The sequence below is a fragment of the Trifolium pratense genome, linkage group LG6 (assembly GCF_020283565.1).
Source record: "Trifolium pratense cultivar HEN17-A07 linkage group LG6, ARS_RC_1.1, whole genome shotgun sequence".
Lineage (NCBI taxonomy): Eukaryota > Viridiplantae > Streptophyta > Magnoliopsida > Fabales > Fabaceae > Trifolium > Trifolium pratense.
This window is the reverse complement of record NC_060064.1, coordinates 37,934,501-38,002,283: the sequence shown is the minus strand read 5'-3', so window position 1 is coordinate 38,002,283 and position 67,783 is coordinate 37,934,501. Positions and strand designations below refer to the sequence as shown.

Sequence of the window (67,783 nt, the reverse complement as noted above, 5' to 3'; positions counted from 1 at the left end):
AATTTTCGTTACAATTACCTAGTTAAGTTGTTTTAAAATTATAAGTGTGGTGTTGTCAAAAAAATAAATTATAAGTGTGGTCTTTTGGTTTCACATAGAAGATTATCAAAACCATTGAACCACACTTATGGTTCTAGTAATAATCATTATTTAAAACCATTTAACAATAATAATTTCATTGTTCTTTTATTTTATTAGAAACTATTACATAATAATTTTGGTTTCACATATAAGACTATCAAAACAATTAAACCGCACTTATGGTTTCAGTAATAATCATTATTTAAAACCATTTAACAATAATAATTTCATTGTTCTTTTATGTTCTTAGAAACCATTACACAATTATTTTGGTTTCACATACAATACTATCAAAACCATTAAACTACAATTATTTTGATTTCAAAGTGATTTTGAAAAAGCTAGACAAATACAATTATTCTGGAAACCATTATGCTGGTTAAATGGTTTCAGAGAGTTAAACAGTAAAACCATTTGTATTGTAAAATGGTTTTATGTGTTTACTGAAACCAATATTGTGTTTTTATGGTTTTAAAAATCCTGGAAACCATTATGTTGGTTAAATTGTTTCAGATAGTTATACACTGAAACCATTTGTATTGTAAAATGGTTTTACACTAAATGGTTTAATGATTTTAAATATTGATTATTACTGAAACCATAAGTATGGTTTAATGGTTTTGATAATTTTCTATGTGAAACCAAAATAATTGTCTAATAGTTTTGTAATGAAACAAAAAACCAATGGTTTCGTCTAATGATTTATGTTAATTGTAATAAATTAAACTATAATTACAGTACATGTTTTAATATGTAATTTTAAATTAAAATATGACAATATAATCATCCAACACAATTAATTGAAAATAGATTCTTATAATATGTACTTCAAAGGAACAAAAATTATTATTTAATTGGAAATAGGGGGCGCGTTAGAAATTTGGGGGATGCGCTAGAAATCTGGAGGAGGATAAAAAATTGGGGGGCGCGCTAGAAATCTGGGGAAGAAAAAAAAACTGTGGGGCTCGTGAGAAATCTAGGAGAAAAAGAAAAAAATTGGGGGAGGCGCTAAGCAAATGGTGGGCGTGCAGAGTAAATGGGGGACGCGCGAGTAATGGGTAGCATATGGGGGTGAATGGAGTAAATGAGAGGTGCATTGAGTAATTTTCATTGTTTATGCATGGTGCATAAGGAATAAGCTTATGCACCATAACCACATCCACCCTATACTTGGAGAGAGTTTTCTCTCTAAAATCATATCCCACCAAATTCCGCAATACCAAAAACAAACCATATTAGTGGCATCAGAGCGCCGTCGTTCACAAGGAGGACCTGTGAAGATGGAAGAAGGAGAAGATGAAGACGAAGATGAAGAAGACGAAGAAGAAGAAAAAGAAAAAGAAGAAATCACCAAAAACCACGAGTACATTTGTATTTGTTTTCATGAAGATGTTAGGATAACAACCTCCATGGCTGACACCCGACTGTTACAAAACCACGAGTATATTTTTATGTGTTTCATGAAGATGTTAGGATAACAACCTCCATGGTTGACACCCTACTGTTACAAAAAAAAAAAAAAATCATATTCATTTGTGAAGGATGTAGATGAACAACAACAAACAACAAAAACAAAAATCAACATAAATCTTAGGTTGGATACAACACAAAGATATTCAGTCAGGGAGAAATGTTAAACAAAAACACTAACAAAGAATGTGGATGAACAACAACAACAACAAAAATCTACATGAATCTCACGCTGGATACAACACAAGGATATTCAGTTGAGTAGGAGTGTTCAAAAAGGTTTTTCCAACTCAAATCCTAAGTTGGATACAACACAAAGATATTCGGTCAAAGAGGAGGCTTGAGAAACAAAAAATAAAATAAAATTTCAGCGCAAATCTTAGATTGGATACAACAAAAAGATATTCAGTCAAGGAGGAGTGTTGGGAATAATGCTTAAATATCTTTTTTGGAAGATTTTATATTTAAATATAGTTTAGATTTATATTTAAAATAAAATAATATTAGGGTTTATGATTTATATTTCAGTTTAGAATATTTAAGATTTGTTTAGAATTTATTATAGGATTAGTGTTTTTTTTATGTAGCTCTATATATAGAGCCATAAGCATGATGAATAAAACAAGAACTTTAGTTTTCTTCATATAACCCTATACTTGGGGAAAATTTTCTCTCTAAAATCATATCCCACCAAATTCCGCAATACCAAAATCAGAAGAAAAGTATATCAGTGCTGAAATATGGACTGAGAGTTCAAGTGGTTGTTGTTGGTTTGAACGAAATCTTATCCATGAGATGCTTAAAGATGAAGTAAAAGAACAATGTCGGCTTATAATTTTGTAGTGTTATTTTATTAAATATAAAATTTGATATCAATAAACTTTGAGAAAATAAAAATTCATAGAGCAGTAGCAAGCCAAAAACTTAATCCAAACACCTAAGCAAATTTTTTCTACAAGTGATAAGTGGGTTGAGGAACCACGGTCTTTAAATCTATCCAATTATGAAACATTAATCTATATCATCATGTCTTTTTTGTGGGAAAATTTTGTTCTATTGTGTTCTAACCAATAATACCATGGAATAGTAAATCACTAATAATTGAAATTGAAAAAAAAAAAGAGAGGTGAATAATAGTAAATCACTAACAAATTTGTGCAAAAATAAGTCCTTTATTTGAGAGTCAATTTAATCACTTGATACCTAATCTCCCAATCAGAAAGTTAGACCATCTCCAATGGTGTAGTACCTATCAGGTAATTGTGGTACTTATTAGGTACTACCGTTGGAGTATCACCCATTTGAGTACCTATTAGGTATCACTTCTAAAATAAGAACTTTCTCTCTTCTCTTGAATCCACCTTATTTTTCATTAAAATATTTTTTCATGGGACTCACATTATTTTATATATTCAGTTTGAATTAATGGTACATCACAATTTTTTTTGTTATATCACAAAAGCACAATTTTTGAATAGGCGAGCTCATCTTCATCTTCAACTTCAACTTCAACATGATCTTGTCGAGCATATTTGGCAACGTTTTGGGCATGATGATCAACAAAATTAATTGTTTTTAAAATTATGTAATGTTATTTTAAATTATTTTTAAATTATGTAATTCTTAAAATTTGGCAATATTATTTTAAATTAAATTTCAAATTTTAATTATTTTTTTGAATTATAAAAAAAAAGTAGTACATACTAATTTTGTAATTTTATCATTCAATCAATTTATATTATAAAATAAATAATTAAATAATAAGTTATTGTAATGATGCGAAGTTATTGATGAGACCCATTTCAAAATAAAATTGACCATAACGTAACATGAGGGAATCCTCTCTCCCCTAAACGTATAATTATGTGAAAAATTATCTAGGTTCCAACATGACAAGTCTAATGTTTTAACAAAGATAGAATAGAATTATATTCAATGATTATTTTGTGCCGTAATAAAATGAGGATAAAAAGTATGGGCTTTGCCCTCTTAACGGGGTTATAAACACGGTGTAAATATGATTATTTATTTATTTATTAATATATCATTTTACCCATAGGTTCCTTAATCCCTCCACAGTGAGATAATATCAAAGAATGAGCATACATTATTCGTGTTAAAACATTTATTTTAGAAGTATAAAGGTTGTAAATCACAAGATTTGAGAAGGGGAGGCGCATACTTGAGGTGTGCATAGACATTCCTCCTTCTTTAGCCCCATCATGTTTGATTGAGCTTGAGCTCTTCCGGCCCAAACAGAAAAGTTTAAATCTTATTTAATTTTTTTTTTCCAAACATGATAGTAGTAATTAGTTAAATCTTATTTGTTTTAAATATAAATAATTTTTTTTAATTGGTCTATATTACAGACTAAATTCATTGATTATTCGTAAACCAAAAAAAAACATCATTGATTATTCAATCAATTTAAAATATTTTTTAACCGTAAAGAGCTTATCTCATTTATTCATAATAACATCGTAAATACATGTTATAAAATCGATAAAATTATAAAAACTCGCTAAAGATATAACTATTCGATCAGGATTATAAGCAATTTCATTTCTTTGTATCATAATAAATTTAACATGAGAGTTCACTAAATTTACGGCTAATAAGATTCTGATGGTTCCAAATGGTATTCACTAGTTTATTCATCACATATCAAGTCCTTATATAGGAGTACAAGTCATATAGATGTTCACAAGTAAGCACACACACACATAAGTGCTTAACTTGCTAACCAAGCTACCTCAGGCCAAGCCTGCTTGCCTTGCGCGCGCGCAGGTCCTTGCTCATTGGCACGCCATGAGCCATGAGCCTAAGACTAACTCTAACATACACTCCCCTAAACTGAACATGTGTGATCAGTTTATACAAAAACAACATAAAGCAATCATCCTAAGCTATGAGCATCACATACACCTAGCTTATCTCTAAGATTACAAAAAGTTTCAAGCTTCAATGGCTTGGTCATGATATCAGCAATTTGCTCCATTGTGCTGCAGTGGCTGAGCTCTACCACTCCTTCTCTAGTCAAATCCCTCAAGAAATGATACCTCACATCAATGTGTTTACACCTTCCATGCATCACAGGGTTCTTTGATAGCTTAATTGAGGAGCTGTTATCACACTTTATTGTAGTACATTCCTGCAATTGACCAAGTTCTTCAAGAATCCTTCTTAACCAAATACCTTGGCAAGCACATGAAGTAGTTGCTACAAACTCTGCTTCAGTGGTGGACAGAGTGACAATAGCTTGCTTCTTTGATGACCATGAAACTGCACTTAAACCAAGCATATACACATATCCCGATGTAGACTTTCTATCATATAGATCACCTGCATAATCACTGTCAGACCATCCAACCAATGTCAATTTCTCATTCCTTCTGTACCAAATGCCAAGCTCTATTGTTCCTTTGAGATACCTCATTATTCTTTTAATTGCAGCCAAGTGAATCTCAGTAGGCCTCTCCATATATCTAGCCACCAAACACACAGAAAATGTCAAGTCAGGCCTGGTTGCAAGCAAGTACATCAAGCAACCTGTCATTTGTCTGTAGTTAGTAGCATCCACCAGTTTTCCATTTTCATCTCTAATCAGTTTTTTCCAGGCACCATAGGGCTACATACTTTGTTACATTGATCCATTTTGAACCTCAAGAGAAGTTCTTTTGCACACTTCTGTTGGCAGATGAAGATTCCACCATCAAACTGTTTTACTTCTACTCCAAGAAAGTACCTCATTTTGCCTAAGTCAGTCATTGAGAATTTTCTTTTCATAGAAGTCTTGAATTCTTCAAGCATGACTTCATTACTGCCAGTAAAAATCAAATCATCCACATACAAGCTTACAATCAATACATTATTGTTATCATCTTCCTTTATGAACAGTGTGTGCTCATGAGGACACTTCTGAAACTTTTCTTGAGCAAAGTAAGATTCTATCTTACTATACCATGCCCTTGGAGCTTGCTTAAGTCCATAAAAGGCTTTCTTCAACTTATACACTTTTCCCTCTTGCTTATTGTAACCTGCTGGTTGATCAAGACACACATCTTTAGCTAAATCACCATGTAAGAATGCACTTTTCACATCTAGCTGATATACATTCCAACCATGTGAGGCGGCCAATGCAAGAATGGTTCTAATTGTATCCCATCTGGCTATAGGGGCAAATACTTCATTAAAATCAATACCATACTGCTGAGTGTATCCTTTAGCTATCCAGTCTAGCCTTATATTTTTCAACCTTGCCTTGTTCATTATATTTGGTTTTATAAACCCATTTCACACCAATCTTCTTCATACCTTGAGGAAGATCTGTCAATTCCCAGGTTCTATTCCTCTCAATGGACTCAATTTCTTGATCCATTGCTTCTCTCCATACAGACAACTTCACTGCTTCTTCAAAACAGGTTGGATCTTCACTATTGTTGAAGACTGCTAGATTTTGCAACTGTTCCTCCTCTTGTAATTCAGAACCAGTCACATAATCTCTCATCCAGCCTGGAGGTTTTCTGGCTCTTTGCCCTACAGCATCCTCAGTGTTGTCATAATTTTCTTCACTAGTAGTATCCATGTCACTATCACTTTGAACTGCTGGTTCAGTGGTGACTGGATCTTCTGCAACAGGTTCAGCTTGTACTGAATCTTCACCATCATTGTCTATTATCTCAATCTCTTTCTTGTCACTTGTTTCATTCCATTTCCATCCTTGTTTTTCATCAAAAACAACATCTCTGCTAATGATTATCTTCTTTTGAATAGGGTCATAGAGCTTGTATGTTTTTTATTCTTCACTAACTCCCAAGTGAATGCACTTTATACTTTTGGGATCTAGCTTCTTTATATGAACATCAGGCACATGTCCATATGCTATGCAGTCAAATACCTTGAAATGAGCTACTGAAGGCTTCATTTCACTCCATGCTTCTTCAGGTGTTCTATCTTTCACAGACAATGTTGGACTTCTATTGATGACATGTGTGGCCCAGACTACAGCTTCTGGCCAAAACCTCTTTGGTACACTCATCCCTGACATCATACTTCTCACCATATTCATCAGAGTTCTATTCTTTCTTTCTGAAACTCCATTCTGCTGAGGAGTATATGCTGCGGTTAATTGTCTTTTAATTCCATGTTCACTGCAAAAATCATTGAATTGGCTTGAAGTGAACTCTCCACCTCTGTCAGTTCTAAGACATTTAATCTGATGATTGGATTCCTTCTCCACTAATGCTTTGAATTTTCTGAAAACTTCAAAAGCACTAGACTTATCTTTCAATGGATAGGTCCAAGTCTTTCTGCTGAAATCATATGTGAAGGTTATGAAGTATCTGCAGCCTCCATTGGAAGATGGATTGATTGGTCCACATATATCAGAGTGAATCAATTCTAACTTGCTTGAGGCTCTCCATGATGCTGTCTTAGGAATAGAATCTCTGTGATGCTTGCTAATCACACAATCAGGACACAATTCTGCTGAATCTTTCAATATAGGCAAGCCTTTCACCATTGTTCTCTTTGCAAGAGTCACCAAACCTTTGGAATTAAGATGGCCATATCTGCAGTGCCATATATGTTCTATATCCTCATGTTTTGCTACAAGACACTGAGGCATCATGACTGGTGCAAGCAAAACATACATTCTATTGGCTGTCATAGGAGTTGAAATGATCAACCCTTTTTCTTCATGGAATATCTTGCAGGTGTTCTTGCTAAACACTATAGTAAGATTCTTCTGTTGCAACTGGCCAATACTAAGCAGATTGTTCTTAAGATTTGGAAGATAATACACATCACTAATCACACTTATCTTCCTTTCTAAATGCAGCTTTAGATTTCCCTTTCCCATGACAGACATAATAGAGTTATCACTAAGTTTCACCGTTTCTCTAAAACTTGAATCAAAATCAAAGAGCCATTCTTTGTTACCTATCATGTGATTACTACAGCCAGAATCTAAGAACCAAACCTGATCACGTGTTTGAACTGTTGCTTCTTGAGCCATCATCAAGAGTTCTTCATGTTCATTGAATTCTGCATAGTTTGCACCTTCTTCCCAAGATGGACACTCACTCTGATAGTGACCCAGCTTATGACATTTATAACATTCAACAAATTCTTTAGAGATTGGATTGGATCTACCTCTTCCACGCCCCCTAGAACCACGTCATCTCCCTCTGGTGTTGCTTGAATTGTTGTTACCCAGTACCAAGATTGGAAGCTTTCAGAGCTTGTTCTTCATCTTTAGCTCTGTGCCTCTTCATTCTTCCTTCGTGCACAAGAAGGCTGCTCTGCAACTCATCAATAGACATTGCAGTAATGTCTCTTGATTCTTCAATTGAGCAGATTATATATTCAAACCTCTGAGTCATGGATCTTGTGATCTTTTCAATAATGGTGGCTTGAGACAATGTTTCACCTTGTGTTGTCATCTTGGTAGCAATTGCAAGAGTTCTTCGAAAGTAGTCATCTACTGATTCATCTTCTTGCATCAACAAAAGTTCAAATTCACGCCTCAAAGATTGCAATTGAGCACACTTCACCCTTGTTGAACCTTGATACTTTTGTCTCATAGATTCCCAAATACTCTTTGATGTGCTTCGATCAAGAATTGTTTCAAGAATAGCTCGATCAATGGATTGAAACAGATAATTCTTGACTTTGAGATCTTTCAATTTACTTTCCTCTGCAGCACGAATCTGTTCTTGCGTTGCATTTGCAAGAGCAACTGTAACACCATGTTCAATCAAACTCCAAAATTCCTTCGATCGCAGCAAGTTTTCCATGAGTTCAGCCCAATGATCATAGAATCCTTCGAATTTTGGAATAGATTGATGGAATGGTGTAGTGGAATCCGCCATTGATAAAGCTTGGTGAAGCTTTACTTTGGAGGAGAAAAGAGAAAAGAGAAGAGAAAGAAAACGGTTACACCGTTGTAACAAACTTTTTTCTGTTTTTGCAAAACTTGATCTTTAGGTCTTCTGATACCAATTGATGGTTCCAAATGGTATTCTCTAGTTTATTTATCACATATCAAGTCCTTATATAGGAGTACAAGTCATATAGATGCTCACAAGTAAGCGCACACACACATAAGTGCTTAACTTGCTAACCAAGCTACCTCAGGCCAAGCCAGGCCAAGCCTGCTTGCCTTGCGCGCGCCCAGGTCCTTGCTCATTGGCACGCCATGAGCCTAAGAGCCTAAGACTAACTCTAACAGATTCTACAATCACTTAATATGGCACCTAAGTCAGATTAGACATTCTTTTGTTGTAGAGTCTATCTACCACCCTTTTGTAATCTAATTCAATGTCTATTCCACATAGTTGCGACTCATCAATCCAATTGAGAGCCTTCAACAAACTCATGGCTTCTCCAACTTCCACCTCCATTATAGGTTCAATCCATTTTGTTATCGCAGTCACAAAATGTTCTTTATCATCTCGGATATACATATCAATTTCTACCTTATTATAAACAATAGAAAAGTTTTTTTACTTATATTTAAATTTCGGACAGAGTACCATTACAAGTGAAATCTACTTCACTCACATGCATTCGGACGGATTTGGATTCTTTTCAATTTTTTCTCTTGTTTTCTATCTTTTTGCTTAATTCAATAGTTAATTCTCACTCTTTCTTTATATATCAATCATTGGATTAAGTCAAATGAAAAAAAACATGAGAAAAAATTTGAGAGGATCTAAATCTATAAAAAAAAACATCACCACATTCAAACAACAAGATAAATTGTCAAATAAAAAACAATAGGATATCATCGCATTCACATGATAACATGTAACATGTAAAGATGTTTGGAAGATTATTCAAACAAGGAAAATGCTAACCGGTGCCCCCGGGGCACTGGTTAAGGTAACTAAAGATAGTAATATTATCTTGAAACTTGTGAAGTCAACATCTTAAAAGTTTAAATTTTTGTTTTTTCAATGCAATTTTTTTCTTTTCTTTCCCTTTTTAGTTCCTTAACTAGTACCCCGGGGGCACTAGTTAGCATGACCCTTCAAACAAAAGTGTTCAACTTTATGCAAAGTGATGAATGAGTATAATTAAGAAATAATTAATAAAAATTGGCATATCCAATTCCACCAATACAATAAATTGAATTGTCTATATGTTACAGGTCTATGAAGCAGAGCAGCCTATACTTAGAGGGAATCAGAGTCCACAGAACTTAGCTGTCACAAAATCACCAACATTTACAACGCATGCGAATGATACCACCAAGGATCTCTCAAAATCGCAAAAAGAATATCAAACTCAAAACCATAACCAATAATTATGTGATTTTTTAAAAGAATAAATATAAAAAAATACAAGTATCCTAAAAGAACATCTCAATAGAAATATTACTCATCGTCCCATGAATTTAGTTCAGTTAATTGAACATTACATTATTTATATAGAGGTCGAAGTTTAAACTCTGATCATCTCACTTATCCACGTTAAATATGTTTTTACCGAATGAGAATACACAATAGTGACATATTCTTATATAGTAACATCCCTCCCTTGAGGGTGGTCTAGGAACATTGTTTAAGGCACTCAGAAAAGTAATTTTGTAGTATAAAAAAATTATGTAACAATTACTTTGACCATAAGAAATGGGGATTAAAAATATATTGAGTGAGGAGTGAGTACAGTAAGATGGTACAAAAGGAAAAAGAAAATGTTTTGTTTGTTGTGTTGGTCTTTATTCTCGAATGAGTAACTAACGTTGAATTGAAGACATTGAATTGACAACTGAACCTGACTAAGCCCACGCTATCTAGTGCAATAAGCAAGCAGATAGATTTTAACTTCAATAATTACAAATAAAATAAAGAAATATTTCTTCCGGTCCTAATTATAAAAGAATTTTTATAGTCTAAATACATTAATATTTTAATGAACCTAAAAAATAAAAATTCTCTTATAATTAGAATTAGAGGAGTACTAGTAATGCTAAACACGGTCTTATGATGATTATAAGAAAATAAAAACAAAAGTTTTATGTATCAATTTTTTAAAAAGAATTAAATATTCTATTTTTAAGATATATTATTATTTTTGTTTCTTTGACTACTGTTTTGAGAACATGTTTTAACATTTTTCATAAATAAAGTGTCTTGAAATTCAAAAAGTTAAATACACAGTAATTCCTACACATAATTTATCAACATTGTGAGGCTCTAACAAGTGACAAACTCTTTAATATGTTTAAACTAAGAATCAAATCCAAAATTTTAGTTAGGGTGTTGTTAATATGTACATATAAGGCATATGTTAAAGTATCTTAATATAGAAATTTAACATTTAATGATACAAAAATTTAATGCTTAAAAAGTTAAAATTTAATGCTTCAATATTTAATACTTTCTAATTTTATTTCCTGTGCCCTTGGTACACATGTTAATATTCTCCTTTTAAATTAGAAAAGATCTGCGTTATCTCATATAAGTAAATGTCTCGAAGATAGTAATAGTTAAAACTTTCGGTAAGATAGAACGTAAACATAACATGGCCCCCCCTTTCTTCCCTTCACCACCACACCCACAACACTATTATTTGTTGTTGTACTCCACAACCCAATAATTGTAGCCTCGCTGACTTTTTGTCCCTCCTTAGTTATAAATTATAATTATATCTATATAACTAAGGCCAATGCTAGGGTGGGAGACAATGACATGTCTCTCACCGGTGCACCATATGATATGTGGATTGGATTGAATGTGTACATGATATTATGGTGTACTGTCAGTATTATATTATTTATATTTTTTTGAAAAAAAAAAGTTTTCAATTTTTCTGGAAAAAAGTTTTCTATCTTTTTTTCGGGCACAAAATTTTCGATTTTTTCTTTTGGAAAAAAAGTTCCTGATTTTTGGGGGAAAAAATTTCGATTTCACATAAAAGCAATTCCAGAGTTTTTCTGGGAAAAAAATTTTCCGTTCTTTTTTCGGGAAAAAAGTTTCGGATATTTTTCAAAAAAAAAAGTTTTTGTTTTTTTATGGAAAAAGTTCAGATTTTTCCCAAAAAAAGTTTCCGATTTTTTGGGAAAAATAGTTTCGAAATGTTCACCTAAAAATTATTGTCGATACAAAAAAGAGTAAAAAAATAGAAAATATTTGAAACTTTTTTTTCCGAATAAAATATTGGATCTTTTTCAGAAAAAAAATCGGAAACTTTATTTTCGGAAAATATCCGAAACTTTTTTTTTTGAAAAAAGAACGAAAACTTTTTTGTTCAGCAAAGACTCCGGAATTGTTTTTTTCTAAAATCGAAACTTTTTTCCTTAAAAATTTGGAACTTTTTTTTCGAAAAAAAAAAACCGAAATTTTTTTTCCAAAAAAAAAATAGAAAAATTTTATCCGGAAAAATTGAAAACTTTTTTTTTTCAAAAAAATTAATAAATAATATAATACTGACAGTACACCATAATATCATGTACACATTCAATCCAATCCACATATCATATGGTGCACCGGTGAGAGACATGTCATGGTCTCCCACCCTAGCATTGGCCTATAACTAATGCCTCTTATACACACTCTTTTGAACATACCCACACATATGAACATGAAAAATAAAAAAGAAAATACACATATTTAGTTTAGTAACAGGTGACAAGTAAAAGATTTTTTTTTTGGGAGTGACGTGGCTTCATATGTGTGGGTATGTTCAAAAGAGTGTGTATAAGAGTGTGACCTTAGGATTATTCATTCTTACATTCACTAAACCAGGTAATACTATTATAAAAACTTGAGTATTTTCATAGAAAGAAAAAAAACTTGAGTATTTATTACATAAACAATAATGAAAAAATTTATATATATATATATATATATATATATATATATATATATATATATATATATATATATATATATATATATATAACTAAAATGAATATACAGCATAGCTAGGAGTACATTTTAATAACGGCAACAATGTAGAATAAAAAAGAAATAATTAATAATGAAATACATCACCAATATATTCATCCCCATAAACTTTTCTGTGGTTTTGATCCCTTCGGACTTGATCTGTAACTTCTAAAAGTGGAGGTGTATATGTAAATCCCCATCAGCTTCCATGCTTCTTTTTCCTGTTTTCATTTATGTTGTTTCTTTTGAATACTTCTAACTTCGCATCCTCTTGTTACCTTTTTATCGATGACATTTTTAGTTTTTTAATTCCTTCACCGGACTTGTATTGGCGATAGGTTCCTTCGCCAACTTTTTATCTTAAGGGTCATGCTAAACAGTGCTCCTGGGGCACTAGTTAAGCATACTAAAAAAGAAAACAAATGATAAAGTTAATGATGAGAGAGAATAACTTTTCACATCATTAAAACATTGAATGCACAATTTACGAGATAAAACTTTTATATTTGTATCCTTAACTAGTGCCCCGGGGGCACTGTTTAGCATTTTTCTTATCTTAATTCCTTCACCAGACATGCATAATCAAGAGGGGATTCCTTTGGTGATGGATTCCTTAAAAAATCAAGTTTTGTCGACATTACACTTAATTTAATTGTTTAAGGAATGCATCACCAGACTTGTTCACGCCTGCATCATAAAGAATTGGCGAGCACCAAATCCAGGTTTTGAAAACAAAGAATGAACACGACCGCCAACACAGTAACAGATTCACTAACCAACTCACTGACCAGCAGCAAGCAGGGGGACCCAACCATAAATTATTAGTGTGGTTAATTTTTTTAGCATTATTCAAAAAAATTCTTCATCATCCCAATAATTCAATTAAACAAACAATATATAAAATTACTACTGAAATTCTGGTATCGCTAGAACGATGTTACCACAGATGTCCCAACAACTGCTTTATGAGTAATGTTGTACTAATTGTTGGCACATCTGACGTAACATATAAAAATGACAGGAAGTAAATAAATTGCACAGGTAATTGTTAACCCAGTTCAGCCAACCTGCCTACTCTGGGGGATATACCAATTCAAGAAGGAAATCCACTAATAGCTCTAGTCACTAAGACCTCCAGAAAACCCTTGGTTTACGTCTTACACTACGACCTCCAGCAAACCCTCGGTTTATGTCTTACACTAAGACCTTCACCAAACCCTCGGTTTACGTCTTATAACCTCGACACTACTCATGCAACTTCTGCCTAGGAACACCTAGACATGAATCTCATCCACAAAACGTGCTCAGAGGGTTAGGTTGCCCTTACATATTTATACTCTTAACCGTCTGGGAACCTAAGCAATGTGAGACTTCAAACAAACTCCAACAATACAAACACATATTCAACACCCACCCTCACGCCTAGCGTGATCCTGGGTCAAATGTCCACATTGCAGTCTTTAACCCGGCTCTGATACCATGATAAATATGTTTGGATCTCATCCCAAAAGCTAGCTCATAGGGTGAGGTTGTCATCACATATTTATACACTTAACCGCCTGCAAGGAACCTAAGCAATATGAGACTTCAAACAATCTTCAACAACACAACAACATATTCAACACCGAAATCAACATAAGAATTTATAATAATTCCTAATGGATTACTAGACTGCTAACATGTAAAGCCCAATGTGGATGATCCCCCTGGCTTCCCCCTCGTGATGATCCAAAAGTGGTGGTATCAGAGTCGATGGTTCGACGAAGGGTTCGACCGGCTCTTTGTATCGAAAGTCTTCCTGACAAATGTGATCAGACGGCAGGTCTCGTTGAGCAGTGTGACTAACAGTAGTACAAGTGTAGAATGAAGAAAGCTTCCGCTTGGGCGGAAACATGATGAATTGAATGACTCACACTTGAGAGGGAGATTGTTGTGGTAAGTGTGAGTTAAGTATCACATTACTTAGAAAAATGGAGGTTGAACACTTTATAAGTGAGATGACTCATAAATCTAACACCTTAAAGTTTTGGGTTAAAGTGTGGTGTCCAACTCACTTTAGGAATCTAGAGGATTCACAACTCCGATTAGGGGTTTAAAAGTGATCTGGAGGGTGGTTTTGGTAATTTTAGCTTATAATGGATAAATTAATTGATTGAATTTTGAAGGGTGGTTTTGCCGGCTGCTATTTTTATTTTTATTTTTTTTGCCAAAGAGTACCTTGTGCAATGCAATTGAATAGGTGGCAGAAAGAGAGAAAGGATCCTCATCCGACTGTGTTCCAGTACTACTTCAGTAGTCTCTAGCTGCACAAGAGTAATGCTATAGCAGCTCTCTATATATAATATCTGACCTATACTACTACTACTACTCTAATCTATTGCTATAAGACAGCTCTCTCTTGATCAATCATCATGCGTCTGCTATTCCCTTTATAGCTTTCTTAGCTGTTTGTTAATTTTGAATTCAATTTTCTTCCTTTTCTTCCTAACTGTGCATGTTTAATCCTTTCCTTTTAAATTCACTGTTTCACAAGATGGGTTATGTCTTTATGATTCCTCCTTTACTCTAGTATCTACCCTCTTCTTCTATTCTCTCTCTCTCTCTCTCTACTATATATATTCTCCATATCAAGATTCCTACTTAGCACTTGCACAAGATTGGTTTTTCCTTTCTTTCTTCAACTAGGTCAAGCCTTCCCTTTGGAATCTTTACACCTTCCTAGTTCTTTCCCAGCTTACAGATAGTGTTAAAATAGTTTTCATGTACCTTCTCTTTTTTCTTTCTTCTTCAAGGTTTTCTAGCCCTAAATCTTCTTTTCTAAGAATTTCTTCTTTTCCTTTTTCTCATTAAATAAAACATATATCTGGATCATTTTTTATGGTTCAGATACGTGTTTTATTCAATAAACCTAAAAGATTATTTTTTGCTTATATTCAAAACCACCGGAGTGGTATTATACTTCAATTTTCTCTATTTATTTTTGAACTATCCTTTTAATTTTAATTTGTTTCTTTTGGTGGTTTTCATAAGGTTTTTATTTTTTGGTACAATGTTTACTTTTTATTGTTTTCTCACACACAAAAAAAATCATATAAACCTAGAGAGAGTGAAGTTGATGCATATAAACCTACTGGAGAATGATGATGAAGAATGTTCGTTCACAAAGGAAAAAGTGAAGCTGCCAGCATGATCTAAGCTTTGGTTAGAGAGCTTTGCTTGCTTGCTTGCTTGCTTGCTTGCTTTTGAATTTCAGGATAAAGAGAAAGAAGTAAGTAACCCTAAACAGTGACTAGGTCATGCTGTGACAGCCTCACTCTTTCCTATTTTGTGGACCCAAAATTCCTATAATCTTAACAATCTCTTCAACAAACTGAAAGACACAACAAAAAAGGTTAGTGAATGAATATAATCACTGTTAGAACTAGAAGCAATAAAGCATCTTGTGTTTATTCCTTTTTCAATGTTTTCTGGCAGGCGTGCTTTCTTTGTCTCTTTACTTTTTCTTTCTTTCTTTCTCTTGTTATTTCATGCCAACCTGGTTTTACTGTTTCTTGTTGACTATTATATTATATCAGTACTATATTGTTATATTGTCCTTGCTTTTGTTTTCTTGACCTAAAATGTTAAGGGTCCATTTGTTATTTTTGGTCTTATATGATATTGATATATCTAGCTAGGTTCATTGTATGAATATAATGCTTTGGTTTTGGTCTATGTTTTTTTATGTTTCTTATGCAGCATGATACATATGTTCTTTGAAAGATGTTGTATTATTATGATTTTGTTTTTTAACCATATATATATAGGTGTATTGTTGCAATCTATGGTTAAAAAAAAGGTATATAGTGTTACAATGTGGTGAACTAAATTAAAGTAATTTGTCCACAAATCCTAGTTCAACCGACAAAAATGTCGAAATTGCTAGTGTCGGACGTCGGGACCGGGGTTCGAACCCCGGTCACTCCACTTTGTGTGTGTGAGTTTCAATGACTTTGTCATTTCGTCTATCAACAAAAAAAAAAAATTAACTGTAATTTGAATTTCGGGTCATTTAGTGTCTGACATGTCTCGATAGAAAATATGTAGAAAACCAAAAATATAGTGTTCATATCATGTTGCAGATTGTCATGCCTCAACTTTGTATTTGACGGTTTGTTTGCAGATGTTATTTTTTTTTGTGTGTGTCATCCTTTGCGCAAGGACCATACTAATTTTATTCCAATTTTATCGGATGCCTCTTGGGGGACTTTGCAGATGTTACTTAGAAACATGTTCAGGAGGTTAATGGTTACTAATGGTCCTCAATTTCTAGTTTTTTGGCTGGAAGTAATGGGATTTAATGTTTGTGTTAGTCTTATATTATGAAAAAATAATTAGCATAGGACTGATATTTAGTTCTTTGCGGTTCAAAAATAAATAAATATTCGATCTTGAATTTGATTCTTGTATGGTGTGGAGAATGTATCATTTGAATGGAATAATTTAACAAATTAAATACAAGTAAGCTTCCTTATGTAATTTATGCTCTACTATAATTTTTTAAATTTATTTTTTATTTTTAAAATTTATTTGAATAATTATAAATCAATTACATCAGTTATTCAATGAATCTGAAAAGTGAATTTTTACTTATAGTAGTAGTTCTTAATTTTCTGGTTGCAATATGAGAAGGTCTTCTATATTTTGATTTGTATAAAAGCAGCATTGTTTCACTCTAATGACATTAAAACTACAACGAAAAAATAATAATTTTTTCTTTTCATAATCTAGTCTTGATTATTATTATTGCATTTTTTATAATGCTTGAATTTAAAGTTTTAATTAAATATTTTGGAAGATGAAATTAAATAAAATGGAAAAAATAAAACATAAGTAAATTAAATGAAGAGTGTTTCGAGAAAACAATTACTAGTATATGTGGATGATGGCTAAAGTTAATTTTCCAAATGTATCCGATCAATCTATTCTATGGTGCAACATAGGTTCAAAAAAAAATGGTGCAACATTATTGACAATATTATTGGATATACATGTAAAATAATTATTATACTAGCAATATATATAAGTTTTGACATGATAGATTGGGATCAGGCCAATCAGACCTATTTTTGCATTCTAATCCCATGGATTATGTTGGATGGTCCAATGCTTAATTTTGACAACTATAATCTTGTCAAGTAATTAAGTGATTTATGATGAAAGAGATGAGTTGACAAAAAAAATAATATGAAAGAGATGTAATTTTATTATCAACAATCTCCTCCTTAAAGTGAGTCTCCTCGTTTTACTCCTCCACCACTATTATAATTTATTACTCCCTCCGGTCCTTATTATAAGGAACAGTTTGACAAAAACACACAGACCAAGGAAACCTATTTTTTTTATTAAAAATTCTAAAATGTTATGTTTAATTCCAAAAATAACCTTGGTCTTAATTGATTGTTGTCTCTTGTAATTATCAATATACTAAACCACTATTCTTAATTCCAATGTAACTCCTCCTATACATGGTGGTAGACCATTTATGTGACTCTTTGTTTACTAAAATTTGCCTCCAATTTTTTTTATAGGAAATGTGTGTGTAATTAATGTTAAGCATTGAAATAGGTTATATTGGAGTATACAATTCAATTCAATAAGGGTATAAAAGGAATTACTTATTTAATAAAGCATAGATTTAAGGAGTGTTCCTTATATAAAGGACCAAAAAAAAAATCGAAACTGTTCCTTATAATAAGGACCGGAGGGAGTATAATACAAGGATTTTCTACTGTTACTCTAGCAAACTCAATCTTTGTTTAGATACCACTTGTGTTGGGACGAAAGAAAAACATAAGAGATAATTTTAATTTTCGTCAAAAAAAAAAAAGAGTATTTTAATGACCATGTTCTGTTGTTTTTAAATTAGTTAAAATAAATTAAGATATTTAACTCAAATAGTTAATGAATTTCTTCTATAACGAATTTTTTAAAAGAATTCAAGTTTGACTTCTAGTAAAACTATTTTTAAATAAATTTTTCTTATTTTGCGGTCAAATTTTAAATTATCTTCGCTTAAAACTAAAGAGTTACTAACGAGAAAAACATTAGTTAAAATACGTGTTTCCTTTTGTGTCCCATTATTAAGAGGCCGTGTATACGGTCCCCCACGAAGTCATACACTTAGTTAGTGGTTGGCACTTTCTATTTGGTCTCTTTAAGACTTAGGACTCCCCAAAGCCATTGATGGATCGGTATTGGAGCACGATCAAATTTCAGATATGTCTTGTTTGGACCACTGCCACTTGTCCCATGTGTGCTTACAATAATCATTTTATTTTATTTTATATTACTGGATGTCTAACAAATTGTTTTTGCAGTTTATATTTCTTGTAGGTTAAATAAGTGTCAAAAATATTTATATATGACCGTAAAATATCATGATAAAATGCAAGTAAATGTGTTCAACCTAATAATAATAATAATATTAGTATTGTTAATTGAGTTAGACAAATGGTTTGGCCGTGCTTTGGAGAACATTCACTCATCTCCAATGATAATTAATCTTTAAGAAATTAATTAATTAATTTTAAGATGATTATCTACAATTTTACTTTATTTTTTATAAGATAGTATGTGATAAGGATTCTAGCTAGACACGATAGTTAATTAAGATATCATTGTTATGGTTTTGAGTAACAGTATCACTCACGTCCATAAACATTGGTGCTTTTGAGATCTTTTTATCATTATAATCATCTTGTATCCATTCACAATTCTCTTTGTCTTTGCATCAAAGAGAATTATTATATACTCCGTTAGTTCATTTTTTATTGTCAGAATTTTTGAAAAAACAAAAGAAAAATGACAAAGGCCAAATACATTATGCACTTGATTTGGTTGAAAAACATGCATTTGAAAGCTTAGAAACAATATTATTTTCAATGGAGATTTATCCGATGCTTTCTTATTGGTTAATGATATTTTGCTTATTTTTTGGGTTTGGTTAGTATGTCGTTCAAATTGTAAATCTTTTTTTTTTCTTCTTCTGAATAATGTAATGATCTTATATGGTTTGTCTACAAAGCATATAATAACTTGGTTTAGTGTATGTCGTTCAGGTTGTAAATCATTTTTTTTCTTCTTCTGAATAGTGTAATGATCTTATATGGTTTGTCTACAAAACATATAATAACTTGCTTTGTTTTGTAAGGGATTGAGTACCCGTGTATTCATTTATAATAAACTTTGCTTATCAAAAAAAGAAGACAAAGGTGCCTTTTAAATTTAATTAAAATAAGTCCCTGTGTGCTTAACTCAGTTGGCAGAAACATCACACTATATGTGCAGGAGTCGGGGTTCGAACCCCTAACACTCCACTTATTCACCTTTAAGGTGGATTTTCTATCCACTGGGCTATTTGACCAAAAGAAAATTTAATTAAAATAAAAAAGAAGAGAAATTACAAGAAATGGGGGACTAGGCCAAAACCCAAAAGTAAACAACCTAGTGCATCACTAGCATTTGCCTCATTAAAAACCTTACCGGTAAAACTCAATGGGATAAAACCTTAGTAAAAGAAAAAAAAAAAAGAACAGAACAAACAAAATATTGAACCCTTGTAATACATCAATAAAAACATTTCTCTAATGAATCCTTATCATATTATCTTACAAAAATAAAATTTGAGGCACCAAAGGAGATAGAATCTCCCACCAAACAAAACTATTACTTTGGAGATCAAGCAAAGCAATTTTGTCAGCACAACGATTGTCTTCTTTAACTCAATACAATTTAGCCACATGTTTCTTAACCTCCAAGGAACTATGATTCTTAAAAGTCATAGTATCCAATTGAGAGTTTGTTTCCAACTAAAAAGAGTTCCGACCCTTTTCAGAAGCTAATTCAATTGCAAGCATAGCCTCAATGAGCTCAACATGGAAAGAAGTAGATATGTTTAAATTTTGAGCAAAACAACTCACAACATTAGCATTGCTATTTCTGAAAATACTACCACAAACAACCGAACAAGGGTAACATTTTGTTATTGTCAATAGTGTTGCATTTGATACAAGAAACAATGAGAGGATGTGATAAAATCTCTTTAATCCTAGGAGCATGAATTCTAACATGAAAAAACCTTAAAAATCACAAATTCATGAGGATCCGAGAAAGATGTCCATATAGAGTGAAACAAACATACACTATGTCATTTGATTCAATAGTAAAAGTTGGCAAACTCAAGATTACACTTCGCTCAACATCTTAGATTTTTTTACGAAATTGTGATATCTCATAGACTCATACCTTCCGCATCTTCAATTTTGTTTTTCATTTTCCTTAACACATTATAAAAGTTGTTTGATTTTTTTTAAAATGAATTTTTGTAGTGTATTTTATTTTGTTATAAAAAATTTAGCAAAGAATTTTTTATAAAATGTTCAAATGAAAAATCGGTTTAAATAGCTTATCTAAAATATTGTTTAAAGTATTTCATCATTTTGTTACAAATTTTTATCAATCATAAAATTTCAAAAAAATCTCTAAAAAAAAAACTATTTTAAATAGTTTTTCATAAAAATCATTTTTGAAAGATATTTTTTTTAAAAAAAAATTGTAATTTTTATTAAGCTATGGAATGTCAAAATCACTCTTTTTATTCATAAAAAGGTGAATTTAAAATAACTTTTACTATTTTTAATCAAGTTATCATAAAAATTATTTTTGAAAATACAACGAAAAAATCATGTTTTTTAAAAAAGCTAAAACAAACGCACTCTATATCTCCGACAAACTCAATTTTTGAGTTTTTTTGAAATCTAAACAAACAAATTTTATATTTGTTGGAATATAAATACTTTCTTGCAAATACAATTAAATTTGAATTTGCGGAATTAATTTTAAAAAGCTTTATTTTTTTTTTTAGGTATTGACCTTCTAGTTCTTAGGTGAAGGGAGTCAGACTTCATTATACCTCGCAGTCTAACTTTGGGTCCTCCTAAATTCATCTTAGAGAATGTTAATTAATCACTTGAATCCAATTACTTTTGTAATTGGGAAAGCAATAAAAAAAAATCTCCACGTAATAAATAAAAACAAACAGAATATTCAACCAATAAATAAAAACCAAACAAAATCAACTCACAATGATATTTTACTACCAAATCTGCAATAATATAAAACTAAATCTGCAATTTTTACATGGCAAAATTGCAACCTATCAAACTCTTACACAATTGCAATTTTTTACAAGGATTAAAATTGCAAATCCTCTCGACTACAATTTTTGAACGGAAAAATTGTAAACCCTCCTCACAAGGCTCACAACTACCCAAACTCAATTCACTCAAAGACTAGAGTTATTGTGGTGAATAAAACTCAAATTAACTCTCCATATTTATAATTTATAATAACTTTCTACCTCTTTTTTCTTCCAACTACTCGATGTGAGACTTGGATGAGTAACCTCTTTCACACAACAGTAATTGACTTAGAAAATTTAGTTTTGGTTTTGTTAAAATAGTTGGCGCATTTCAAAAATTTTAAAAATTATTGTGTTTATCGGCAATCTCATCTATATATGTAGCAAGTGTGATCTTTATAGTTTCACATTAATAAAAAAAAAATAAAGGTTGAATAATATATTAGTAAAATGACTTATAAACTCAATACTTTAAAGTTTTGGTTTAAGTTGTAGTGTCCAATTAACTTTTGTGGTTGCTAATGTCGATTATCCTCCGACTTCCCTCATAACCCAACGACCGCAAAGGGTATGAGAGATTTTCCAAATTTTGAAATTGTTTTTGTCAAACGTCAGGGTAAACATAGGATTTGGATACTCTCCAATTTTTACTCTTATGTTGGTCATGTTATAGTAAATTTAGCCATTTATTCTATTTTTTTTCCTCACATGAGAGAAAAATTGGATAGAATCCAAGTCATAGTGGGTTTGTTGGGGTAGAAAGTACAAGTTGAAGTGTACAAAGGAGAATTTTCCAAATCATCCAACGTGGGTTTGAGCCCATATCCATTTTTTTTTATTCATTTTGGCCAATCCGTACTGTATTTGTCCAGATTAGTCAATATATAAAAATTCTAAAAGTCTTCAAATGAGCATTTTATATATCGAAATTATGGAATTCATATTGATTTATTTGAGATGGGTCAAAATTGATGCAAAATAAATAAATAAATAAATTCGTGGTACTTCAAAAAATGTAGGAAGGGAAGAAGCTGGTTTGTTGTACAACACCCGGTGGGATTGGTAGCTTTTAGCTTAACCTTATCACCTTAAGGTATTGTCATCCATTTCCCTCGAACACAGTTATAAAATGATCATTAGTATTATTTTAATTAATAAAAAAGTTCTCATTTGCCATAAAAAATAAACAATCTTCAAGTCATATCAACTTAATATTGAGATTTAATGGTAATAATTCTTTGTCCTTGTGAGTTAACTCATATAGTATGGACTAGAGCTGTCAAAACGGGCGACCCGAACAATTTCGGGCCGGTCGGGCTCCGGGCTTTGTCGGGCCGGGCTAAAAAACCCGGATGAAAAACGGGCTACCAAAATTAGTTCCTGAGCCCGGCCCGGTACGGGTAGTCGGGCTTTCGGGCCGGCACGATTTATTTTTTATTTTTTATTTTTTTACTTTTAATGCTCAAACTCAACCATGTAAATAGCATTAATAATTCTTGCGCGTCCTATTTTTTACTCATCCGCTATATATATATATATATAACAATTCTCGCGCGCCGTATTTTTACTCATCCTCTATCTACGAGTTTCTGGCGCGCCATATTCTTACTCTCCACTACCTACGAGTTTCTCGCGCGTCATAGTTTTACTCATCCGCTACCTACGACTTTCTCGCGCGCCCTATTTTTACTCTTCCGCTACGTACGAGTTTCTCGCGCGCCCTATTTTTATTCATCCACTACGTACGAGTTTCTCGCACGCCCTATTTTTACTCATCCACTACCTACGAGTTTCTCGCGCCCTATTTTTACGCATCCGCTACTTACGAGTTTCTTGTGCGTCATATTTTTACTCATCCGCTACCTACGAGTTTCTCGCGCGCCCTATTTTTACTCATCCGCTACGTACGAGTTTCTCGCGCGCCCTATTTTTTTTCATCCACTACGTACGAGTTTCTCGCGCGTCCTATTTTTACTCATCCGCTACCTACGAGTTTCTTAGGTGCCCTATTTTTACTCGTCTGCTACTTAAGTAACGGATGGTGTTTTATAATTTATATTACAAACTAATTTCAAATCATCCAAAACAAATTATTTATATTTATGTTTTATTTTATTTTTTTAATTTTAATTTTTTTGGGCTTGCGGGCCGCCCGCGGCCCATTCGGGCTAGCCCATATTTTAATCGGGCTTTGTTGGGCCGGGCTAAAAAACTCGGAAATAATTCGGGCTAGGATTTTCAATGTCCGAGCCCGGGAAAAAATCGGGCTTGGCGGGCCGGCCCATTCGGGCTAGCCCATTTTGACAGCTCTAGTATGGACGTCACATTAATATGCAGGAACTGAGGTTCGAATCTCGGAAACCCCATTTATTCACCTAAAGATTAAATTTCTAACCATTAAACAATTTGACAAAAAAAAAAAAAATACAGACCAAGAAAAATTGTATATAATGAAGCATTACTGCAAAAATTACAATTCTCGCATACCAGTTTGTTAGCATAGCAACAACATCATAATAGCATATACCAGTGATAACAACTGATGAATACAACTCTGTTCATACAAATTTGAAGGTTTCAAACCCTAATAATTTATATACTTTTTACTACACTTAAGAGAATTTAACATGAATATATCACATTTAGCTTAATTCCTACCCACCCAATTTCACAAATTAGATACAGGCAATTATATCTTTAAATTATATCTTTAAAACTACACAAATGAGCAACACTAAATAGCAAAAAAAAACAGGTGTCATCCTCTAAGATAGTCCACATTGGATTTGAAGTTTCATGTCTAGACAAAATTTTAACCTCATTTAGGCAATGTTTTCAAATTTGATAATGGAGGGAAAAAATGATGAACAAATGATCAAAGGGCCAGCAAACTGGATCGAAAATGCAAGGCCCGGTCCAAAAAGCCCACATGGATGGCAAGCAAACAAAATCTGGTCAGAAGCAAAAGTGTCTTGTCGTTTTCACATGCTCTGCCCTCAATTCAACTTTATCAAGAAACAACTATCACGCTGCTGCAATTCAAATTTCAAATTCAAATCACACACTCTCTCTCTCTCCCTCTTCTTTCACGTTCTTTAACATTCTTTAACATTGCTTTCACCTTCATTCAACATTCATTTCTTCGTCCGTTTCTCTGCTTCATCTCCCAGAATCTAGGTAACAATTTTTTTTCTCTCTTTGTTTTCACTTTGGTACAGATTAACTTCCACCGTTAATGATTAGTTAATATGTTATTTTTCTCACAGATTCACTTCCATCGCAATCTTCAGGTAACGATAATTTACGATTCGTCAATTTGGAAGTTCATGATTTGATTTCATATTCTACTTTTGATTTTTTTTTTCTTCTTGCAATTTATTGTTTGTTCAGGTTCACAAATTAGAGTTCATGGTTTGATTTCTATTGTTCTTTATTTGTTTGATTTGATTCTGCTGCCAATCTCATATAGATGCTATGTTGCTCTGTATTTTTTTCAGGTTCTTAACACACCAATCCAACGAAAGGTTTTTTCTTTTTCTTTTTTCTTTTATGAATCTTTAAAATTGAATATGTGTGTAATCTTTTATCACCATTATTTATTGTTTTTTTCATCACAAGTTATTCATTTCTCCTTATTTTTTGAACCATTTGTTAGTTTTAGTATGACTCTTAATTTCTTAATTTGTTTGTGCTCTATCAGATTTTGGCATGATTTAATTGTTCTGTTTGGAACTTAAATTTCAGTGTATCCAAATGTAAAGTTAAGACATGAACTTAGCATGATTGTTTTGTGTTGTTCTACAGCTACTACTTAAAGGTGGTGTAGCAGATTGTGCATATTGGAAGGATAATTCTCTGTGCCATAATTTAGATGTAAGTTAAACCAAGTTTTGATGGTTTTCCTAAAGGTATACTTGCTTAGCTTATTATGATTTGTAGTTAAACCATTGTTTATTAGTAGATTTCTAATTTTCAATGGAATTGATCTATTGTTTGAGTGATCACTTATAGTTTGATACTTTTAATTACTTTAGTTTGATTTAGATAGGAAGAATCATTGTCATCCCTTGAATTCCTTAGTTTAATGAGAGTTGGTGAACTACATAGCTTTCATTGTATCTGAAAACTCTCATTTGATTGTGAAAGTGATCACTCAAAGTGTTTGAGGAAATGTCTCAATAGGAAAAAATGATGGCTTTGTGGTCTTATTTTTTTGTGCTTTTCTATACCATCATTTGTATGCAATTAGTGAAAGAATTAGTGAAAATAGATAATTTGTTAGCTTCTACATCACCAACTTTAAGGTATTTTATAAAATTGGTGTCTTCTTCATCATATATTTTTAAATGATTTATTTAAATTTTTGCAAAAATTGTATGAAATCAACTGTAATACTCTATTTGCACTTTGCAGGCCAAAAGATTTGTAGACTATTTGGCTACTTTGGTCCTCTAAATGAAGTTTTCGTGCCTCATGATTATTATATTAGGTAAGCTTATTTACTCCGTCTTAAACACAACTTATATATAGCTTCTATGTGTTGTTTTAATTTAAAGTTTTAATTTTCCAGTTCAATGTGTTATATGTGAAGTTGTATAGTGCTCCAAATTTATCATTTAGTTTTGGTCAACGTGATGGCATTATTTCTCACTTTCAGATTACTACTTTTAAATATAGTTTTTGTTTCTCATGTAAATATTTGTGTTTGTAAATCTCTTATAAGATGAGCTGAATATATTCCTGACGACTTTGACTTTTTTATTCAGGTTATTGGTAAAACATTGGTCCTTGATGAGATAATCAATTATACTCAATCATATCACCACCAAGTAGAGCTGTGAATTCTTTATCTAATGTTGTAATTCTTTGTGAAAATATGAATGTTTGATAAACTATCTGATATGTTTGATTCACAATAATTTATAGCAGCAAAGCTTTTGATAAATGGTTGCATAAAAGGGTTGAAAGTGATATAATGCTTCCAAAAAGGTTGTTGGAGAGTCTTTCACATGGTAAGCAAATAGACATGTGTAGGGGTTGAAAGTTTTTTTGTGATTGGACATGTAAATTGGTTTCATTTATGCTTTTGTTTTTTGGTACATCATTTATGCATATGTTTTACTTCACACTTTTATTGGAAAGAACAATAAGCTAGAAAGAAACTATTGATTTCAGTGTTTGGTGTATGATGATAAAGGTCAAGTGATGATTATTGATTTATGAAGTTGAGATATTTGTTCATAAACTTTGGCACTTTGTAAGATCCATCATATTTTTTAGTTTACTTTATTTCGAAATATCTTATTTGAATTGAGGGAATGAAGACTATCAAATTGAGGGGTCAAGGGTGTTGTCGTTTTCACGCTGCAACCTAAAACAACTTTAGCAGGAAACAACTTTCACGCTGCTGCAAACTCCTCTGTACTCAATTCAAATTTCAAATTCAAATCACTTTCTCTCTCTCTCGCCCTCTTACTTTATTTCATGAGTTTTGATTATTTATTTTTTTCTTTGAATTTCTGTTGAAAATACAGTTGGTTAGTTTCTATCTTTTAGTTAATAATCCCTACTTTTTAGGAGATCAAAACAACTATCCCGATTCCGGTTCCTTCCTAATGTGATGAGAATTTGCTTCATCTTTTCTCAACGTTTTTTTAAGTTTTGGTGTATCTTAATTGCCATACAAACAAGCAAATGTTTATAATCTGCTTTGTAGTTTGTAATCTTCTTTTACTTTTCACAAAAACAATAGCAAATGTTTATGAGTTCACTAAGTTTTCTGAACTATAAATTTGAGTAGTTTTTAGTTGATGTTTGAGATTTGAGTAGTTATGTTTTTGTTTTCTTTTTCATCTCATAATTCAATTTTATCGGAAAATATAGGTTTTGTACATGCAGACTTCTTTTGACTCCTAAATTTAATTGAGTAGGTAGTAAACTAAGAAAATCAAAGATTAATGTTTCAACTCACTTATTATTTGTTAGGCATGTGCATATAATATCAATAATATATATTGCTGTGAAGATGATTTTCATGATTATTATTTGTATATTTGGATTCAGAAGTCACAAAACCTTATGAAGATACTTTTGTATGGATTTGATGTATAAGCATGGAGAAAGGTTTCTTCAACTTCTTCAAATAGAAAGGTTTCAACTTGCTTCTCAATCCCTTCCTTATTTCATCATTTGATTTCATATTCTGATTTATTTATTTTTTTGGAATGTTATTGTTTGTTCATTAGGTTCACAAATTAGGGTTTCATTGGGTAAGTTTTATGAACTTTAATTGATTGTATTTGAGTAGTATTTAGCTGAACTTTAATTTGAGTATGTGATAGAGTATAGTGCTAATTAAATTTGAGTAAGTTTCTTGGAGTATGACAAAGAAGAATGTGTCTCCGAATGGCAAAAATACAGAGCTTGTCTTTCTTAACATTTGGAAGATAGAAAAATGATTCATATATTGGAAGGTGAAAATGTTGTTCAAGAAGATAGTGCTGTTGCTTCTCAGTAGCATATCACATGTTTGCTGTAATGACAGTGATCAATTTAGTAGCTTTCACTGCTCACTAGCAATTTATTATCGTTCCTTCAAATTTTCCATAATTTGTAACATTGAGTTGTTTAAATTATAGAATCATAGAAACTTAGGGTCAACCTTGATATAGACTATAGAGTATTTTACTTTGACATGAATAGTTTTAAGAATGGAACTAAGGTTATGGACAGAGTTTAATGTCCATGCCTAATTTTTAATCAAGATTGAGTCACTTACTCATTGACAACCAAAAAAAATAAGATTTTCAATTTTTTTTATTGTAAAAGTGAGCACCGACAAAGTGTTTGACCAAATGTCTCAATATGCAAAACTATTGAAAATATTCCCTACTTAGAATTTCTGTTGAAAATATTGTTGGTTAGTTGTCATATTTATTAGGATTTGTTTCTATCTTTTAGTCAATAATCCCTACTTCTTAGGAGTTGTTAATGGGATTTAGATGGTTTTCTCGGCACACCACTTTTTCAGAATTCCAGGTTTAGTTAGATTTTATAATAATGGTTAATTTTTTTTTTCAATCTTTTTTTTTCCAGTGTGATGTATATAGTATATTCTTATCATTATACTGATGTATGTTCTTATCATAATATTTTTCATTACATGGTTAATTTTGTGTTTATTTGTGAAATAAAGATTTACAGTATATGTTTATTTGTGTTAATTTTGATATACTAGATGTAACTATCGATTCATTAGCTATGGTTGTTATATGTTTCTGAGAAGAATTTGATTTTCAGAGTGTTGTTGAATTGATTCTGGGGCATGAATAATGAATTATTGATGAAATCACTAGGAATCTTTAGTCAAATGGTTCTTGAGGTGTGACAGAGTTTTTCTAGGCAAGATGCGGTTAATTAATCAGACCCAATAGACACAGAGAAAGCGACAAGGGATAATAGTAGTGATTTTCTTGAGTTTCAAAGGTAACCTACTACTCTCTCTCTCTAGCCAATACAATTTTCATCGATTCTGTTTTAGGTTTTTGATTTACGCTTACTTATTTATTATATTAGATCTATTGGTTGAATTGTTAAGATCGAGACGTGGAAAAAGAAGGCTGGGGTCGCCTCTGTGGAAGCTCGAACTTGAAGCTTGAACATCGACTAACTCGTGAGTTGAGGTAATTACCTGAAAAATTTTGATGTTGAGTTCGATTATGAAATTTAGACTGATTCGATTTTGTAGTAAAAAAAGTCTAATCAACGTATTTTGATTGTGATTTTTGTTGTTTGTGTTGAGAATTTGTGATGTGATTGAATGTTTGGTTGTTTGTTTGTTTTACAATGCGACAAATCTGTTCTCGCTGATTTGAATTTAGCTTTATATCGTGGATTTGATGTTTTGTTTTGTTGAAGTAGATTTGTCTGAAATTGAATTGCATGAATTCTATAGTTTGAGTAACTTTATCAATATTTCAGGTGTGTAAGCTAGGAACTAATTCTGAGTTGCTTATAGAATGAAAGTTCACCCAATAAAGATGGCATTATTTGTACGATGGAAACCTCAAAGCGTTACAGGTCTTTTGCCTCTCACTTATCTCTTAATTGATTTCTAGAATTGGTCATTTTCATTACCTTTAACCATCCTTTAGAGTCTCTTAGCCAAAGCGTAATTATGAATTGTTCTTTAGCTTGCTTCTTTTACTTATATGTAGCTTCTTCTTTGCTCCCCTTTTTCAGGTTTATGTAAAGTTAAGGTGAACGATCATATCAACTCAATTTGAGAAGTTGATATGTAAGTGAATTTGACCAATTTGAATGTAGCAACTCAATTTTGATATTGTTGTGGAATTAGTAGTCAAGCTAAGATACTGTTATGGAATTATAGTTACTGTTATTTAAATGATACATGAAACTTCAATTTGAAAAAGATAGCAAAAAAAAACAGGTGTCATCCTCTAAGATAGTCCACATTGGATTTGAAGTTTCATGTCTAGACAAAATTTTAACCTCATTTAGGCAATGTTTTCAAATTTGATAATGGAGGGAAAAAATGATGAACAAATGATCAAAGGGCCAGCAAACTGGATCGAAAATGCAAGGCCCGGTCCAAAAAGCCCACATGGATGGCAAGCAAACAAAATCTGGTCAGAAGCAAAAGTGTCTTGTCGTTTTCACATGCTCTGCCCTCAATTCAACTTTATCAAGAAACAACTATCACGCTGCTGCAATTCAAATTTCAAATTCAAATCACACACTCTCTCTCTCTCCCTCTTCTTTCACGTTCTTTAACATTCTTTAACATTGCTTTCACCTTCATTCAACATTCATTTCTTCGTCCGTTTCTCTGCTTCATCTCCCAGAATCTAGGTAACAATTTTTTTTCTCTCTTTGTTTTCACTTTGGTACAGATTAACTTCCACCGTTAATGATTAGTTAATATGTTATTTTTCTCACAGATTCACTTCCATCGCAATCTTCAGGTAACGATAATTTACGATTCGTCAATTTGGAAGTTCATGATTTGATTTCATATTCTACTTTTGATTTTTTTTTTCTTCTTGCAATTTATTGTTTGTTCAGGTTCACAAATTAGAGTTCATGGTTTGATTTCTATTGTTCTTTATTTGTTTGATTTGATTCTGCTGCCAATCTCATATAGATGCTATGTTGCTCTGTATTTTTTTCAGGTTCTTAACACACCAATCCAACGAAAGGTTTTTTCTTTTTCTTTTTTCTTTTATGAATCTTTAAAATTGAATATGTGTGTAATCTTTTATCACCATTATTTATTGTTTTTTTCATCACAAGTTATTCATTTCTCCTTATTTTTTGAACCATTTGTTAGTTTTAGTATGACTCTTAATTTCTTAATTTGTTTGTGCTCTATCAGATTTTGGCATGATTTAATTGTTCTGTTTGGAACTTAAATTTCAGTGTATCCAAATGTAAAGTTAAGACATGAACTTAGCATGATTGTTTTGTGTTGTTCTACAGCTACTACTTAAAGGTGGTGTAGCAGATTGTGCATATTGGAAGGATAATTCTCTGTGCCATAATTTAGATGTAAGTTAAACCAAGTTTTGATGGTTTTCCTAAAGGTATACTTGCTTAGCTTATTATGATTTGTAGTTAAACCATTGTTTATTAGTAGATTTCTAATTTTCAATGGAATTGATCTATTGTTTGAGTGATCACTTATAGTTTGATACTTTTAATTACTTTAGTTTGATTTAGATAGGAAGAATCATTGTCATCCCTTGAATTCCTTAGTTTAATGAGAGTTGGTGAACTACATAGCTTTCATTGTATCTGAAAACTCTCATTTGATTGTGAAAGTGATCACTCAAAGTGTTTGAGGAAATGTCTCAATAGGAAAAAATGATGGCTTTGTGGTCTTATTTTTTTGTGCTTTTCTATACCATCATTTGTATGCAATTAGTGAAAGAATTAGTGAAAATAGATAATTTGTTAGCTTCTACATCACCAACTTTAAGGTATTTTATAAAATTGGTGTCTTCTTCATCATATATTTTTAAATGATTTATTTAAATTTTTGCAAAAATTGTATGAAATCAACTGTAATACTCTATTTGCACTTTGCAGGCCAAAAGATTTGTAGACTATTTGGCTACTTTGGTCCTCTAAATGAAGTTTTCGTGCCTCATGATTATTATATTAGGTAAGCTTATTTACTCCGTCTTAAACACAACTTATATATAGCTTCTATGTGTTGTTTTAATTTAAAGTTTTAATTTTCCAGTTCAATGTGTTATATGTGAAGTTGTATAGTGCTCCAAATTTATCATTTAGTTTTGGTCAACGTGATGGCATTATTTCTCACTTTCAGATTACTACTTTTAAATATAGTTTTTGTTTCTCATGTAAATATTTGTGTTTGTAAATCTCTTATAAGATGAGCTGAATATATTCCTGACGACTTTGACTTTTTTATTCAGGTTATTGGTAAAACATTGGTCCTTGATGAGATAATCAATTATACTCAATCATATCACCACCAAGTAGAGCTGTGAATTCTTTATCTAATGTTGTAATTCTTTGTGAAAATATGAATGTTTGATAAACTATCTGATATGTTTGATTCACAATAATTTATAGCAGCAAAGCTTTTGATAAATGGTTGCATAAAAGGGTTGAAAGTGATATAATGCTTCCAAAAAGGTTGTTGGAGAGTCTTTCACATGGTAAGCAAATAGACATGTGTAGGGGTTGAAAGTTTTTTTGTGATTGGACATGTAAATTGGTTTCATTTATGCTTTTGTTTTTTGGTACATCATTTATGCATATGTTTTACTTCACACTTTTATTGGAAAGAACAATAAGCTAGAAAGAAACTATTGATTTCAGTGTTTGGTGTATGATGATAAAGGTCAAGTGATGATTATTGATTTATGAAGTTGAGATATTTGTTCATAAACTTTGGCACTTTGTAAGATCCATCATATTTTTTAGTTTACTTTATTTCGAAATATCTTATTTGAATTGAGGGAATGAAGACTATCAAATTGAGGGGTCAAGGGTGTTGTCGTTTTCACGCTGCAACCTAAAACAACTTTAGCAGGAAACAACTTTCACGCTGCTGCAAACTCCTCTGTACTCAATTCAAATTTCAAATTCAAATCACTTTCTCTCTCTCTCGCCCTCTTACTTTATTTCATGAGTTTTGATTATTTATTTTTTTCTTTGAATTTCTGTTGAAAATACAGTTGGTTAGTTTCTATCTTTTAGTTAATAATCCCTACTTTTTAGGAGATCAAAACAACTATCCCGATTCCGGTTCCTTCCTAATGTGATGAGAATTTGCTTCATCTTTTCTCAACGTTTTTTTAAGTTTTGGTGTATCTTAATTGCCATACAAACAAGCAAATGTTTATAATCTGCTTTGTAGTTTGTAATCTTCTTTTACTTTTCACAAAAACAATAGCAAATGTTTATGAGTTCACTAAGTTTTCTGAACTATAAATTTGAGTAGTTTTTAGTTGATGTTTGAGATTTGAGTAGTTATGTTTTTGTTTTCTTTTTCATCTCATAATTCAATTTTATCGGAAAATATAGGTTTTGTACATGCAGACTTCTTTTGACTCCTAAATTTAATTGAGTAGGTAGTAAACTAAGAAAATCAAAGATTAATGTTTCAACTCACTTATTATTTGTTAGGCATGTGCATATAATATCAATAATATATATTGCTGTGAAGATGATTTTCATGATTATTATTTGTATATTTGGATTCAGAAGTCACAAAACCTTATGAAGATACTTTTGTATGGATTTGATGTATAAGCATGGAGAAAGGTTTCTTCAACTTCTTCAAATAGAAAGGTTTCAACTTGCTTCTCAATCCCTTCCTTATTTCATCATTTGATTTCATATTCTGATTTATTTATTTTTTTGGAATGTTATTGTTTGTTCATTAGGTTCACAAATTAGGGTTTCATTGGGTAAGTTTTATGAACTTTAATTGATTGTATTTGAGTAGTATTTAGCTGAACTTTAATTTGAGTATGTGATAGAGTATAGTGCTAATTAAATTTGAGTAAGTTTCTTGGAGTATGACAAAGAAGAATGTGTCTCCGAATGGCAAAAATACAGAGCTTGTCTTTCTTAACATTTGGAAGATAGAAAAATGATTCATATATTGGAAGGTGAAAATGTTGTTCAAGAAGATAGTGCTGTTGCTTCTCAGTAGCATATCACATGTTTGCTGTAATGACAGTGATCAATTTAGTAGCTTTCACTGCTCACTAGCAATTTATTATCGTTCCTTCAAATTTTCCATAATTTGTAACATTGAGTTGTTTAAATTATAGAATCATAGAAACTTAGGGTCAACCTTGATATAGACTATAGAGTATTTTACTTTGACATGAATAGTTTTAAGAATGGAACTAAGGTTATGGACAGAGTTTAATGTCCATGCCTAATTTTTAATCAAGATTGAGTCACTTACTCATTGACAACCAAAAAAAATAAGATTTTCAATTTTTTTTATTGTAAAAGTGAGCACCGACAAAGTGTTTGACCAAATGTCTCAATATGCAAAACTATTGAAAATATTCCCTACTTAGAATTTCTGTTGAAAATATTGTTGGTTAGTTGTCATATTTATTAGGATTTGTTTCTATCTTTTAGTCAATAATCCCTACTTCTTAGGAGTTGTTAATGGGATTTAGATGGTTTTCTCGGCACACCACTTTTTCAGAATTCCAGGTTTAGTTAGATTTTATAATAATGGTTAATTTTTTTTTTCAATCTTTTTTTTTCCAGTGTGATGTATATAGTATATTCTTATCATTATACTGATGTATGTTCTTATCATAATATTTTTCATTACATGGTTAATTTTGTGTTTATTTGTGAAATAAAGATTTACAGTATATGTTTATTTGTGTTAATTTTGATATACTAGATGTAACTATCGATTCATTAGCTATGGTTGTTATATGTTTCTGAGAAGAATTTGATTTTCAGAGTGTTGTTGAATTGATTCTGGGGCATGAATAATGAATTATTGATGAAATCACTAGGAATCTTTAGTCAAATGGTTCTTGAGGTGTGACAGAGTTTTTCTAGGCAAGATGCGGTTAATTAATCAGACCCAATAGACACAGAGAAAGCGACAAGGGATAATAGTAGTGATTTTCTTGAGTTTCAAAGGTAACCTACTACTCTCTCTCTCTAGCCAATACAATTTTCATCGATTCTGTTTTAGGTTTTTGATTTACGCTTACTTATTTATTATATTAGATCTATTGGTTGAATTGTTAAGATCGAGACGTGGAAAAAGAAGGCTGGGGTCGCCTCTGTGGAAGCTCGAACTTGAAGCTTGAACATCGACTAACTCGTGAGTTGAGGTAATTACCTGAAAAATTTTGATGTTGAGTTCGATTATGAAATTTAGACTGATTCGATTTTGTAGTAAAAAAAGTCTAATCAACGTATTTTGATTGTGATTTTTGTTGTTTGTGTTGAGAATTTGTGATGTGATTGAATGTTTGGTTGTTTGTTTGTTTTACAATGCGACAAATCTGTTCTCGCTGATTTGAATTTAGCTTTATATCGTGGATTTGATGTTTTGTTTTGTTGAAGTAGATTTGTCTGAAATTGAATTGCATGAATTCTATAGTTTGAGTAACTTTATCAATATTTCAGGTGTGTAAGCTAGGAACTAATTCTGAGTTGCTTATAGAATGAAAGTTCACCCAATAAAGATGGCATTATTTGTACGATGGAAACCTCAAAGCGTTACAGGTCTTTTGCCTCTCACTTATCTCTTAATTGATTTCTAGAATTGGTCATTTTCATTACCTTTAACCATCCTTTAGAGTCTCTTAGCCAAAGCGTAATTATGAATTGTTCTTTAGCTTGCTTCTTTTACTTATATGTAGCTTCTTCTTTGCTCCCCTTTTTCAGGTTTATGTAAAGTTAAGGTGAACGATCATATCAACTCAATTTGAGAAGTTGATATGTAAGTGAATTTGACCAATTTGAATGTAGCAACTCAATTTTGATATTGTTGTGGAATTAGTAGTCAAGCTAAGATACTGTTATGGAATTATAGTTACAGTTCTTTTTATTCTCTAAAGCTATTTGGTTATTGGTTCTCTTGCAGAATATTGATTTGGTTATGCATCTCTAAAGCTATTTGGTTATGCAGAAATACTAAATTTGTTGGTTCGTCAGAGGTATATTTTATTCTATAATACCACAACTACATCAGAGGTATAATCAATCACTCCATTTTTTTTTCATCATGAAATGATCATCACTTCTTTCATTTTGTTCTTTGTTTTCATATATAACTTAAAATTAAAGGTACTATTTGATACAACTACATCTAATGTAGCACAAACACTTCATTGTGGATAGTGTTTTTGTGATGCCTCTGTCACCGTATAAGTAGACCACTTATAGTTTGATACTTTTAATTACTTTTAGTTTGATTTAGATAGAAAGGATTATTGTCATTATTTGAATTCCTTACTTTAGTGAGAGTTGGTGAGGTACATAGCTTTGATTGCATTTTTCCTTTCTTCCAGATTCTCCTATAGATCGTTTGTCGCCGACAGAGTAGACCACCGATTTTTGTTTTTTTGTTTCAGTTTCTTTGGCTTTATTTTTTTGGTCTTATATATCATTCAATTGTGGTATTATTTTTTTATGATTTTCTATACTATCATTTGTATGCAATTAGTGAAAGAATTAGTGAAAATAGATAATTTGTTAGCTTTTACATCACCAACTTTAAGAAATTTTATAAAAATGGTGTCTTCTTCATCATATTTTTTTAAATGATTTATTTAAATTTTTGCAAAAACTGTATGAAATCAACTATAATACTCTATTTGCACTTTGCAGGCCAAAAGATTTGTAGACTATTTGACTACTTTGGTCCTCTAAATGAAGTTTACGTGCCTCATGATTATTATATTAGGTAAGCTTATTTACTCTGTCTTAAACACAACTTATATATCGCTTCTATGTGTTTTTTTAATTTAAAGTTTTAATTTTCCAGTTCAATGTGTTGTTACATGTGAAGTTGTATAGTGCTCCAAATTTATCATTTAGTTTTGATCAACATGATGGCATTGTTTCTCACTTTCAGATAATTACTTTTAAATATAGTTTTTGTTCTCATGTACCCAATATAATTTTTAGTTATTTTTAAATTTAGAGCAATTGTTTTTCCTGCTCTGCTGCCCTGTGTTAAGTAAAGTGAGTTTAATTCTATCCTTGCCTTCAATTTTAACCCATGTTTTGTAGTTTGATGAAATATTTCATTTATGTCTTATCTCTGCATTTCTTATGTTGCTTATTTTTTCAAAATCATAGATTAAAAGTATAGTGATTTGATAGTTTTGATTTTAACCTTATGTTTAACCCTCAAAATTTAAGATGTCATACATGCAACAACTTTTCTATGCTACACTTTTAAGTGCTAGCTATTTTTTCCAAGAAGATTAGAGCTTGAATTTCCAAGAGAATTAGACTAATCTCATATTAATGTTTTACAATGTTAAGTGCTAATTTTTGACACCCTCATTGTCTAAGGTTGCAGGTTTGAGTTCAAAGGATGGTAACTAAGAATATGATGGAGCAAAATTAACATGTTTCCTTTGAGCACATGTATTATTGTGAGTAAAATATTTTACATTCCTCACTCTCTGACATTGATACAGTAAACTCTTATAACTGTTAGCATTTTAATACATAGATAAATCATTGAAATCTAAATTTGCTCTAGCTCATCCAATTTCCGTTGTAAGTTTGGAATGTGCATCAACTTTGTTCTTTGTGTGCTTTGAGAATTAAGGCTACTCTTGGCTAATGTCTATATCTATTGTATGATATTCAAAATGTGATTGGAGATTTAAAAGATAGAATTAATTAGATTTTCTTTGTTTATTTTGTTCTGTTCATGTTTTGCTTTCATTGTATTTGAAAACTCTAATTTGATTTATTCTCATGTTTTGTATTTATTTTTTATTGACCGCCTTTAAACTTTATATGCATATGACTACATTTGGTAAATGTATTGTTCTATAAAGTATTGATTGTTACCTAACTTCAATTTAGTATCTATAAAGGCAATTAATGTTATTTCCTTTTGTTTCTCTAAAGGTAATTAGTGTATTAAGTGAATGGTGTAGGAAACTCATACTTATTTTCTATTGGGATGTTCTTGAGTTGACTGTGTGCATGAGTTTATGGTGATTAGTTTATTACTTCTTTGAAGAGGTTTGGTTTCATAGGTCACTTTGGGGGACACCATAATGTCACTTTTATAGGTTAGTTTATGATTTGATACATGTGTGAAAAAGTTTTACACTGTCGGTGTATACCAATTAACCTTAATTCTAATAATGGCTTCAAATGTTTATGTTACTCATCCGAGAGGTATAATTATTCATTGTTAATACTATATAATTTTACTTAATTTCTGATGTCTTACAATCAAAATTCAGTATATTGTGTGGGCAAACATGTGAATTATCATTTGATATAGTTTTTTTATCAGGTAAGACATAGTAGTAGAAGTGGTGGAAGGTGATGCTAGAAATGTTCTCTGTGATGCTGTGGAGAAGCACCATGCTTCAATATTGGTTCTTGGTAGTCATGGTTATGGAGCTATAAAAAGGTACAAGTTCATTCTGATCACATTTATCATTCATTTATCATTCAATTGCATTACAAATTTACAATCATTGATTGAAATGAGTGTCTGATAAATACTTCATGTTCGGATAAACAACTTAATGAAATGTTGTTCGCATAGGCGCTTAACATATAGGTACTTATTTACTTATTCTTTGAGATTGAATTTAATTGCAGGGCGGTATTAGGTAGTCTAAGGACTACTGTGCTCATCATGCTCATTGCACTGCGATGATTGTGAAGAAGCCAAAAACCAAACACTGATCTCATTGGCTGCGTGCGTCTAAATTGTCCTACAACAATCAGAATATATATATTTTCAGCAAAAGGAAACATGTTTGTTCCATGTCATATTGACTCTATAGAATAAGGTTCATTTCACATTTTATTATGTTTTAAATACTAAAATTAGAACAGGATTTCTCCCTGTCCCAGCCAGTAGTCACCCTGGTACTTATTTTGATTATGATCAGATTTTGTAAATGTGACAGTTCTATGCATAAACGAATAAGAATCATATGTATGCCATAATTTTGTTCATTCCTTAACTCTCTTGCTTCTACGATAGACCGCGTACAAATTATGATTCTAGCTACCGAGCTGAACCAAGTTGTGATCAGGCTTTCCAGAGTCACAGACCGTGAAATTGTATCTATAATTCGCGCATTTTGTGATTAAATGCCTAAATGTTTTAGCATTCCCCAAGAGCATGAATTAATTTCAATATAAAAAAATCTATTTTTTACTTAGTTGGGTAAGCATTAAAGTTCACTAAGCATTATAGTTCACTGCACTGATGTCGTTTATCTTCACTACTCATGTATTAGCATAGTAGTGCTACAAAAATAAACCTATAAGTACATGACATGATTGAGTTTTTTTTTGTCACAATAATGAATATGTTTGGTTTCTTTCCCCTTTTCCTTATGTGCATATAAATCAGCCATTAAATAGGAAGAGTGACAGTTAGTTTGATTCAATATATTAAGATATGTCTTATTAGTAGGAAATTTTAGTTAGTGTTTCATTTCCATGAACAAACCTTCCTGATATTTTTAAGCCATAGACACATAAGTTGATAATTTCAAAATTAGCCTTTGTTGATATATAACACTTTATTGAAAAATAACTAAATATGCATCAGCTCTGTTTTGGAGGTTATGGTTTTTTCATGACTTGGTTTAATTTCAAAATTAGCCTTTGTTGATGTATTACATTTTATTGAAATGTCAGTGCAAGTGAGGATGAACAAAGTAATTGAAAGGATTAGTTTTCTTTGGATGTAGCTAAGTGGCTTCCCATTTTCAATATATCATGTTCAGAGAAGGAGAGATACAAGGAGAAATATATTGAAAATTCATTCAAGAACTTGACCTTGGTGACTGCAAAATGTTGTTTTCTCCTATATTAACATTAATTTTTTAAGATATACCACATTCTCTTTAAGTTCATATTCTATTTCATTATATAGTTAATTGTTAAACTAAGTTTTCTTTGCCTATATAAATAATTAATGTTTGTATTATGCAAATGTTACGTATTATGATTTCTTAGGAGTTTCTTATTTTTTCAAGCCTATCAATTATTATACAAATTTGCTTAAAATTAAAAGGATATAAAAGATATTAGTTATCTAAATTCTTACATGTTTCATTCAAAGGAATGCTAATAGTACAAATTTGGAGAGGGGAAAAAAAAGTGTCATAGAGCTCATGTTATTTACATACTTAAGTTTGAGATCTTTACTTATACACATTTTTTTTCTTTCTTCTTTTCAATTGAGCAGAAAAAGGATGAGCTAATGTTTGTAACGAAGCTGAGAGTGCTATTATTAATTTGGCTCAATCCATTAGTTTGAGATCTCTACTTATACAAACTTTTTTCTTTTTCAATTGGGCATGAAAAAGATGAGCTAATGTTTGTAACGAAGCTGAGGGTGCTATTATTAATTTGGCCCAACCCATTAGCTTGAGATCTATACTTATACACATTTTTTTATTTTCTTTTCAATGAGGCAGAAAAAGGATGAGCTAATGTTCGTAACAAAGTTGTGGGTGCTATTATTAATATGGTCCAACCTATTGAGTTCTCTAATTATACAAAAAAAAAAAATTCTCCAATTGGGCAGGAAAATGATGAGCTAATGTTTGTAACGAAGATGTGGTGCTATTATTAATTTGGCCTAATCCATTATCTTGAGATTTCTACTTATACACACATTTTTTTTCATTTGGGCAGGAAAATGATGAGTTAATGTTTGTAATGAAGCTGTGGGTGCTATTATTAATTTGGCTCAACCCATTAGCTTGAACTCTCTACTCATACACACATTTTTACTTCAATTGGGCAGAGAAAATATGAACTAATGTTTGTAACGAAACTGATGGTGCTATTATTAATTTCGCTCAACCCATTAGCTTGAGATTTCTACTTATACGCACTTTTTTTTTTCCAATTGGGCAGAAAAATGATGACCTAATGTTTCTAAAGAAGTTGGAGGTGCTATTATTAATTTGGTCCAACCCATTAGTTTGAGATCTCTACTTATACACACATTTTTTTCTTCATTTGGGCAGGAAAAAGATGAGTTAATGTTTGCCTTGATCATTTGTTTAATGTAGTTTGACTTTAATGCACTATTGATCCCCTATTTTAAAAGACAACTTTTTTATCCTCTATTTTGAAAAACCTAAACTTTTGATCGCTCTATTTTAAAAGCCAACTTTTTGATTCTCTATTTTAGATTTTTCTGAATTTTAGTCCTCCAACTCAATTTGGTCAACATTTTGCTGATGTGTCAAGCTCATTAATGATATTTTAAAAGTATTAAAAAAATAAAATAATTAATGATAATTAAAAAACATTTCGATGTCATTAAACTTTTTTAAAAATTAAATATTTTAAAAGTATTAAAAAATAAAATAATTAATGATAATTAAAAAACAATAAAATAAACCTCTTTACATTATATAATAATAACTAAAAGAAACCTCTATACATTATTATATAACTTAAAATCAGTAATTTACTCAAATAAGTCAGAAAAGCAAATGTTGGTTCCCAAATAATGGAACCCTAAGAAATCAAAAACACAAATCATCACGCTGGTGTTAACATCTTTCGTCTTTGTTCGCTCTCTCTCAATCGTTCATTGACTTTGTTCTCAATCGTTAATTTTTTTTTGGGGTAATTTACTGATTTTTAATTATATATATTTTATGGTAAGAATTTTTAATTATATATATATGTATTGAGGTTAATTTTACTTTTTTTATAATTATTATTAACTAATTATTTAATTAATATATTGTTTAATACTTTTAAAATATTTGACGTAAAAAAATTAAAGACATGGAAGTGTTTTGTCAACATAGATACTACCACGTAATTAATGAGCTTGGCACATCAGCATAAATTTGACCAAATTGACTTCGGCGACTAAAATTCAGAAAAATCTAAAATAGGGGATCAAAAGTTCATGCTTTTCAAAATAAGGGATCAAAAAGTTGGCTTTTAAAATAGGGGATCAAAAGTTCAAGTTTTTCAAAATAGGGAGATCAAAAAGTTGGCTTATAAATTGAAGGATCAAAAGTTCATGTTTTTCAAAATAGGGGGCTCAAAAGTGCATTAAAGTCATGTAGCTTATATTTTAAGAACCATATATTGTTTTATTATGTTGTTATTAGTCTGATTTTCAATCAACCTTATAGATGACTTACATAATGAGTGAGTTGTATAATGATTATTCCTCTAATCTAATGACAATGTCGTATTATATTTAGTTTAATTTATAATGATATCTAGATATTATGTGAAATTATTTATTGGTCGTACTAACAAACGAAATATAAAACCATATGGTATAAACAAATTCTTCCCCGTGCGTCGCACGGGTGGGAAATCTAGTTTATTACATACTCTCACATTCCTAGAACTTTTCAACCACAATTACTACCCAAAATTCTAGGCCTATATAAAAGTATTTGCTAAAAAATTTCACATATCCCTTATGTTTCAAAAACAAAAGGGTCTTGAATTTCAATACGTGCTATATACTCTAATGCCTCATATTCAAGTTTCCAAGATACTTGGAATATCATTACAACTTTGAGGTAAAATTAAAAAGCCTTCTTAATCTTAACAACTAATAATTTAATCCACTTAGTATAGTTGAATGAAGGTTTATCTGAAACAGGTATGAGCTTTACTAAGCAAGCAAGTGGCCATGAAACAACTGCAATGCCAACACAAATTCCCCATTGCTCCCATGTTAATCTTTCTGTATCAGCAAATTTCCTTAGCAGTTCCACCATCAAGATTTGAAGAACAATAGTAATACCAATAATTCCAATAAACAGATGGTTTTTCAGAATGCCTTCGAATACATAGAGTTTCTCCATACTCCTTGAGTTGAACTCGTTGAAAACTTGGCAGAGAACAAAAGTATTAAAGATTAGTGTATTTTTTACCTCCTTACTTACATTGAAGATTGATTTTCCATAAAACTGCATAATCAGAAGAACTGCAATTTGATATGAAGCTTGAGCTAAAAGGTTTCTCCACATAATGTTTGTGATAAGAGGTTCGGTTCTACCGATCGGCTTTTTCTTCATTAACTCTTTTGTAGGTCTTTCTGTTGCTAATGCCAAAGCACCTAATGTATCCATAATGAGATTCACCCAAAGAAGTTGAACTGTTGTTAAAGGAACATCGCCGGACGAAACTGCTGCAATAAAGTTTATCACAAGTGCTGCAACATTCACTGTTAGTTGAAACTGAATAAATTTCTGGATGTTGTTGTAAACACATCTTCCCCATCTTAAAACAGTTGCAACCGAATTGAAGTTGTCGTCTAAGATAACAATATCAGAACTTTCTTTTGCAACTTCGGTTCCTTGGATTCCCATAGAAAGTCCTATATCAGCTTCTTTTAATGCAGGTGCATCGTTCGTGCCATCGCCTGTGACTGCAACTACATGGCCTTTCTTTCTTAAGCATTGCACCATCAAAAGTTTGTCCATAGGGGATGATCTTGCCATTACTAGGATCTTATCGACTTTCTCCATTCTCTCTTCTTCTGTATAATTTCTGAATTCCACACCTTCCACAACTTCTCCGGCATTGGCATTCTTAGGATCTAATATTCCACATTCTGTTGCTATTGCCTTTGCGGTGAATATGTTATCGCCGGTGATCATCTTAATTTCAACTCCTGCAGCTTTGCAAGTTTCCACAGCTTTCTTTGTGTTTGGTCTGCATGGATCCTTGAGACCAACAATGCCAAGCAAGGTCAATCCATCTTCTCTTAGGATTTGATGTGTTTTTTTCTCCCTTGTGATCATATAATCATTACCTTCTGAATCTGAAATCTCCATGTGAGCAAAAGCAATACATCTTAGACTACTAGCAGCCATACCTTGGATTGTCGTCTCAACTTTTCTCCGCTCTTCATCAACAAGGGATTTCCTCGCTCCGTTACTATCAGTATAGCTTGTACACATTGCTAGTATCATCTCTGCAGCTCCTTTCCAATGCACATGAACTCTGTCGTCGTTCTCCTTCTTTATTGCAACGCCGCTTCGTTTCTTCTCTGAGTTAAATGTTTCAACATGAAGGACTTTATGTTTCTGTTTCATTTCATCCATGTTCATACCTAATTCCGATACAGCCCACAAGAGTATAGCTTTCTCTGTTGGACTACCCGAAATTTCAGGTTCGGAACCTGATGGAGGATTATAGACACTACCAGTTGTATTAAGGCCTACTCCTTGATGGAACAATTCAAGAACTTTTGGAGCCATTGCATTGGAAAATATTTCGGTAAAGTTTTCAATGCCAAGACAAAACTTGGTGACCCTCATTTGATTTAATGTCAAGGTACCAGTTTTATCAGTGCAGATAACTGTTGCTGATCCCATAGTTTCACAGGCAGAAAGTTTCCTCACCATAGCATTATCTCCCATCATTCTTTTCATGGAGTAAGCAAGTGTGAGTGTCACAGCCAATGGCAAACCCTCAGGGATTGCTACAACCACAATAGTGACTGCAGCCGCAACAATACTCACAACAGAATTTAAAACATCATTTATATCTGTTTTGCTTCCTCGAAACTTCTTATGCCCTTTATCCTCCTGCGAGTTACCGGTAAAATAACGAATCAACAACACTAAAAGAACAAGAAACGCTACTGCAAGTCCAACCTTTCCGATCGAAGAGGTTAACTTGTCAAGGCGCGCTTGTAACGGGGTTCTTTCGTTAGTGTCTCGCGTTATCGAGCTCATCATTTGACCCCATGATGTGTTTTTTCCCACAGATGTCACAAGCATTTGAGCATATCCATCCACAACTTTTGCACCGGATAACAAAAATGGAGCTCTTAAAGGCTCAATCTCTACATGATCGCTCTCACCTGTCATGCTAGATTCATCCACTTGCAATGAATGACCTGACAAAAAAACTCCATCAGCTGGAATTTGATCACCAATTTTGAGAGAAACAACATCTCCCACAAGAACATCAAAGATTGATATCTTTTGTGGCCTTCCATTTCTAACAACTTCAACTTTGATATTGTTACTTATCTTAGACAATTTGTGAAATTGTCTTTCTTGTCTGAAATTGCTCAATGCACTTACAACCACAACAAGAAAAACTGCAAGAAATATACTTCCACCTTCATACCAACCTTCCCCTGCTCCATGTTCTTTTATGCCAAAACCAAGGGAAAGACCAGCACAAACAAGAAGAATGATAATAGTTGTATCATTGAAAGCTTCAAGCACAAAATGTAAAAGACCTTTTGGTGGTGGCTTTTTGTAAGTATTTGAACCAAACAACTCAATCCGCCTCAAAATATCGTCGTCACTTCCAATGATTCCTTTGTCATGAACTGTTCCAAGAACATGTACAACACCTTCAACTCCACCAAACTCACTTAAGGACTTCAAGTTTTTGTCCTTAACCATATCAGCAAGTTTGGTTTTATCAACAAAATCAGAAACCAAATTGGTTTTGGTTCCATTATGTATTGTAATTAGTGGTTCAATTATATCAAGAGTGGTATTGGAACTAGAACAAGATTCTGTGTGAAAGAGTTTTGCATAGTGATTTGGATTTTTTCTAGATATGACTTCTTTTGCAAGAGAAAGCATAACCCTTCTAGAATAAATAGCTGTATATGCAAAACGCCATCTTCTTTTTGCATTGTTTGTGTATTTAGAAGTGACTTTGTTAAGGGTACTTGTGATGTCAATGATAAATGAACTACCATCATATTGTAGATTATGATTATTAGACATGGTGATTTGTGACTAAAGAAAATGAGAAGAAGTATCTAGTTTGAGGAAAAGACTAGGAAAGATCTTCATTCTAAGATACAAGGATGGCCATGTATTTATATATATACACAAACTTTGATATTTCGTGTTAAAGGGTACATGAAATAGTTTCCATGAAACTTCCTAGCAAAACTATGAGTATACACTATTATTTTTGTTGTTATCTAATTTGGTCAAAGTTTGTTAAAGGACTTTTTTAATGTATGAACACATTTTTGCTGAGTAATTTAAATGGTTTTGCAGAGAAGAAATTTACAAGTTTGATAATTATACACATTAAAATTGAAGTAAAGTATAGTGGAAATTTCAAAAGAAGAACTGCATGATCTGTGGAATGAAAAATGACTTAGTGGGATGCATTTTCATGAAGATGACATAAAAATGAGTTGTCCTTAACCATTATCTCTATTTCAATAGTCAATACAATACTTAGTACATAGCACAACCTAGGTGGAGTGAAGAAGAGACAAATCTTTATTAAAAAAATTATTTTATTCTTTTAAAATTTAAACAAGATTAATTAAGATATTGAGCTATAATGACTAATGAATTTTCGTTAGAACAAATCGTTCAAAAAAAATCGAGTTCAATTCCTTAATACCAAAAAATAAAATAAGATGTTACAAGATACATACTCTTTAACTAAATTCAACCTTTGTTGGCTTGACTTGGTTGAGGGTATTTATAAATTAACTTTATATTTTATTGGATATTTTCAATTATTTAAAAAGTGTAAAATATTACTAAATTACTAATAATAAATTGATCCGGGTGATAAGTTCTAGAGTTATTATAAGTAGATGGTGACATACTTTCAAATTTTTTTAATTTATTTTTTTCATAATATAAAATAAATATCTTTTCATAGCCTGGTAGAGATGTGGCTGCACGTTTAATCCTAACATTAACTTTAATTTTTTTATTATTTGTTAAAAAATATAAAAAAAATAAAAACTATATTTCCTTTTCACAATTATGAAAAGTTTCTCAATAGCTCCTCCGAGTAATGTTGTCTGTCATGCCGTCCTGGACGGACATTGATTTCGTGTGTAATTCGCGTACACGCGGCAAGTACAAAGTTACAGCCAATTTTGGATACTCTGTCATTTTTTATTCTCAAATGATTTATATTTTATAAATAGAATTAAGTTGATACGTTCTCATGAGTTTAACTTAGTTGATAGAGATATTGCATTATATATGTAGGGTTGAGGTCGGGGTTGGGGTTCGAACCATGAACATCCCATTTATCCACTGAAATTTTTAGTCGTTAAGCTACTTGACAAAAAAAAAATTAAGTGTATGTGTGTTCGTTCGTGAGCTTAGCTAAATTGTTAAGGACGTCGCATGTATTATGCAGGAGCCGGGATTTGAACCTCATACATAATTGATGCGTGTTCAAACCCTTAATTTTTCATTTCTCAAATATTCACTAATTTTAAAATAAGCATTTGTCAAATTTGTCAAAAAAGAAAATTATAGTCCGAGCTTGGTACAGGTGTCTTTCACTGCTTATCGACTCCTCTCCTTCACTCCTTGAAATGTTGAACCACTGTCCAGTCCACCATCGCCATTGTCATCCATACGCCGTTCTTCCCATTCTTCCTCCTTCTCCTTCGTCAGATTCAATTCAGGTGAGAATCAATCCTCTCCCTTTCTTTTCTTTTTGATTTTCAATTGTGATTGTCAATTCTTCTCTTCTTTAATTAAAAGATGTTCTCGGAACAATTGACAATGATATTATTTTAGCTCATTTTCAAGAAATGAATAGTAGACGATTTTTATTGTAAATGTATTGCCCTTAACAATATTATATCTTGTTTTCAATATAATGCAGTTTCTTTAAGATTTTGGCCAGACCAAAATTTTATGTCTGGATCCGTATTTGATCCGAGATTCGAATCCCGACTCCTGCACATATAATATTAGTACGATGTCCCTATCAATTTAAATCTTAAAATAATTTATATATCTAATATATATGCTGTTGCATTTGGCTCATTTTTCAACTTGGAAGTAGAATATCATTAACCGCGATAGAGAGGGAACATACAAATTTGCGGCATGTTTCACACAAGCCAAAACGAATGGTTAAAGTTAAAGCTATCCTATCCTACTCATGTCGACTATTATTACTGCGGCGGACCTACGTATTAGACATTAAATAATGACAAAAAACAAGACCAATGTGAAACAACAATATAATTTTAAGGACAATAGAATATATCCAATTCATATTGTACCCCCACAAAAACCAAAAACCCTTAAAATGCAAGGCAGTGTAATTTTTTTGCATTTTAACTATTCCAAAGACTGGCTATGCTGAAAGTTAAATATTGATTATTGATAAATTTATAAAAGAGGTATATCTCCAACCTTATAATTCATTTTTGTCCAATTGAACTATATCCGATCTAAATTTTACAATGATATCATAGCATGTCGTAAATATTAGAGTCTCATATTTCGTGTAATATTATATAGGTGGACGAATAATGAACTACTGGTGGAAGGCTTTCTAATATGATGCAATATTTGTTAAATGACTTCATCTTTTTTAAGCAATTTTTATGACTTGTAACATTTGGTAATTTTATATAAATCAGAAATTTGCTAATTCTTTCAGTAATTTTAAACATACTAGCCTACATATTTGTGTTACTTATTTGAATGTAGGGTTAAAAAAAAAAACAGTTCCTCTAAATATATTAACAATCATTTTTAATCTCTCTAAATTTTTTATTTTCAATTTTAGTCGTTTGATTTTTACAAAACAATCATGTAACATGTTCCAAATGATTTTTTTTATGATATATTATTATTTTAATAATTTAACTATTTAATCTTTAGTTTAACGATTTAATCTTTAATGTAAATTTATAGATAAATTAATAAAGATTAAATAGTTAAAATTTTAAACTAATGATATTTTAAAATCTTATCAATGACATGTCCTAAAAAGTCATTTAGAGAATGTGATATAATTTTAATGAAAGAAATAAATATTTAAATTGAAAACATAAAAGTTTTTTTTTTTTTTTGACGCAATGAAAACATAAAAGTTAGAGGTACCAAATTTCTAAAATTTCTTTTTATAGAAACTAAAAATAAAAAATTATATATTTAGAGGAATAAAAAACATATTTAACGCTTAATAAATGTACTATTATAAAATTAAATTAAAATAGAAGTCACATAAAATTATATTCACTAAGTCCATTTAAGCATAACTCGTAAAGAGATGAATTGGTAGGGATATTGACATTTTATATACAGGGACAGTAATTCGAACCCGAAATCTCCTACTTATTCATCTAAGGAGATGAATTTCTAACCATTGGACTGATTACATGACAAAAAAAGAATTACACTCTCTAAAGATTATTATAAATCTCAACAAAATAAAGTTTAATCTCATTAGCCTATTAACTCATTCTTTTATTTAAAAATAGGTCAAATTATTACATTAATATTTTCAATATAAAGTATACTTTTAAATAGGTTAACAAAACATATCAAATTTAAACATTTAAAAAAAATCTACTCAGACATAAATAAACCTATAATATGGTACAATTGAAATTGAAACTTAAGTGTAAGAGAGAGAAAATTAAGTGACAATTCAATGGGCCAGCTAGTAGATTAGTGGACATCAGTAGTGTGGCACCATAGAAACTTTTTCATCCCACTCACTCACTTTCTTCCCTAGTCCCTAACAATTCGGAAAACGTTTTTCAAATTTTTTATAGTGTAAATTTTACACTAGAAAAACAGTCTGGAATGTATTTTCCGATTTTTTTTGCGCGCTAGAGGAGTAGGCGATAAAGTGAGTGGGTGGGATGAGAAAATTTCGGCACCACACCATTATGATTGTGAGGCTGACATACACTTTCTCGTGACATTCCGATTATACTAGGTAATTAATGAGTTTTTTTAAATAAATTTTTCGGAAAATCCGAGTTCATTTTTTGGTAAAAAAATTGATGATCATGCTTTACTTACTTCGTGACTGAACTTTGAATTATTAAATTATATTTCTTTGAAATTCAGAGGCCTAAAAACTAAATGTGGTGGTGTAAGATATTTTTAAGATTAAAACAAATTAGTTTCTAAAAACAAATTTTTTTTACTGTAAAAAAAAAACAATTATCTTTTATTTCTCAAAAAGAAAAAAAAACCAATTATCTTTTATGACCCTTTTAAAAATAAAAATAAAAATAAAAATAAATTATCTTTTATGAAGAGTGAAGACCACACGAATGACTAAACTATCTGGCATGGCTAACAAAACTTCGCATTGAAATAACTTAGACAATACATTAAAAAGGGTCCATTCGAAGTGGATTTTTTAATTTTATTTTTTTAGTTTATGCAAAACAGCTTACCCAAATAAATAAATTTTTATATATTATTATAAGTTTATTAAAATAATTTATGAAAAAACAACTTATAAAAATATAATTTTGGTTAGTAAGAACTTATGAATTAATAGAAAAACTTATTTATTTGTATAAGTTATTTTACAGAAGCTCAAAATTAAATCAATTCAACCGAGCCTTAATTGGAGAAGTACAAATGTACAATGACTTTTTTCCAAAGGTGATATCTTTTTTCCACAAATTTATCTTTATCTAGAACCCCATTTCACATGTCAAAAAAATATAAAAGAACCCCATTTCAGACAACATTTTCTATCATACTTTTGAGGGAGTTTCTTTTCATATCCCCAGATACTTCTCACGCGTCTTCTGCAGTTTCAATTTTACCCTTCAGTATTTAGGTAGGAAACTCAATGTGCGCCTTAATTTAACTCCAATGTTTGCACTTGTGACTCCTAGATAAAATAACACCCTAGTTTGAAAAAAGAACTAATTATTATTTAACCGGCAAACGCCCTTCAACCAGTTCGCATTTTAAAATGCAAACCCATGCCCTATATAACACAAGCCCCGCGACATTTTCCCTCGTTTCAACGGTTGCTTAAAAAAACAAATTTTTCCAAAAAAAAAAAAAAAAACACCCACAAAACACGAAAAACACATCAAATCCAACCTTTTTTTTTCTAATTTTTGTCTCTGAAGGGTTCGCTAATTAACAAGTGAACTCTTCTATTACAGGGTTTGCAAAAACAGAAACTAGAATGGGAAATGATAGTCAAATTAAAATATTAGACAGAAAAATTATATAAAAAATATGTTTATTACACAAAAAATTAAATCAATTTAATATAACGGACTTTTTTTTTTATTGCCGACAAGTTTGCATGTTAAAATGTAAATTCTGTTGCAGGTTATTAAGCAACTGTTTTTTTCTCACAAATTGAATTTCCACACACTCGCTACTTAACCTACGAGAGAGTAAAAATGGAAGTGCAATAAGCGCGTGAGAAGGTTAGGGGGCGCGAAAATAAATTCAATACTTCCCAAAGACTAGAGAGCACAACAAAACAAAGATAGTCTGTTGAGTAAGTTTTGGATGATCACAAGGATTTGATCACTTCATTTGATCGCAAACACATGTTTAATAAAAAGTAGAAAAAAATAATTAAATAATATGTATTTTTAGTCTTAAAAAAAAATATTTTTATGTGAGTGTAACCAAATGAAGAGATTGTAACCAAAAAAATTGAAGTGATCAAAATATATGTGACCATATAAGTATTTTTTCAGTTCGGTTTAAACTGTTTAAAATAAAAGAGATTGTCCCTGTAAGCTTAACTCAGTTGGTAAGAATATCGCATATATTATGCAAGAGTCGGGATTCGAACTCCGGATACTCCATTTATTCAACTTTAAGGTGAAATTTAGAGCAACTAGGCTACTAGACTTAAAAAATAAAAGAGAGATTCGTCATATTACATGTTCATATTTCCTTTTTTACTGACCTTTAAACACTATTCAAACACTAGTTTAGTGGTCACAATGCACGTCTCAGGATTAAGATGGGTAGTCTTTGTTGACTAAGCGAAACTACCTAGTAACTTCGTACTTAATAGTTTATTGACTTTTCACACATTTAGCTGTATATTTAGACTTGCAGACAAGAAACTAGTACTAACAAGTAATCTTATGAAAAAGACATTTTGATGTCAAGCTTAAATAAAGTTGGAACATGACAAACAATATAAATGCCTTGTTGTCTTCAGTGCAACTTCGCAGCACCTTACAATGTCGATGCGCAAGGAAATAATAAAGGAAAATATCCCTTTCAAGATGACCCATTCTTTATTTTCTGATAATTATCACATAAATCATGGGAATTCCCGTATGAGAATGTAAAAGTAGATAAGTGATTACGCAAGACAAGAGAAAAAATTACAATAATCTCTTTGTGAATAAAATGGAAAAGTCATTATAGGTTGCTTGAGAAAGTGGAAAAATACCCTCTAAACACCAATAAGGAGGAAAAAGGATAGTCCAATAACTGAGGATAAATGAACCAAGCGAAACTTAACAGTAAATTATCTATCTTTGGATCTGGTTCATAAAAATATTTTATAATGTCAATTGATTAATGTAATTGATTCCGTCCGGAAGGGGGGATCTAGCCCATTTGAGGGGTTCATTTGAACCCCTGAACTTTAAAAAAATGCAAATATACCTATATATTTTGCAATTTGAACCTCTGGTTTTTGTTTTTGCACTAGAAGTCCAAAAACTCAAAAGTTTGAACCCCTGGATCAGGGTACTGGATACGCCACTGCCATCCGACGTGCAAAGATTTGATTGCTATTGTAAAAAAAAAAGGACTGATATGCAAAATACACTGCTCTGCCTTAGAGTGTGAGAAGAAAACCTATTTTTCTCATTATGCCATTTGCAATGTGTGAGAAGAACAGGACAAAGGGACATAGCAAAAAAACAAACTTGAATTTAGACTAGGTTGCTAATGAATCATCTCCATTCTCCACCATAAACATCATCTTCAATATGATTACTACGTGCCGATAATGCTCAGAATAGGACAATTTTGTTTCGCAAGACTTATCATCATGCTGTTTTGAGATTGGTTCCCAAATTTAAAATTGCTTCCCAAATTAAAATTACTATGTCAATCATTTGATGGAAAACAACCATACATCATTTAAAGGAATATTCCAGTTACTTTAAACTGTGTGTGAATCTTTCGAATCAAAAAAATTTATCATCCATAATTCAAAAATTAGTCTCTCACTCTAACACCCAAGTTTCATCATTAAAAAAACTACAAGCAACAATCAGGGAGTCAAAATCAAAACAATTCCTCATCTACAGATAAATACAAGTTACTAAACTTTAAGGGTAGTGAAATCACAAACCTAATGCTCCATAAAGATGATACGAAAAAGGTCAGTAATTAAGAGTTTCAATGGCCCTATTTGAAATAAGTAATAAAAAATAAACTACTTTTAAAGAGAATGGTCAACACTATAGGCCTCAATCATATCTAGATCTTTGCCGTATCGATTTGAAATGCATAATTGTTCCAAAGTATAAAATTTTGTTCTGGCCTATTTAATGGGCCAAGACTTGCAAAGATCTGGCCCATAAAGTACTGGATAACAGAAGATACCACACCTTAACCAGTATTCCGCTCATAAACGGACGTATTCTAACCCAATCATCACTTATCCCTTAGAAGTTATAACTAGAGCTAATACCAAGTGCCTTAAAGGAACCACTAAACTATTTAACTTCTCAATTAAAATCGCCATAAGTCCTTAGCCATCCGATGCATACAGAGTACAGACAGACAGGAGGCAACTCAGAGACAGTACCAGTATATCAATCAGTAAATATCTACAGAATACAACAATTCTCACATCTCAGCATAAGGCTGAACTCTTGACCAAAGACACCAACAAGGCTATAAAACACAATGTCTACTTAACCAACATTAATCAGTAGGCAAACAATGAAGCTCCGCTCCAAACCAAACATCTAGGGCAAGTCAATCTGAAATTGCAAACTCAAATTTTACACCTTGGAGTTAAGCTACCTAGTTGATCTATATATAGATGGGACTTAATAATTAAACCCCTTTCAACATTATGTCTGTGTGTGTCTATGATTGGGGATAAGTATATTATGGTTGCACTCCATAAAATTCAGGTTTCCATAGAATAGGGTTAAAAATTGGCCAAACTGAGGAACAATAAGACAGAATTTAACCTCTTTATGAAATGTCGAAATAGATGGGACTATAAAGTTTTCTTTTTTCAAGTTATGATGTGACTACAGAAAGACCTCTTTCTATATGTAACTTGCTAAGAAACAAAAGCTAGCATAAATAAAAAATTAGAGGGAAGAAAAACCTGGATACTTTGATTTGCTAAGCTCTATGAGATGGCAATTCTGATAACGTTCTGCACCAACCAAAGAAGAAATAAGTTACTACCAAGCCATTGGATTCATAAACTAATCAATTCAGATAATGAAACTTTAACGCTGTTCTATGACAAGCAGACAGGCCTCCAATTGAGCATGTATGTGAGTAGGACAGAATGGGAACAGATGATCCCAGTCTCTGAATTAGTCAAGACAGTTTTGAAGTGTAACCGAACAACTTACTGTACTTGTGATTGTAGGGGAGAGAATTAAAAGGAGAAGAGAGGGTTAAGGGAAAACATTGAGTGTGATCATTGTTGTGGGAGATTCTTGGTCTCTCAAGTACCAGGGGGATAGCGTATTCATTATATCGTAGCGTATTCATTATATCGGTTGCCTTAGCCCAGTTCTACTACCCTACCATATAGAATTTGTGAATTAGGGTTCTTCAAAAAAAAAAAAAAAAAACTGAATTGCTTTTTAAGTTCAGTTATTATCATTTACAAACTGGTATCATAGATCCATCCATGCAGAAGCTCTGAGTATCGTGTGAAGCAGGATTCATAGTTGGAATAACAGTGGAGGGGAAATTGGAGTCCATGAAGAAGGTGCACAGGGAATAGAATCACATGTGTGTGTGTGTGTGTGAGGGGGAGAGAGAGAGAGAGGGAGAGAGAGAGAGAGAGAGAGAGAGAGAGAGGGGGAGAGATTTCAAGCAAGGCGGTAGTGATGGTTAAGGTATTTTCTGTGTCCTTAAAAATCAGCCAAGTAGAATAGCTATGTCGAAATTCGCAAATGGGTTAACTGATGAGGTTAGAGAAGAAATAAGGGTGCAAAGACCCAAGACCTTGAAAGAAATTATGGGTTTATCCCATCTGATTGATGAAATGATCATATTTGAGGAAACAGGTGGGTCGATCATCCACTTCTGTGTATAAAGGAAACAGGTGGGTCAATCATCCACTTTTGTGTATAAAGGAGGGGGTAGCAGAGAGTTTTATGGAGTTGGTTGAGAACTTGAGATGAGCGGTAAAGATTGATGGCCAGGAAGCTAGCCATGGGCATTCATCAGAAAATAATTTTAGCCATGTTGCCACAGAAGATAGTGAGAGGAGCAGTGGGAAGTGCATGACTGATGAGGAATATCAAGGAAGGAGAAAGGTGGGTTGCATTTTTGGTACAATAATATATTTGACCTGGGACATGCATGTAAGACGAACAGACAATTGAAGGTGATGCTGCTGGAAGAGGGGACTGCAGATTGAGGAGGAAGGTTTGTTGAAGATGAAGAGATCAAGTGGCAGTGATGAGTATTGATAAAAGTTTTCTGTAATTGTTGCCGGTTTATCCATGCTATTAACCTAATGTTTTAGGTGGAGGGAGTATTGATAGATACACCTTTAGTTAGTTTTTGATTGTTATGAGGTGAGATCTATAAATTGGAATTAAGGCAGCAGAATCAATAGGCAGCTACGAAAGTTAATCAGTATTTTGATAGTTGATTAGCTCTCAAATCATCCTCTAGAAACAGTGTCCTTGCTTGTTTGGATGCCACTTTATTAACCTCACAAACCAACACAGCCTGAAATATTTTACTAACCAGAGATTAATGAATGAAGAATAATTCAAATGCTCTAAATTGATTGGTTATCAATGTGATTTTGAGATCCAATACAAGTCGCAGCACTGGCAGGTATTTTTCAAAAAAAATTGTCTGTCTACACGGGTTCCCCTCATCCATAATTTCGAAAGAGATCATATTTTCATGAGTCAATTCTGTAATTAGCTTTTAAAGAAGGAAGGCACACAACTGAAGTTTAGTACAACTTACCATCAACAAATGCACAAACAAAAGTGGTACAAATCACTGTTTGAATTATTTTAGTGTAGCCTGATAAGCACAAGCTAGCTGTGTGCAACTGAATTCTGGTTCAATGCTGACTGCATTGCTACAACCAAAACGACACCATTAAAGGCTCTATATGGGCATGCCTCCCCTTAATGTTGAAGGGTTTACTATTCCCTGTGAGGCTGGGGAAGTCAGCTGACAAAGCAAAGACACGAGTAGCTGGCTGAATTAAGAGGCGATTTGCTCAAACAACAGTTGAGAGAATATGCTAATAAGTGCAGGGGAGAACGGAATAGCAAGTGGACGGCTGGGTTTTTCAACCTGCAGCCTTACAAAATTGAGGCAACTAGCGTAGAAACCCAATGAAAAAATAAGTGTTTGTTTTTTTGGCCCTTTTCAAGTTCTGAAGAGAGTTTGACATGTTGCATGTGGGCTACAATTCCCTAATGATAGCAGAATCCATTCAGTGTTTCATGTCTCCTTGTTGAAGAAAGCCCAAGGCCCGGATCAACAGGCCTAAATTTTTCCCCAACACTACAAAATTAACATGATTTGAAGCCTGTGAAGGTGTAACATATTATGTGATCATTATTTAGAACCAAAACTGACACACTGATTGATGGCTGCTACAAGACATTTAGAACAAAAACAGCTACTTACAAAGAGTTATGTGAAGTCTGATGTCTTTATGTACAATGTTATAATAGGAGGTCAGGGTGGATGAGATAGGGAGTGGAGTGATAAGGAGGTCAGGGGTTTGATTCCCACCCACAGCAAAACTAACAATACTACTTAATAACTAATAACATTGGTTGTTTGAAAGAAGAAGAAAAACCTACCATGTTTTTTTTTGAACAAGCAAACCTACAATGTTATAGTCGATTGCTTGTTCAAGGAAGGTAAGCTAGGTGATGTGTATGACTTGTATTGTGACATGCTTCGCGGTGGAATTTCACCTGACGTGATCACGTACAATAGCTTAATTGGGGGGTTCTGTTTTGTGAATCAGCATCCACTTATTATGGTTTGCTTTATTAGTTATTACCAAATTTTAAAATGTTAAATATTTACCGCGCACATAGTAAATTATGCCTGTATACTATGACAAATATTTTTAACATTATTTTTGTATTGAGTAAACTTTTGCGTGTCAAGTCTATAGGTCTAGTTCCACTGATTTCACAAGGTTATGTAAGCTTTCAAGTTTGTTAAGCTTGGTTGTGATAGATGGTAGGGGAGTGAGTCAAAATGACACCAGATTGGAGAGGGAAGGCATCAGGTGTGATCGTTGTTGTGGAAGAGTCCTGGCTTCCTAAATACCAGAGGTTGAACTATTTATTGTATCTTCTGCCTTAGCCTAGTTTGCTACCCCACTGGTTCAGAATTTGTGAATTAGTGTTCTTCAACAAAATTTCTATTCAATTGTTTTTTGATCCAGTTTTTATCATTCGTAAACAAAACTGTGTTGATAAATGTATACTTTGTGAGACATCAAAAATCACTCCACCGACATGGTTGAGATTTTAAAGCATAACAAACGATGCCAGAAATGGTGACAAATGGTGGCAGGCTGACAGTGAATTGCATCCGTCAATGAAGATGCCAACATCAATTTTAATACAAATAAATCAAGGGTGTTTGGTATAGTACTGGTACTTTCAAACTAAAGCACCAGATTTGACATCAAATCTTGGGATTTGAAATCCCATTTTTTTATATCAAATTTAAAATAAAAACTGTTCAATATAAACATAGAATACCCAGGTATATAAATCATAGATTCCTAGTAATCCTACATTCCCAATTTCCCACCATGCTAGCATTTCAAACATTGGCATCCAAGTTTCATGAGTATGAAAATGCCTGGGTAGTACATCAGCAAAACTCAAATGCAATAGGAATTTCTTGATTTCCTTTATAACAAACAAACAAATTTCATATGATCTATAGTTCATCCTACAAGCATAAGCATAACAAAGAGCAAAACCAATAAGTTTAAACAAACATTGGAACATGGAAATGCTACCTCGGGTATTGGATTCCACGTCATCGTTTTTTAATTAGGGGCGCCTTGTTGCCTCTCACCCAAAATGCCTTGCACACAATCATCCGAACCAATCAATTCACCAGCCCTTCGATTATTCACGCCAAATTCACCACCAATCAAACACTTAGAACTCATTTGATTCCTTGGCATTGAAACCCAATCAATCAACTTCACAGCTTCCTTCAAATTCAAAACCCCTTTCCCAACCTTAATCCTTGCATCCCTAAAAGGAACCAAACACTTATCCTTCGCGAAACCAACACACTTCTCCTTCGCTTCAGCGAAACACTCCTCCATCTCGCGCACCTCGCAAATCTCTCGTTCCTTCATATCGGAGAGTTTGGGAGCTGACAGAGCCTTCCACCAAGGAGGCTTACATTTGCTTGAAGCGTTAATTGCGCAACCAATCCTTGCCCCTTGCTCACATTGCTGAATGATTTTCCGCTCACAGGCTTTGAATGAAGAAGCCCAAGCTTGTGAGTCTCTGAATGCTAAAACGTATGGACCCGCCGATGGATCGTCGGAAGGACTCGCCGGTAACGGACCTCGAAGTAAGGGAATTGGACGGTCGAATTTGATGACGGTTGATGAAGGTGAGTAATCGTCTTCGAATTTTTTGTGTTCTTCGGATGCATCCGTGGCCATTGTTAGGGTTTGAAAGGTTTAGTTTAATTGATTGAAGAACACGAAAAACAAATTAGTGCAGAGTAGAGATGAATGGTTGAGAAAATTCAGCGTCTGGTCAAAACATTTTGTATGCTGGGCCGTGATAACACCGTCGCAGGGTGGCTGCCGCCGCTACTTTCGATAAAGTGATAAACGGTTTTCCGTTTCTAGATTCTCGGAACCGTCTCCGTCGTCGCGTCTTTCGAGAGTAAAGAGAATAAATACTGTATTACTTTCTAGGTTAATATCACGGTGGACCACCTTACAAGTGATATACGAATATAAATTTTACAAAAAATTTTGAAAATAATTTGATATGTTATTAACACCCATTAAAATTTACGTTATTTAATAAACCGTTAATGTTGATGTGTCTCAATAATGTACCAAATAATTTTTAATTTTTTTAAATTTTTATATGGATAATTTATATGATCTAAACTTTCAATCGAACGGTGGATTTTGTAAAATTCATATTCGTTATAATGATATTCATAACTGGTCCACCATTGACCACTTGATGAAATGATCCATATTAAAATTTACCTTCCTTTCAAATCAGTCTTCTTTATTTTACAAATACTGCCACCGACCCGTGCATATTATTTTTGCAAAAACTTTTTTTTATTTTAATAAATTTGGCAAAAACATTTTTTAAGGAGTAAATCAGTAAATAATCCAATTACTCCTCTATTTTTGAGCATGAATCTAGAAAAATTATTTTATTTTTTATATATTTAAAATTTAAATAGTAATTTCTTTAAAGGTTCATTTCGTCCATAAATCCTAGCTCAATTGGTAGAAATGCTGAAATTGTTAGTGTCGAATGCCATGATCGGGGTTCGAACCCCGATCCCTCCACTTTGTGCGTGTAAGTTTTCAATGGTTTTGTCATTTCGTCTATCAACCAAAAAAAAGAAGTAAAAGTTCATTTCAAGTCGGCACAAATAGAGGAGAATAAGCCTCAAGGTTTATAACTAAGTTTAACTAAGTAATATGCACATGCATTTACCTCTCGAATGATGTGAACTACTTTGACTTTCCAGCCTCTCGCAAGGAGATCCTTGATATTGTGAATGATAGTCGCGTATTGATGTCAAACATTAACAGAATCAGATATCAACTTGATAACGTCTTTGAGTCAGAATAGAACATAAGCTCTTTAATATCCAACCCCTAGGCCAAAACTAAACCATGATAGACTTTCATTAGTTATGCATGAAGAATGTTCAAAAATCCAATATTACCAACAAAACTGTGGATCCATACACCATCAGAAATTCCGAATCAAGCCTCAAAACCCAAAGATTTCAGGGTTGTCGATGCTACTCCCAATGAGTCCCATCAACATTTATTTGTATAACACTAATTATAACTTTATAAATATTTTAAAATGGTCTTTAATTATTTATCATAAGTTCACAACCTTGTCATTAACCCCTTGTTCTAAAATAGAGTTAGGATAGAAAATGGAGAAGATCTCATCTGGCGGAGTGTGTGTATTGCTTAAAAAAAAAAAAGAAGAAGAGAAGGGTGTGTATATTAGAAACATTTGGATCTGCAAATAAAAATCATAGAAAATGATATTATTGGGCCAAGCTTGGGTTGCCCAAATCCGTTTAACAGATTCCTCGTGCATCTCTATCTCCCAAACCGAATATCAACTTCCTTCCTCCGTTGTTCTCAGTGTTCACTGAAACAGAGCTGTCGCCTCCGAACATGGTGATTTCCTCTCTCTCTCTCTCTCTCTCTCTCTCTGTCGTATTTAGCTCAATTAGTATCAGTGTGTAATTCTTGACACTCGAAATTTGTTAGAGTTTCTCAATCGCTATTTCAGCTAATCAATTATTGCACAATTAGTATCTTTTCTGGTAGTTATAGTATCCTTTATCGATTCAAAATGTATTTTCCTGTGAATACCTCGATTTAGTTTTTTTTTCTCTAGATTTTGAGATGAATTCGTGTCTAATTATACATTGGATGAAATTATGAATTAGATACTTAGGGTTTAGGGTTTTGTTGTATTGCATATGGGATAAAACGATCTTGTGAAGCTTCGCTAGTTCCGCCTATCACAATCACAATGCCATGGTTTAACTGATGAGTAGTTCTGATGTATTGATACAACTGGTACTTTAGTATTGGAATTTTATACTTTGTGTGAGTGTGTGTTTTTGTTTACATCAAATTTGTTTCAAACATAAAATTTGTGGAAGATGTTGATAATTGGTTGTGTTTGATGTGCAACGATTAACTATGGCTCTTTGTTTTAATAGATTAATTAATACTGGCTTGAAATGCTCTTTGTGATACACCCTCAGAACGTTGCTGCTGATTCGTGATTGTTTTCGTCCTTACTAATTTGTCTCCGAAGCACCTTATTGTCAAGGAGATGAGTTTGGATAAGAATCCGTGTGTATTTTTCGATGTATTAATTGATGGGGATCCCATTGAAAGAATTGTTATTGAGGTAATTTAAAATAGCAGGACTTTTTTTAGTTCTTTGATTGAAAGGATATTTGACTGTAGTTTTTTGAAATGATGCAGCTTTTTTCTAGCATAGTTCCTAAGACAGCGGAGAATTTTCGGGCACTTTGTACAGGTATTTTAAAATTATTTATATAACTGTCTATCACTTTCATTCTTATTTTATTTAATATTTGTTGCTCGGAGAATTTTTTTTTTTTTAACCAAGGGCATCTTGTTCAGCAGTAGGGTAAACACTAGTTGGTTTGGGGTTGAAAGTTATCCGCCTAGTTATGTATCAATTCCCTTGCTAAATGAAACTTAGGCTCAATGCTGGTTTTAGTCTTTTTTTAATTCACACGAACATCACACAGTTTAAGCGTTGTCTGTAGAAAGCATGTCAGGAACCTAAATCCACAGGAAAGAAGTACTGTATTATTGATTGAAAGATAAGGCATAGTATTACAATAGGATTCTCATGTAACCCCAAAAGCAATGCTCCTCTGAGGAATTTAGAATTCTCTCTACCCAAGCCCAAATCTGAAACCACAACCAAAGACTAACTGTCATTCTCTTCCTTCACACACACCTCACGTATTTTCTCTTACTCACTCTCTCTAACCAACTTGCCAGCTCAGCTCTCACTTCACTACTTAGGCCTTTCTCTCCATGGGTCCTATAAAAAATGGGTCAAAAGAGCCATAAGAAATTCACATTCTTTATGCATAATTTCTTCATTGAATTTATTCTTTCCGACATATTTGTCATGTTGAATGAGTTTCACAAATTTTGTGTCCATAAGTTCTTTGTAATTCACCTATAACAGCACAGTTGACTGTTTACATGCACAATTGACATGGATAAATTCTAGCCTAAAAGTGTTAAATACTGTATATTCTATACAGAATTTAGAAAATTTTGCTTAAAAACTTTGAAATGTCACTTTTGAAATGATAGCATTTGCTTTCATAGTAATTGTTTCTTTCATCTTCCCCCACTTTGCTTTTTTCTGTAATTACGCTGTTTTCTGTTTGCAGGCGAGAAGGGGATTGGAGAAGCAACCGGGAAACCTTTGCATTATAAAGGAACATGTTTTCATCGTATAATTAAAGGTTTTATGGCTCAAGTAAGTTGCCTTTTGTGGTTATTATTCTATACATGATTGTCATAAGATGGTTATGTTTGAGGAAGTGTGTCAGTACTGTGTTGCACACATGAAATAAAAAATTCTGTATGTAAACTTGTGCAGTGTCAACAGAAGTTTTGGACTTTGCTGTTTTCTTTTACTTTATTCCTGTCAAACATATTTTGTATTTTATAGTGTTATTGTTTAAGCACTCGATAATACCAATTTTTGTTCATATGTTCTGACAGGGTGGTGATTTTTCAATGGGCAATGGTATGTTTTTATTTACATTTTTTATCTGTTGTTACCAAATTTAATATGTAGATTTCCCTTTTGAGTTCTCCTTTACCAAGAATTGTAAAGAACAACATTTTTATAAATGACAGGCACTGGTGGAGAAAGTATATATGGAGGAAAGTTTGCAGGTAAATTTACCTCTTATGAAATATTTGACATTTGAGAAATAAAAGATCATAGTTTTCTTATGCATGATTAATTATTTTTATGATGAATCATTTGACTAAACCTACAAGTACTCCTTCATTGCAGATGAAAATTTCAAACTAAAACATGACGGACCTGGTGTCCTTTCTATGGCTAATTCTGGTCCTAACACCAATGGATCTCAGTTTTTTATTATATTCAAGCGCCAGCCTCATCTTGATGGGTATATAAGCTTTGCATGTTTCTTTTCAAGCTTGTTGTGCTTCAATAGTATTGCACACCATTATGACCGTTCAATCTGCATTTCTTGTTCTTGTTGATGTCCCCTAAAATTTTCAGCTTGGCATTTTTTCAGTTTTTTGTTGCCTCTGTTATTGTCCATGCTGGCTGGATTTTAGTATTTACATTTACATTTTCATTTACTGAAAAGTTGAGTTTTTTTTTTCACAATGGCCATTTTTTTAGAGGTTTGATATTTTACTTCACACGATGTTGCAGGAAACATGTTGTTTTTGGAAAAGTTACTAAGGGAATAGAGATTCTGAAGAAAATGGAGCAGTTGGGAACGGGGGACGGGAAACCTACCCAGCCAATTAAAATTGTTGATTGTGGTGAAGTCTCTAAAGCAAAAACTCAGCATACTGTTGAAAAGGAGAAAGGTACTTGTGATAGGGATAGATATTTATGAATTATATTATGAACATTGTCACTTGTAAGTTCTGCCGGTTGTAATTGTTTGTAATATATGAATTATTTCTCATTTCAGGGAAAAGGAGTAAGTCAGCGAAATCCTTAACTTCTGACGATAGTTCTGATGCTGGCAAAAAGTTAAGTAGAAAAAGAAAAACATCTTCCAAAGACAGGAAGAAGAGAAGGAAGAGATACTCATCGTCTGATAGTGACAGTGATAGTTATTCGTCAGATTCGGAATCAGATTCCGAATCAGATTCACCTTATTCTGATTCAAGTTCTTCTAGCTATGGGAAACACCAGAAGAGAAAAAGAAGTAAACGCGGACATGGGAAGAAGAGAAGTATTGGACGTAAGCAGAGAAGAAGCAAGCACAGTCATAGAAGATCAAGACACAAGTCCAAAAGGTTTGATTATAGCTATAGCCTTTAATGGGGAACCATGAATTTTTTTCATAGTGTACCTCCCTCAGTTACAATTTGCTTGGTCTCTGCTTTGAATTAAATTGCTTTTGTATTTCAAGGAGTTCTGAAGGTTCAAGTGATACAGAAAGTGACAGTTCTAGTGCTAGTGATAGTAGTTCTGGTGATAAGAAAGCTGATCGTCATGTCTCTGGTCGTAAAAAACAAGCTGACAACAAAACTAAAAAAAACCTAGGTATTTATCTAATTCTTACAACATGTGCCGCACCCACTCACCTCCCCCATTTCCCCCACACATGGGGTAGTTCAAGGATATTATGAGCACTGTTATGTTGATATTTCTGTCTAAGTAAATTGCCGCCCATGCTACAGGCACAGAAAAGCAATCTCCTAGCCTTCCGTTACAAAGTCCAACCAGTCCAGAACTAGAGGTGGATCCCAAGGTTAGAACGACTGTGGAAAAGCAATCACACGAAGAAGGTGAATTGTCTCCAGAAAATGGTGAATTTCTGAATAACGGGCATGATACTCAAGCTGAATTTAATAAGCCAACTAATCAACGGACTTATTCAGATGATTCAAATCACAATAGGTATCACTTCTTACTCTCTTAGCATCTAATTATCATTCATCTTATGATGTGAATTTTGCTTTGATTTAAATGTCAAGTTGTCAACTCCATTATGGACTTGAATATGCCAAATTTATATGATATCTCCTTTAACAGAGATACGAGTCCTGGAAGAAGTCCTGCTAGGAGTCCTACCAAGAATTCTAGAGAGCTGAACCAAGGACGTGCTCTATTGGCTAGTCCTGACCATAAAGCATCTGAACCTGCTGCCTCCAAACATGGCCGGGGAAATTCAAAAAGCCCTTCTCCAAATGGTACGCCAAAGCGCGTTAAAAAAGGACGAGGCTTTACTGAGCGCTTTGCCTTTGTACGCAGATATCGTACTCCATCTCCAGTGCAGTCTCCTCGTTCATATCGTTATGGGGATAGAAATATTAGAAGGAACTTTGATAGGTATGTCTCTTTGTATACACCATTTTGTTAAACTGAATTTCTTGAAAAATTGTTGGAGTTGACTTGTAATATTTGTATTTGAAGAAATACAAGCTACAGAAGCTATTCTGAGCGCTCGCCACCACGACGTTTTCGCAGCCCACCAAGGGGCAGCCGTCCCAGGTTCCTTCTCCCTCAATTTAGATCATCCTTCCATGCAAAAATTGAGCACTTAATAATAATAATAATAATAATAATAATAATAATAATAATAATAATAATATATAACTGGACATTTACATAGTCTATGGGCATGCTGTGGCAGGACCAAATATTTCACATTCATTTTTATGTGTTCATTGTAACCTTTGTCGTGTCTCACTTTATTACGTAATGTATTACATCTGATATGAATAATGTATATATCGATTCCAAACCTTGTGCATTATGCACGGTTCAGTTGTGTTTCTTTCTAAGAATTGTCTAGTAAGAAAAAATGAAAATGTAATTTATATTTTCATATGCTTATTTGTTTAGATACCAAAGCAGAAGAAGTCGGAGCAGGAGCAGGAGCATCTCCCGCAGTCCAGTACGTGGCCGTTATAGAGATAATGGCCGTGGCCGGAGTCCAATACGCAGCGTTAGCCCGGAAGGAAGGCGACCTCCCATAAGTGACAAATTAAAATCTCGACTTGGTGCTCGAGGTAGTCAACAATCTCCCGACAGAGCGAGGTCAAAGTCAAATTCGAGAAGCAAGGGCTCTTCTCGTTCCAGATCCCCTGATGCTATACCCCCAAGACGTTATGATAAAAGGACTTCCGTATCTCGCAGCAGGTCCAGATCAAGCTCACCTGGACACAAAGGTTTGGTTTCCTATGGAGATGCTAGTCCCGATTCAGGGGCTAGGTAGGTATTATGCTGGGACAGAAGGGTTTGGTTTCTTATGGAACAGCTCTCAAGTCCAAACAGGAGCTGAAATTGCTAAACATAGCAAGTTTCGACTGAAGACCTCGGAGATATATGGGAAGCTGTGTGGGGCGCTGCTTGGCTGCTTAAAAATTGTCATGTCTTTAGTGGACTCTGATGTTAAGCCTGAAGCCAAGAGACAGTTGAAGTATTGTGTGTTGGCTTAAAAAAACAAGCCTTTGTTGGTTGAAGAAAGGATTTTGGTGCCAAAACTTGAATTGATATTATTTGACTTCAACTGTCACGTTTGTGTTTATTATTTTTTCCTGAAATAGTTTTGTTGACTGTTTAATAATCCTTTCCAAGAGTAGAGGACCTGAACTAACAATTAGGTTGGTTTGGGTTCTTCCTTAAAACAAACCAAAAAAACTAAACATCTATTGATTCAGTTTGAGTCTTGCAACATTCAAAATAAATTATTCGTGACTTATATACTGTATTATTTTATTTAAATTTGAGCTATATTGGTAAATGGTAATACTATCTAATATATATATATATATATATATATATATATATATATATATATATATATATATATATATATATATATATATATATATATATAATCATATATAATCATAATTAATGGTCTTTTTTTTTTAATCAAATTAATGGTCTTTTTTGTCTATAAATATTTGTATTAATATTTTTCACTTTAAATTTACGAAGAAATTGAGAGTATAGGGCACCATTATTCTCTTCCTCGGTTGTTAAAAAAAATAAATTATTCTCTTCCTCTCATTTATAATTTCTCTTAAATTGTGTGAAATAACTTGAACACAAAGTTTGCTTTTAGGATAAGATGATATCAATGCCTATGAATAATTGTCCATGTTTCCTTTGAAAGGCACATAGCTTAATCCAAGGACAGGCTATTGAGTCACACCTTCTATAACTTTGTTAGAGTAAAAGTGTACATTGAGAGGTTTAAAACTATAGTTGAAGTTTGATGTACCCCATTAATGCATTTTCTCCATACTGTCCTAACTTTATGATTCCCTCACAATTTCACAAATGTAACTTGAGCAACAAATTCACATCAGCCTAAAGTTGCAACCTTGTTTTAGCTAACATCCTCATTTACAATTATTCTTATTCTTATCAACGAAAATGATGAGAAATCCCCCTTATCCCTTATTCCTCATCCCTCATTCTCCCTCATTGAGATCATTCTTTGAACTTATGCAGATATGAAAAATGGAGTGAAGAAGTTTGTCACGGATTTACCCGAACGACATGAAAAATAGAGGGAAGAAGTTTGTCAAGAAGAGTTTTTATTTTCTCTTGAGCAACTCATTTTTTTGATCCGCAATTGTCTGTCCATAAGACATATCGTTCTGAATAATCCAGTGGCAAACTTCATTGTCTCTCTACCCAACTCCCGTACCGCCGCCCGCTGACTAGCAGCGGCTACTCCAACCGCCGCCCTCTGACTTGGAACAATTGTTACTTTGATATTTGATTTGAAATTCAATATTACCAAATGTATAGCTTTTTTTTTATCACTTAAATCAAGTTGAAAATCTTGCTGGTTTGTAATTACCTAACACTTTCAAGGCAACAACACAAGGGGGTAACAGTAGTGAAAATGTGGTTGCGGTGGTCGGAGCTTAGACAAAAGTGGGGTATTTTTTTTTCTTTCATGTTTCTAATTGCATACTGTTGTTGATCATTTCCATTTCCATTCTAACCAATTTATTTAACTTATGATTTTCTCTATGAAGTAAAATAATTTAAGAAAACTCAACTTTTTTTGGGCTTGGAAATTTTTTTATAATGGTAAGAAAGAGTGCTTCTTTTGTCATATGGATAGTTGTCACTTGTCAATGTACCTTGCTAAGTGCTAGTTCTAGACGAACTTCTTTTATGTCTTTGTTTCCAGATCACAAATACCTTGCCACAGATGAAATGAACTTTGATCTTTGCCATGGCGTTTATAATCATGAATTGTCCGATGCAGATATGAACTATGCACACAAAAAGTTAGAAACCATAATACATAAAATGTTGCTTATGTGTTGATGATAGGAATTAAGTCAAATAATGTGGTTGTAATTTGTATTATTTTGTATAGCAGTGGCACAATCTAGCTATGGGGCAAATTTGTAATTGTGTAAATGAGTTAATGCAGTTATTGATCTCATCTGTCCGATC

At 32.4% G+C, this 67,783-nt stretch overlaps 4 protein-coding genes and 1 long non-coding RNA gene across 47 annotated transcripts; 2 read left to right on the top strand and 3 right to left on the bottom strand.

Annotated features, from left to right (window-relative positions):
* Positions 1–4,447: 4,447 nt before the first annotated feature.
* On the bottom strand, positions 4,448–5,107 carry LOC123892225 (secreted RxLR effector protein 161-like). Its single transcript, XM_045942036.1, has one exon. It carries the CDS (start codon positions 5,105–5,107, stop codon positions 4,448–4,450), a length of 660 nt encoding a protein of 219 aa, XP_045797992.1.
* Positions 5,108–24,383: 19,276 nt separating this feature from the next.
* LOC123889355 lies at positions 24,384–39,612 on the top strand. Of its 40 annotated transcripts, none has more exons than XR_006802485.1 (29): positions 24,384–24,804; positions 24,894–24,917; positions 25,125–25,151; positions 25,432–25,500; positions 26,041–26,116; positions 26,394–26,456; positions 26,554–26,639; positions 27,691–27,777; positions 28,983–29,112; positions 29,203–29,309; positions 29,608–29,706; positions 29,869–30,498; positions 30,588–30,611; positions 30,819–30,845; positions 31,126–31,194; positions 31,735–31,810; positions 32,088–32,150; positions 32,251–32,333; positions 33,385–33,471; positions 33,567–33,590; positions 34,677–34,806; positions 34,897–35,003; positions 35,302–35,400; positions 35,563–35,617; positions 35,762–35,834; positions 36,508–36,583; positions 37,201–37,283; positions 38,168–38,287; positions 38,482–38,852. It is a non-coding gene; the product is annotated as an uncharacterized LOC123889355 (long non-coding RNA). The 40 variants fall into 40 exon arrangements; XR_006802486.1 differs by having other exon boundaries at positions 27,691–28,665; positions 28,927–29,112; positions 34,621–34,806; positions 35,762–35,871; positions 37,208–37,283; XR_006802484.1 differs by lacking the exon at positions 33,567–33,590.
* Positions 39,613–42,147: 2,535 nt separating this feature from the next.
* Positions 42,148–47,450, bottom strand: LOC123889351 (calcium-transporting ATPase 12, plasma membrane-type). The gene has a single exon (XM_045938640.1). The coding sequence runs from the start codon at positions 45,600–45,602 to the stop codon at positions 42,423–42,425; it is 3,180 nt and encodes a 1,059-aa protein (XP_045794596.1). The 5' UTR covers positions 45,603–47,450; the 3' UTR covers positions 42,148–42,422.
* Positions 47,451–53,288: 5,838 nt separating this feature from the next.
* On the bottom strand, positions 53,289–58,751 carry LOC123889354. 2 transcript variants are annotated; one of them, XR_006802463.1, is made up of 3 exons: positions 57,823–58,731; positions 53,935–53,985; positions 53,289–53,575 (listed from the first exon to the last, which is right to left on the bottom strand). XR_006802463.1 is itself a non-coding variant. In XM_045938645.1 (2 exons), exon 1 carries the CDS (start codon positions 58,486–58,488, stop codon positions 57,853–57,855), a length of 636 nt encoding a protein of 211 aa, XP_045794601.1. In that variant the 5' UTR covers positions 58,489–58,751; the 3' UTR covers positions 53,289–53,985; positions 57,823–57,852. The 2 variants fall into 2 exon arrangements, 1 of the variants encoding a protein (XP_045794601.1); XM_045938645.1 differs by having other exon boundaries at positions 53,289–53,985; positions 57,823–58,751.
* Positions 58,752–59,952: 1,201 nt separating this feature from the next.
* Positions 59,953–66,056, top strand: LOC123889353 (peptidyl-prolyl cis-trans isomerase CYP63). Of its 3 annotated transcripts, none has more exons than XM_045938643.1 (14): positions 59,953–60,231; positions 60,831–60,979; positions 61,057–61,111; positions 62,013–62,101; positions 62,350–62,374; positions 62,488–62,526; positions 62,651–62,768; positions 63,044–63,204; positions 63,312–63,642; positions 63,759–63,892; positions 64,030–64,249; positions 64,385–64,681; positions 64,766–64,843; positions 65,198–66,056. In XM_045938643.1, the coding sequence occupies exons 2-14, from the start codon at positions 60,902–60,904 to the stop codon at positions 65,568–65,570; spliced, it is 1,998 nt and encodes a 665-aa protein (XP_045794599.1). In that variant the 5' UTR covers positions 59,953–60,231; positions 60,831–60,901; the 3' UTR covers positions 65,571–66,056. The 3 variants fall into 3 exon arrangements, with proteins under 3 accessions (XP_045794599.1, XP_045794600.1, XP_045794598.1); XM_045938644.1 differs by having other exon boundaries at positions 60,086–60,231; positions 60,786–60,979; positions 62,488–62,520; positions 62,645–62,768; XM_045938642.1 differs by having other exon boundaries at positions 60,086–60,231; positions 60,786–60,979.
* Positions 66,057–67,783: the final 1,727 nt, after the last annotated feature.

Coding starts and splice junctions, on each gene's coding strand:
- LOC123892225 (XM_045942036.1), bottom strand. CDS start 5,107: ATGACAGGTTGCTTGATGTACTTGCTTGCAACCAGGCCTGACTTGACA.
- LOC123889351 (XM_045938640.1), bottom strand. CDS start 45,602: ATGTCTAATAATCATAATCTACAATATGATGGTAGTTCATTTATCATT.
- LOC123889353 (XM_045938643.1), top strand. CDS start 60,902: ATGAGTTTGGATAAGAATCCGTGTGTATTTTTCGATGTATTAATTGAT. Junction 62,102..62,349: donor TTAAAGGTTTTATGGCTCAA/GTAAGTTGCCTT, acceptor ATGTTCTGACAG/GGTGGTGATTTTTCAATGGG. Junction 62,375..62,487: donor TGATTTTTCAATGGGCAATG/GTATGTTTTTAT, acceptor TATAAATGACAG/GCACTGGTGGAGAAAGTATA.
- LOC123889354 (XM_045938645.1), bottom strand. CDS start 58,488: ATGGCCACGGATGCATCCGAAGAACACAAAAAATTCGAAGACGATTAC.